Here is a 72,089-nt window from a genome sequence, read left to right on the forward strand (position 1 = left end):
ATTCACAGATCTCAGGTGATATCAGCAACTCTAGAATTCTTGTGCAGTTAAATAAAAATCCCAGTAAAACTCAAGGATAGAAGTCTTTGGCTTCTGTTCTGTGTACCTACAATGGTGCTCAGTTCAGTGTGCACTGAGCTGGGACTCAATACAATAACAGGAAGCCATTAATGACTGAAAATATTTGTACTATATAAAGGATCCAATCTAGATGACTTTCACCACATTTTGCTTTCACTGAGTGTACAGCACTTGATATCCCTATTACAGTTGCAATATTATAATGGTACCTTTTTATTATGACTTAACCATCCTTTATAAATTTTAACACAAACATGTACTTAGATTTTGGGGTTTTTTAATGTTAATTTACTATATGCCCACAAGAAAACACTCTTCAGAACATCTTTCTTATCCTTTCTACCACATTATAAATTACACACATTTCCTGTAATTCTGCTTAATTTACAGTCTCTCTCATTCCTGAATTTAATCTGTTGTACAAAAACAGGCAATTGAAATTGGAGATACCTTTCAAATGGTATTTTAAGGACCTTGAAATCAATTTAAAAAAACCCAAACCAACACCAAACCAAACAAAATCAACTAGTTATTAAGCCTACATAACTTAACCTATATCCAAAGAAAGAGTTCAACCCATGCCTAAGGGAAAGATAAAAATGTTTTGCTCCCAATTTGGTTCTGGGCACTGTCATATCTCGTATAATATCTGATTCTTTCAGAAATTACATTTTCATGTCATAAAATATAATTGATAGGCACTTTCAAGTGCTATTTTTAGAGATAACATCCAAGATTAATGAATGTAACACACTAAGAAGTTTATATAAAGTTAAATCAAGCTGTCTTGTCTCTGCTCAAGTCAGTCTTTTCTTGACAATAATACACAATAACAGCAACATTCCTCAAATGGGGGTTTATAACCCTTATCTTTGCCTGAACTGTGTTTCACTTGGAACAATAACCATTGTCTTAAACCCAAAGATTTCTCCTGTGGAGAAACCACCCAATCCGTGGATTATTCACCATTGTGCAGCTGATACAACAACATCAGATCAGCCACATTTGCTGTGACTTTAGAGTCAATCTTTTCATTCTTTTGGAGAAGAACACCAAGCTGAATAAAGAAAAAAAACTATTCTGAGCACATTTCAGTCTTTCACCTTTCACAGGTTTATTCTCACATTTTCTGTGAGATTGCACCTTTTCTCACATTTCACCACAAACTTTTCTTACACAGTTTTTCCTCAAATTATTTAAAAACCCTTGAATACAAGTAGTCTTTTATTACAAGCCTCATCTCTGAAATAAAAACCAAAAAGCAAAGCAGCTCTGCCTCATTTACCCTCACATGGCTCAGGTGGATTTCTGGGCTTCCTTCCTCATGAAAACTAAGCTCAAGGGTTTCTCATTCTTTTCATTTTTTTTTTTTTTTTTTTTTTACCATTTATCTTGCAAGTCTTGCTGATTACACGTGAAAGGAGTGTTAGTGGTTTTGTTCACCATCCTGTAAAGTTTCCTTACTCAGATTGCAAAATATTTAGCAAACACTGTTAAGCTTTAGATGTGTCAGATTTCAAGGAAAAGCATTTATGATATTTTTAAAAATTAAATGAATAACCAACAACACAATTTCCACAAAGTGTGTTCTACTTCACTATGGCTTAACAAGCCATCCCTCTGAAATTGCCTTAAACTGCCATGAAAGAATTGGACATGTAAGCAGATAAACTTTTCAACTAACTCACTTTGACTGAATTTAAGCACATTGACTTATTGTCTAGTAAAGAATCAGTCAACATAATTATACTATGGAGTCAGGAAATAATGAATAAACTGATCCTTGAGGAATTTTACTTGCCCTAAATATTTCTAAAAGACATTTCAAGTGCATTAATATTCATAAGAGCTTTGAAAATGAGCCTTGCATTCTGAAAGCACTGATCATTTCAGGAAGGTAAACAAAATGCAGACTTTTTTTTTCTTCTTTGTGTCCAATATTGGGAATCTTCTCATCCACAATCATCACATAAAATAAGCATCCTGATTGTTTCCATTAACTGATTCAGTGTGAAAAAAGCAGGTATTTATTTGCTCAGTAGGCATGACACTTTTAAGGGTGAAATCATCTTTTTGGAGGTAGATGCTTACAAGCCCCCCAACTTCCCAAAGTGGGAAAAAAGGCAAGACCATCATCAACGAGCTACAGATCATATTCTTCCACTTCCTTCATTGTCAAATTTATTTTTATAAAATATATAGATATATCTACATTATCTTTTCTCCATTTCAGCTACCCAAAACAAATTTTTGAAACAAAAAGCAGGCTTTCACCTCACTTAAAAATGCACACAGAACTAGAAGGGTCATCCCAAAGGCTCAGCTGGAGTTCTGAAAAGCAATTTCCATATGGAAATGCAAGATACTGATGGTAGTGAAGTTTAAAATCCAAGTCTGTATTCTTGAGCTATTTAATGGTTTCTCACAGACTTCATTAGAAATAGGATTGGGGGAAAAAGGACTATTGAAATGTGACACACAAAACTGTTCTTACAAGTACTAATCACATATCCATAACAGGATACATGACAAATGATTCAGTAGGATGTCAGAAAAAAAGAACAACACAGTAAACTTTCTATTGACCTAGAATATGGTGTTTTCTAACAGAAAATAGCATTAGTATAGCAGTAATTTTAATTCAGATTGACAAAGTACAAATCATCAGAAACTTTAAGTACTTAAGAGTAGTATTAAGTAGCCTCAAGAACTCTCATATACCTTCCTTCCTTTTCTACTCAGCAAATACACTAAAGGAAAATACTCATAAAAACAAACAAACAAACAAACCAAACAACACACACACATTAAATCTGTGCATTACACTGATAAAAAAAAGTCATAAGGATAAAAGTGTCAAAAGTAGCCCGAGGTCTGGCAGCTGCCAATAGCAACCTGTTGAGAAATCAGTTGGGAAGCTCTCCAAAATCATTCTGGGACAGTACACTGATTTAAAAATGGCAATTCACCCTAACTTTATCCAGTATTTGGAAATATTTATTGCACAAAAAACCCCAAAACAACCCCCCAAGATTTTGCTCAAATCAACATAAAGCATTGAGAACAGTGAAGATACTGTAAATGCATGTGGTCTTGCTATCAGATATACAATTTTTCTGATGAAATGGGATTTACCTTCCTAATGACTTGTCAGGTATTCTGCAGTTCTTGCTTATCTGAAATTCCACCCTTGGGACTGGCTGTGAAAACATCTAATAGATTCTAATAAAGTCAACCTTTTTGTGCTACTGCTCTTGCTTTCAAAAGGTCAGTACCTTTGCAGCAGGCTTGTTATGTCATTAATTTGTTAGCATTGTTATTCATAAATAAACCAACCTCTCTCACACAGCTGCATCGACCTCCACAAACAAAACAATAAACAGATGGCAGTGCAATGGCTAAAGGTGTTGGTTCAGCTGCTGGACATGGAGATATCTCCATTCCACATCCCTAGCTTCAGATGTCCCATAAAATTAAAGGGGTAATTTCTGATTTTAAAAACATTGTGACTGTAACTTCCTACAGTCTAAAAGTTGAACTGCAGTGCACACCTTCTCCCTGCACAATTCCTATGGTTGATAACCCCTGAAGAGGCAGGAAGAGATAATATGCACTGACATTCTGAAAGATTTATATTACCTCTTTTTAATACCATGTTACTATCCCTGTGAGAGAAAAGAAACCCCCAACACCAGGAGAAATTATAGAGAATACAAGTCCAGTGCTCTACTTGGCACTAAAGCCAAAATAAAAGAAAACAAACTCTTATAGCTTTTATTTCATCTCTTAAAATAACATGTATGGATGTTGCCTTCTCTGTCTTGCCAATTCCCATGTCCATGAAAAAACAATCAATTCAAATATGATTCAGATAAATACAGTAGAGAAACTGTTTTCTGTCTCTCTTTTCCTATTCCCTTCCTTTCCCTTCAGCTCTGCAAGGAGAATAACTAACCATGTGTTAACCACCTCCCATTACACTCCAGACTGTGATAAATGTGATAAATGATCATAAACTGTAGAAAGACACAGTTGACATGGAACACAAACTGGTAGCCCTTCTGTATGTAAAAAAATCCAGAGGGAACTTAGTGCCTTAGGAATAAAGTTCTGAAAGCAAGTTCTCTTCTCTAAGGAGCTCACCTTACTTCTTTACAACACACACTTCTAAGTGAATCGCCATAAAACTCAAGATCCAAACTCTTCAGAGCCTTGCTACCTTCTTTCTCTGTATTCTTATTCTTATTATTTTTATTATTGGTTTTCTGAAAGAAGTAACGATGCAAGTAGGGGTGGGAGGAGCCATTGCAATAAGAGCCCTTTAGTTCAGAGTTACAAAGCTCATCCATGATGACGTAAGGGAAAACTTCATTTCAGTCAGATTTCTTTGTGCTAACTCAAAGTCCCCCAGATGAAGAGACTTAAATATACACAATTAAAGGAAGAATATAATGCTGTTATCCTAATTTGAAAAATAAGATTTCAATAAAAAGGGAAAACAAATGGGATAGAAAAAGCTCTTCATATTTATTTTCACCTGCTCTCCTCTACAGTAAAAAGGGTGAGAATTTCTTTTATTGCACCTAGAAGACATTGATAAATGTGTAAGTTTTCTCTCATTCTCCTCCTCTGAGTAAAATATCCATTCTACTGCTGTAAATAACTCATTTTTCCTTAGGTCTCTCCTTTTAAAAATTCTTCTACACTATCAGTTCCTAACAGCTACAGACACAAATGAACATACAGAACTTGGATATCAATAACCAAATCTTCACTGTGTTCTATGTCAAACTGCTATTGACAGCTTTTAGTTATGCATTACCTTACATAAAGTGAATCTACAAGAAGGGGAACAGAGATAAGAAACACAAACCAGAAATGCAGCATTGGAGAATGTGAATTACTGATCTTTGTTCTCCTTGGAGCCACTTTATTGGCTTACTATTTTGTATTCAACAGCTTAGCCATTAACCCCCTGAAAATACTGTGTAATAAGGAATTAGCTTTGTGTTTGCCACCAATTACTGCAAGCTGGGAGCAGAAGCCTGTCAGCAAAATCTGTGGTTTTTTTGAAAGGACAAAGCAAAATTGTAATGGTCTTCTGCCTCTCTGAGATTAGCTGAATGGATTCAGCTATTTAAGACCTTTTACCAAGGATGCCTTAAAAAAAACCCAAACCAACCAAACCAACCAAAACAACATGGTTTATGCAGGATGTACAGCAGTTTGTCTGCACAACTGGACTCAGGTTTATCTCAGGTTTCTGGGAGAAGGTTTTAGGATGCCTACTGGTGCCTGCACCACGCATACACATCAATATTGGGCAAGCTTGCCACAAGCAGACAATTAAAAAAATAGCAAACCTGCAGGATCAGCTTACTGTCATCTTCCCATTTTAGAGAGATCTGGGTCTGTGCCTGGTCAGCGCTTTGCTAATTAACTCTATTCTGACTATTCTGCAGAAATGATATTTTAGCTTGTAATGTATCAGATGAATATTATGGTCAAATAAACTTACACTGCAAAATTGTGAAGTCACTGTCAGTCTGCTGTGTCTTACCCTGAAAAAGCTTAGAAGGGGCCTAAGTTTTGATTATATCAATATTATGCATTTTCTCAATATGAAGCATTTGTACTTGTACTGGAGTTTAGTGTTTCAGTATTAGAATACACAGTGTCTCAGACAAAGAGTGTTAAAATACAGGTGCCTATTAAGATACCTTTACTGAATATCTAAGGACTAAGATGTGCTAATTCAACTCTCTCCAGATTGCTCAAAAAAACCCCGTCCTTTACTTGAAAAGGAAGTTGCCTTGTGCTTGTAACTCCATGGAATTCCACATTCATTGGACCAGTGCTTGAACCAGCCCCTTCAGGACAGTTCCTACTAAAACCTGATAGTTTTTGCTTCTTTGTCCTAGTTTGTTGACTCACAACAGAGGTAGTAGATGAGACATGGCTATTTTTCTCCTTTATCCTTGACATACTGTAGTCTACTGTTTTGCCACACTGAGAGTGCTACTGAATTTGCCTATTAGGGTTTTGTGCTAAACATTTAGCATCTAAAATGTGAAAAGAAAATTTTCAATGTTTTAAAGACAGCCAAAACCATATTTGTGGAAAGGTTGTGCATTCAGTGAAAGCAAAAACAAAACCCTGACAAAACACAGGGGATGGAAGCTGAAAGGTAAATTGTGCTTGCTGTGTTTTTCTGAATTGAATCCTGCCTGTATGATCAGCAGCATTCAGACTCCCAGCAGGAAAGTCTCCAAAAGAGAGGGAAAACTAGGCAGGTGGCTTTAAAGAAAGCACAGAGAAGTGAACTGAAACAAAATCTGGTTGAGAAGTGGAATTGGTTAAATTGCCTGTAGCACATCTGGGGAGGAAAAGGGTCTACACTGAGTTCTCTGCTTTGAGGGGTGGCGAGAAAACATTGCAGAGCATGAGAAAGAAAAACCTGCATGGAGGACTTGCTCATTATAGACAATTTCTTTACAGATAACATGCTTTGGAAATGGACAGAATGAGGGACACATTAAAGAAATCACTGAGACAAAGTGAAGGGATCTATTTGAAGGAATCAGTCAGCAAAAGATTAAGTGGTGAATACAAGAACAAGCTGCAGGGGACAGAAGATATCATGGGGACAGAAGCATCACCTGGTCCTGAAAGCAAGGATTGAGAAATAGTCCCCTGCCTTCTCTGGGATGACAGAGCTGTAAGATGCTTCGATCAGAGAGTTTACCCAAAAGACAGGAGTAATTTCTGCTGCATCATTACTGGTCAGTAGGAGGTTCAAAATATTCAAGATTGGAATTATTATAAATTTTTAAAAGTCAGGTCATAATTTAGAGGTAGGAGGAGTAAGGAAAGCTAAGAGATAGCTACAGAAGGAAAACAAACAGCTATCCTTTACAATTACTCAAAAAATAAGAAAAAAAAGGGATTGCATTCTGAAACAGCTGTTTGTGAATTAAACTCAGCATACAGTCAGAGACTTATTTTTAGTCCAGGCTTTAATGCATATCCCCATCTAAGAGCATTTTTTTCTATCAGATGGAACCAAGGAGCACAAATTTCTTAAGCAGCTCAGAAGACCTCAGTCCAAATGCTTTTTGAACAGGTAAACTACTCCTTCCTCAGTAGTATAGTATGGCCTTCCCTTTCACAGAACCATGGATTGTTTCCCTCCAATATCAGGACAATTTTTCAAACAGTAGAATTTTAAAACTCTGTCTTCTGGGAACCATAAAAATGTCAATCTTGGTGCATAAACTGGCCAATTTGTCTCTAGGCAATTCAGCAGTACAAAGAGGGTATAAACACAGTATATGAGACAAAATATAACTGAGAACAGGCCACTGGAACTCCCCAGATTTTCTTTTTCTTCTCGAAAATTTCGTTACAGATCATATACTAAAGATAATGCTCAAACCAGTATTGGAAACCATAGACTAATTTAATCTATGACACTCACCAAGGGTCCATCACCTCAGAACGGAGACACAACTGTAGAGACAAGAAAAGCTTTAGGTTAGCACTGCAATTCAGGTGTCACCAGGAGTATTCAGTTTAATTTTTAAAAAGACCCTTCCTTGTGTAGTTCACAGACACACCTTTCCTTATTAGCCTGACTTCTGCACATGAAGAAATAACTAAAATTCCACTGGGTATTTGGACAACTTTTAAAATGGAGGGAAAATGCTATTTTTCCAGGATTGGATACTACTCAATTAATACCATCAAACACTAAAGTTGGCCTTTAAAAACCTTTTTTTTTTTCAGTGTTACCACAGTACTGAGAGTTACTTCTAACCTGCTTTTATGCCTCTCTGTTTTGATGAAGAAAAGCAAGAGCAAAACTTGAAGAATGAATCACAACTAGATTTGAATGCAAAGTTGTCACCTTTCACAGAAAACATGCTTACTTTTAAAATCACTTTCTTTGAGACGAGATAATAGGTTTCTAATGACCTAATTAATTTTACACTAAAAGTATTTTGCAAATGTACAAAGCTAGACAGCAAATTGCTGTCTGTGCTTTGGTAAGAAATGGTTGTCTCCAAACAAATCTCTAAACCCAATGTACAGTAATTCATGCAGATAGTTTATTCTAATTACAGCTGAATATAATGGTTCAGCTGAGATGCCAAATTTCAGTGCAAATAGCACTTTGCTAGACAGTAAATAAGAGAAAATGAAAACAAATTATAAATCCAAGTTCTTTTAGCTGAAACCTTGTTTTTTCTAAGCACATAAAGATACAGAAAGTTATAATGTAACAGCAGTATCTGGTGCTGATTCAGAAAAAACAGAAGTATTTTTTTTTTCAAAGTAAAACTAACAGATACATGTTTATATTTTTTATTGAATTTTAAATAGATTGTGGTTTGTGGTTTTTTTGAGTCTTGGCAGACTTCAAACACTTAAGTATATATATATATATATAAAATATGTCATGCACACTAACAAAAGCTAAAAGGAGGGTTTACATGTTAAAAGTTTTTGTGGAAATAAACATTTCCTATAAGACACAGGTTAATATATAAGGAAAAGCAAAAAGCTGTATTGATTTTTCTTTGTGTACTTTTAGGGAGGCTCAACATTCAACATCTCTATTAGAGATTTTTAAAATTTTGTAGGATTCAAAACACAAAGATTTTGAAATCAATATTTAAATTTAGAGACAATCTGAAGTGTCTATAAGTTTTTAATTTTATGTAACTTTACACACTTCCTACTCTGAACCTGGAAAAATTTAAGGTATAACTGCACATACACCAGCCATAAACTCCAAATTCAGCCTCCTAACTGAACCTGAAATCTCAGGAATGCAATTTGTCAGGATCATCCAGTTGATAGCACAGATAAGAGTCAGGGTTAAGAGGTTTGACAACCATAAACTGACAGTTTTGTCCAAACTGTGTGCAACAGCAAAATCACAGTTTTATGGATTCGAACCATGGGGCTGAGAAATGCAAGCAGCAGAATGGCATGTTCTTGTCCTGCTTGGATCCACAGAGAGACTCCCTGCAAGCACAGCTGTGTGGGACAGGAGTGATCCTTCAACAACCTGGATATCTAAAGGTGAAAACTTGTAAATGATGTCAATAGGCAAATAAAGGGAGCATAAAACCCAATAAGATAATAATAAATATAAAAATATAATTTAACAAAACCAAAACCATGCAGCAAATTCAGGTGTAATAATTAGTGTCCAAATAGGTTGTTTCTACAGAAAGAGCTATAGGAACAGCACCACCATATGTATTTTAAGCATTTTTTTAAAAGATTCCAAATTTACTTAACAGCACAAAAGTATAAATTTTCTACATTCTCCTTTTTCATACTGATATACTAGAAAAAGATTATTCATTATAAAAAGGCAGAAAAATTCTGTAGGATAATAGGAATAAAGCATAGAGTTAATCCACTAAGATTCCATTAAGAAGTGAGCCGATGTTCAGCCAACTAATTACCCATTCATTAAAACAGAACCATAAATGACATTTTCAACATATTACAAAGCCCCTCTGTAGTAATATTTTCCCATCTACATCTATTCTGGCATTTATATTCTATGTCTCTTTCATAATTATTTCAAATAATTCCTCTGACATATTGAGGGGAAAATAGCTTAAAAAGAGATTACTTACCACCTACCAGTTGCTCACAAAGAAAAGAGCGGGACAAAGTAATTATATTGGTGTATTAATACAGAATTTGTGTGCTTCTAGTCCCTAATAATCACTACAGTGCTTTAATTTTTTCCATGGTGAAAATTTTAAGGTGCTTAAAATTATTTGCCCACACCTATAACTCAGGATTCACCCTCCTAAAAAGTGAGCACACATAAAACTGACTCATTTGATTCACAGAAAGAAATACAGCAACCAAATTTGGCATTAAAAACAAATAACTAAATCCAAAGCTGGATTTTTCATGTCCCACTTAGTTCTGCTTTTGCAAGAGCTGCTGCTGTATACAAGAGAAATGGAAAGTGTGAAGAGGGTTGCACAGACAACTAAGGCTAAAAATAGATATGGTTTCAACCAAAAGAGAACCTGAAACAGTACAAATTGTTATTTGTTGCATGTTCACTGCACCTCTTTGATAATTAACAAAGTCAAAAGAGTTGAAGTTTGCAGGAAATATATAACCTTTGGGCTATTTAGAACAATAAAAATCTGCAATTTGCTACAAGTGGCTTCTTCCAGCACCTTTCACATGAAGAGTTTTATATAAAGATTATTTCTTTCCTGTAATACCACCACATTCTTAATTTCCTCTTACAAAAAAATAAAATAAAATTTCTCCTTCACACATTGTTTCATGCTTTGGTTTCCAAACTACACTCTTCCATCTTTGCATTCTTTTTCTTATAAATCCTGTCCCTATCCCTCTCCCATTATACATTATTCTGGTCTAACTTCTTCTAATGATATTGATATTGAAAATCCATCAAACTTTTTTGCTGAACCCAGATTTAGTTCCTATCAAGAAATTCCCTTGTCAAAAAAACCCCAACCTCAAGAAAACCTATTCAAAGCCAGCTCTGCGTTACATCACATATCTGATGAGATAACAACATCTGAAAGATAAAGTAGATAAAATATCCTCAATGCAGATTTGAAGCCCTGCAAATGTTTCAGTGCCATAAAAAGAAAAAAAAGGTGGGATGTCATGGTTTTGTCATGTGCTGTTTAGGGATAAAAGGAGCTACATTTCCTACTGAAGCTACATCTCGTGCTGCACCTACAAAAGGACTGACCTATATAAACCAGAGAAGAGCTATCCAGTCTTCAAAACTCATCTCTCCTAAAGATTTCTTTCCTTTTAATTTATGCCTTCACCACATTCACATAAGTCAGAAAACAGAGTGGTCAAGCAAATCTAACAGCAGACACATCCCTGCATGGAAAAGTAATCTTCCTGACACCACTTCACCTATGTTGGTCAATACCCAAATGATTTCTAGGTGCTTTAGCAGAGCTGAGGGTGGTAACAAACTGTGATGTTGCTGCCATATGCCAGATATTGTCTGCAACCTTGAATAAGGTCAGCTCTCTATTTGAAGCACAAACAATGTATGATCAGAAGACAGATGCTGGAATACAAAAAGCTCTGGCAAGCATATGGAAGAGAGGGGGAAAAAAAGAAATCTAACAAGATCTTTAGATGAAGGCTGCTCAAGGTTTCACTTACCTAAAAGCAGTGACATAAGAAGGTGGGATTTATGCAGAATGTAGAGTCTGTAATGGAGCCACTGGGAGAGAAACACAGATCTGGATCAGATGGCACCACACAGCCACTGCACTCTTACCAATACTTAACAGCCAAATATGAAATATTCCAGAACACAAATTTCCAGAGTCTATAAATGGAATGAGTTCACTTGCTGTCCATGCTAAAAGCTTATTTTTAAGGAAACATGTATAAGATATTTGAGTTTTAAGAAACCCACACTTGAAATAGAAGCATGGACACAGATATGAAAAACACGAAGAACATTTTCCTGAATTGAACCAATCAGACTTGCAAAAAGCAAACCTCAGAATTTGTAGTTTCCATAAAAAAGTGAGAGACTTCAATATAAAAGAGGTTTGTTTGTCTGGTTTCTATGGTACATTAAACTAGATGTTGGGTTAGTTGTGGCCAAGGACAATATATTGGTGACAAGAGAGACCTTGTAATGCTCTTTTATTTCCTAACTCTCTGTAAAATAAGAAAAGCAAGGGACCAGCCAAAACCTATTCCATTTCCCTCATCCAGCCAATGGGTGGAGATCCAGCCCTGAAAAGAGAATTCTGGATTAACCTGCACAAATATGAGAAAGATGATACAGCTCAGCACAATCCCTGAAAATTCTTCTTCCCATTCAAAATCATCCAAGAGATTCATGACTACAGTCAGTTATAGATAATTTAACAGCTAGAAAAAGAAAAATACAGTCAAGTCTCTCAAACAGCTTCATGAAGAAATCACAGAGATTTAAGCAACGTCTCGCAAATGTTTGTAATATGATTAGTCTCAAAACAGATTCTTTTTTTCCCAAATGTACATTGGCTTTAAAATATTTATAAGTCACCATGTACACAAATAATTTATTGCAGCCTGTTAGGGGAGCTTTTCCTGTAAAAATGGAGTCATTAAAAGTTTATGATATGGGTCATGATTGTCCACTGGTGTACTTTCATTTCTTTGGTGGGAAGTTCTCACAGAGTAAGGATTTCAGAAAGAAACCATTCTGTGACGTCACTGATATTAAAAATAGTCACAATGTCCTCTAAAAGCACATGGCATTTACTTTACATTTAATTATAGAAAATTCTGTTACAGTCATTTAAAGGAAAAATATTTTTTTTCCTAAAATCCGCATTTTGACACAGCCTCACTAAGAATTTGAGAATGGTTCACTACGGAATAAATTGGTACTAAACAAAATGTGTTTGCTATCTCTGTATGAAAGTTTATTGTTAAAAACAGAATGTGAGCAAGTGGGAACAAATTTGAGAGCAGATGCACTGGCTACTGCTATTAAATAGAGAGGCTTTTAAGAGTCTTCAAAGCAACAGTCTGCAGGCAGGGGAATGCAGCACTAAGATAAAATACCTATCAGTGGCACTACATTTTGCAGCAAAAATAATTGATGAGGAGTTGGGTAGAGTGGATTATAAATGGCAGGGTGCATGCAGTAATTTCTGCTCTGGCCAATGTAGATATTAGATATATTAGTATAAAGACTGTCACTGATACAGTAAAGGGTAGAATAACCCACTAACAAGGAGGATTATATTTTATTGATTGATAAGAGATAAGACACCTATATTATCCAAAATTAGTTTTTACTAATCTTTTTCTGCACACCCTGCATCAAATATTAATCAAGTAATAATTAAATGGGATAAAGAAAACTGTCTTGGTATCTAACCTGCAATCATTTTCTTGGTGTATAAAATAAGCCAAGCTTGACTGAATAAAACTGTAATGCTCCAATACTGGATTTTTAAATTTTAATGTTCTTTATTCGTAACCCCTTATTAGAAACACCATTTTTAACTGACTTTTGGTAATCTGTGGGATGATACTGTTGCTTATGAACAACGCAGCAAGATTCCAAAGCAGGGCCAGTCTGGAAAGATGAGGCTTTAGATTCTTCTTTTGTATTAATTGAACTATTCCACTTTCACTCCAGACTTTTTTTATTATACTTCTGTGACAGAGTATCAAGGTCAGAGAGACCAAGACCCAACAGCTCAACTACTCAGTGAGTGGTTACACACGTGCTTAAGGACTTCTTAAAGGAAATAACTCCTTAACCAGATGCTTAAACGATTCTCGGCTGACTGAGGGGTGCACAATCAAGCAGTCAAGATGTAATTATGAACTCAGGATCTACAGCTCCTGTGCTGGACTCTGCCAATGACTATTTCATTAACTGCTGAGAAGTCATTGCAGGTATAATGTGCTGTTGGACTAATTGTGGTTAACGAGAAGTTCATGGTTGACATCACCACAAAGAGGGATCTTTAACATACAAGAGATAAAATTATAAATATTAGAAAAGAGTCCATTAGGAGAATCTGCCTTAAATATCCCAGTACCTTTGATTAGATTACACCTCTGACACTCAGCTAATTACTCCTTTTAACGATGCCAATCTTATACACCTATAAACTGATTTTTGCCAATTATATTATCAGAACAAAAGCAAACTATTCATGGTTCCAACTGAAAAATTTTTGGAAACGCCTCAAGGTAGAGAAGCTAAAGCCTGTTACAAGCAGGTTGACTGGGACTGGAGCACTCAGCCTAGTAAAGAAGCCACGGACATCCTTACATCTCTTCCAAGCATCTGATTTTCAAACTATTTGTATGAACCACTACTTCTGTGTTTAATCCTGTGCAGAATCAGGATCTTAGTATGACAAATACTTTTAAAACAGTTTTCAAACATATTGGTACGGAAGAAAAAAATGTGCCATAAATCACCCTGTTTAATAATTAGTTGCAAAATTATGTTGTTTTCAGAGAACAAAATTGCAAACAGCATAAATTATATCCTGTCAAAGAGATTCTCTAAAGTTTATTTACAAATAATGACTTTTAAATAATACAGTGAAGCATTTAATGGGAAAAGCTGATTGTTTTGGTTACTTTTTCCTCCATGCTGGGAACACTTTCTTTTAACACAGACTACAGTAGAAATATTAAAAAAAATAAAGCATAACTTCCTCACATTTAACTTTATTAAATCTATCAGGTCTCCACCTACTTCAGTGACAATATTACTCTCCTTGCCTTTTGAAAAATCATGGAGATTATTTTTTCTTTCTTACATAATATGCTTGAGATATTTGAAATTATTAAAATACATGAAAATTAGATAGACTTTTTTGTATCTACTCTGGTTTTAGTTATGACTCCATAGGATTTTTAATTCCCTGAGGGGAAAAGAAAATAGACTTCAATAAAGAAACTGAAAAGCCTCAGTTGTTAAGAAGAACTATGTATTATATCAAGGTGGGAAGACAAGATAAATTCATGAATATACAGGTAATTATTTTGGTGGACCTGCACCAATTTTTCTGCTTGATCAGAAAGAAGACTGAATCTAAAAAGTTATACATAAATTACTATGGAGTATTATGTTCTGACTAGAAAGATATGATAACTAGACTGTAAACTCTCCTTTAAACTAGACTGTAAACTCTCCATAAATTACTATGGAGTATTATGTTCTGACTAGAAAGATATGATAACTAGACTGTAAACTCTCCTTTAAAAAGTATGTAAAAAACCCCACATTTCTCTGAATTCACCTTCTGGAGGCTAATTATTTCTGGTTTGATAGCCCAAAGAAAGCATAGTCAACAAGCATGTCTCATTCTCAAATAGTCAAAAATACGAAATACATCAGGTCTCTTCAAATTTTACAGCATTCCAGAATAAAATCAATTAAGGCCTGTAGTAGACAAAATTGTGTACTCAATTAGCACTACTCCAAAACAAGACATTAATGAAACTCTGTAAATGTCCATCAGATTTTTTAGCTAGTGTGCTTACACTTTTAAAGATATCCAATCAGTCTAAAAACACCAAACCAATTCCATTCCTTTGGTCTCAGTGTCTTCTACAGAACAAGCTGAGGTTATTGCTCCCTCTCTTCCCTTTATATGAACTTCTGCAGCTTTGTACTAAACTCCCAAGTAGAATACATGGTCTGTTTTCCACATTTTAACATGCATTTGCACTAATTTAAACCAAAGCCTTTAAAGAAAAAAATTAACTTATTTGAGATGAAAAAACCCCAGCAAGTTCACCAGAAATTGCTTTCTTAACATTACCTAGAAATGAAAAAGGAATGTCAACAGAAAATTGTGATCTCTGCCTTCACTAACTTGTTCAGCTATGCCCAAAAACACCTGGGATGAGGGCAAGGGTGGATTATCCCTTCAAACACCAAGGAAAGCTACATCTCAGGATTGGATTTAATCATCTGAAACAGACATGAAAATGGATGGGTTTGTCTCTGATTCGTCTCAAACCCGAGAAAAAAAAACAACCATTATTTCAAATCATGTAAGAAACCAAGCAGTACACAATGCAGCATTTCTCAGCTCATAAACTGGGATACAACACCCAAAGCTTATTTTGCAAATCAAAAAGCTGAAGATGAATAAACTCTTCAGGGTCTGCATTTGTGAAAAACACTGTCCCAGACACCTTCCAAGCTTTCGGGAATAACTGTAGCCTCAGATAACTTGGATAATTGTGAGACGTACTGAGAATTCTCTCTGAATTGAAATTACTTCAATCCCACAATGAAATATGTTTTCTTTTGGTTCATCAAAGCAGGAGAAAGAAAGGAGCTCACCACTTCCAGCCTACAGAGCCAGCTAATTGTTGTCTCCTTTGTAAAGCAGAATGCCCCACGTTTTTTGTGATCACAGTGAGAGAACTAAGGACTTTTCCATGTAGTTTTCTTGATGTTGATAAGGCTGCCAAAGTGCCTGATAAAGTGTTAATAGATCAGTCAAGGGAAATATCAAATACAATTTTTGCAATGCCTCACTGAAAATGGCCCTGAAAGGATGTGAACTCTCACATCAGAGCTAGATGAGAATTGCACACCTCTGTTAACCCATCCAAACTGTGCTGACACGGTGTGACACCTGCACTAAAGAAATTTCTGCCCATTCAACAGAAAAGCTCTGGCCATATGAAAACCCAAGTATTGTCTGGAAGATTGAAGGTATATTACAATATTGATGATAAAAGTTTACATAATCATATTCATGGACAAATATTGCAAATAAAATTTGAACTGCTTATTTATTTATTCATTCATTTATTTATTTTTATTTATTTGAAGTGCTTTTTTTAATCTACCTCTCATACTTGCTGAGGTACAGAAGCAGAGCCACAGAAGCTGGTGCAGATAGGACTGAGATAAGAGCCAAGTGGATGCAGACCCAGAATTCCAAAGGAAAATACTGTGGGATTAAATGTGGATGCTGCCTGTAATATAACACCTTTTATATATGTTGGCAGCTATAGTGTTGTCAGATGTTTAATTAAATGACTAATTAGAATAATTATTTGTAACATTAAGAAATGCAACGTCCAGACATTTAAATCTCCATACCAGAGGGATGGCAAATAGGAAGATTTTGTACTATGTGGGACCTCATTTATTTCAGAAACAGTTTGTACAGGTGACTATTACAGTTTCCAAAAAGAAAAAGCAGAGGTGAAATCCTGCTTCTACAGATGGCCATCACAATGTGTCCTGCCTGATCTGCACTTCAAAGGAGAAGTAGGTGTCATTTATTTTGAAACTCTCCCTCTTACCGTACTAAATTTAAATAGTACATAAAAGTTTTTAGCTCTGAGGAGCAGCAGGAACGAAGTAGCAGAGCCTGTGGCAGAGGGATCCAGGCTCAAGGACTGTGGGACTCTGCTGGCTCAGAAGTTATTGAGACCTACACGGATCCCTGTGAAGTTACAAGCTTGGCTCATTTTAGCAGCCAACTGGCAGCCTGACAAAATCCTGCATTTCCCAGACCTGCAGTCCTCCAACAGCCAGTGGAGAAATTCTTGTCCAGGGAATTTCTGCAGTTTGGGTTCCAACCAATCACTCTCACTGTGAAACATCAAAATCCTTTGAAACACAGAAACTGTTTTCCTATGTACTGTTACAGCTCTAAATCTTTCCTTGCATTTCACTTCGTTCCCATCTCTGAGATTAGAAAATATTGTAGTTTGGAAAGGCTCTTTACGAAATAGTATTATGGCTACAAAATGGAGCTGAACAAAGCTGCACCTGCTAAAGAGACACACCTGCACCACAGAGGGATTTGGCTTGGGGATCCAGTCAAACCAGGACAACTCTATCATTTCACCCTCTGGTCAGCTGAAGGCAAGCTGCCCAAACTAGAGAAGTTCTTTCAAAAAGAGCAGGAAAAGAAGCAGATGGCCTTGAATGAGGATATCATACTTCAAGAAAATGAAAGTTATTAAAAATGAAAACCGTAAAGTTAAATCTGAGGAAATAAAATACTTTAACTTTGCACAGATGTAATTTAAAGGCTCCATAAAAGACCTAAAAAAAACTTGGAGCAGAGAGAAAAATAAGCTCTAACCTAGTGACCAGAAACATTGTCTATCTACTTTCAGAACACTCAGCTCATAGCACATAAAATATTGAGCTAGAAGAGTACTATTGATGTAGATGTAATGGATTTGTAAGCAAACTTGCTTTTTGTGTACATCTCAGTAGTAATTTAAAGCCTCATATGTTTGGAATTACTGAGTCTAATTTTTAGCCCTGAGCAAATTTTTATAGCTAAATAGCAAACTCTAATGATAAAGGTTTCTAATGGTCAGACTTAACTACTCTTCTGCTGCCAGGTATTGCCAATGGCACAGCCTGCCTTTGTCAGAGATGGTTCCACAAAAAAGGGCCATTCACCTTCTTTACATAAACTCTAAAACTTGAAGTTAGGCATTATTTGGAGACGTTTAAACCTCATCTGTTTTAATGGAGAGTATGTGTTCATTTTCTTTCAAACTACCTTTGAAAGGATCACGAGCAATTAATTAAGACTAGTAGTTGACATTTCAGTTCTCAACGGCTCTATGCAGCCTAAAATTGTTCTCTTTAGAAATGGTAAACATATTCAAAACAAATAATTGGGAGTTATTAAGAAAATCGAAACCCTGAGTGCTTTTCAATTCATTTACATCAAACTAACTTCTCTTGACCTCTAAATTTAAAACAACACCTTTTTTTTTTTTTGCAGTTGATATAAAATTAAGAACAAAAGTGCCTGTTCTTTTAACCAAAAAAAAGGTAGAAGTCCAAACACAATTTCCTGTGCCTAATAGACTCCAGCATTCACATTTTCTGATGAGTAACTTAGAAGGAAAGTAACACTATTCCATCCTGTCATTCATTCAAGGAAAGGAGTCGTTCAGAAATGTCTCCATGAAAATGTTATTAAAAACTTGTTGTTGTTCCACATGCAACTGTATTCTTTTTATTTTGGACAGGTGAAAAGGGTTGGTAGTAAATCAGGGACAATCCAGCATCAGGGTTCTGTTGTCTGCAGTGACAAAAAAAAGCAAAAACAAAAGCCAGAAAAAGGAGACACATACATTGCGGGATCCAAGGTTTCCATGGATGGTGAATCATGGCTTTTCCTCATCTCTAACTTAGCTACCATCTCAGATCAGGGGCAGAACAGGAAATAAATTTAAGATTTCCTAATTTTCAATCACTTCACACACACAGAGCATTCAAAGTGTTACCAGCTGATTATGAAACTTTTCCCTAAACACCCATAAATTGATGGATAGGCACCACAGCAGTCCAAAGAATCAGATGGCATAAAGTGGAACAGAAGACTTGGACTTGCACTTTTAATACCTTTTAATTTAATCCAATACACTGAGCATACAAAAAAATATTCCTGCCTCAAATTTTTCCAACAACTGCCATTGACTCATTTCACTGCTGTGGTTTCTAATCAGCAGGATATACCCAGTTATAACAACAGTATGACAGAGTACAACACTACACCTCCTTAACTCTTGAAAAGGAATGAAGAATAACAAACTTAATGTCCCTACAAATTGTAAAAGGACTGAAATTATTACATATTTTTATTTAAATGGTTAAGATGATAGAGAGCTTAAATCCAGTATTAACTAAAAAATTGGAATTATTTCAGTGAATTAGGTCTGATGATTGCAGAATTAATTGCATTTGCATAGTAATGTTTAAGTACTAGAAACTGCAAAAGGAAAAATTCTGAATATCAATTATGTTAATTATGTTGCAGACTATTGGGAGAAAGGAAAAGATAGGTCTTTTTTCCCTTTACTTTCTTTAGTATGTGCTTTCCTGTGCACAGCAGGAAGATGAGAGTTCCAGTTGCTATAACAACTCTATTATAATCAACAATCATCTAAGTTTAATTGCCATCCTGTCCTTCTAAACCAATATATTCAGCAGCAGTTGTATGAATTCCATAAATTTTGCTACTAAAACCTGTTCAACATCTCAAAGCAAGCTGAAGAATACTTACCCACCAGAGTCAGCCTAAAGTTGACCTTCCATTCCTTACTGTAGCAATGTATCATTTAAAATGCTCTACTGTCCATGAGAATGTTTGTCTTGGGACAGTTATCTTCAGACTAAATATAAACCACAATTGAAACTCAATGTATGAAAGAAAATAAATTAAAACAGCAATTTTAAACTTAAAATATATTAAATATTGCAATTTTTTTTCTGATAGTATAAGCATCCCTACCTTCAAAAGAAACTCCAGTTAAGCTACCAACAAGACTTAAGTTGGACATAAAATATAAAATAATGAGAAGAAAGTATAGAGCACCCTATAAACTTCAAAATCTAGTGTTGCAGACTAACTACAAAGATTATTACAAATATATAATGAACTATAAAAATTCCTATTGTTGACCTCACTAATGTTTTCTTTCATTATTCAACAAAATCACGTTTGAAAAATGGGAAATTTGTCAACATTCTTCAAATATTCTCTAATTCAGGCTCTGTGGGCTCAGAATAAAATTAAGCCTTATCATTCACCCACTAATTATGGTGCTGATTTGTAATAACATGCCTTGTAAGTGACGTTGGAAAGAGACAATCAGAGCAAAAGAAAAAAGTGGAATCAGCATCAAATGGTGAAAGAGAGGCTAAAAGAGGTCTTTTACATAAGGTACAAAAGATAAGTGATGCAGTATTAACTAAGATTAATTGATTCTTTCTGAACAAAAAGAATGAAGGCTCAAAACGCACTTAAACTTATGTACTTTTTCATTAGGCTGTGGAACAATCAAAAAGGTACTGGAATGTAAGCCTTTTTGTCTATTTATGTGTCTATTTTGTTCAATTACAATGAATATTTACATTTTATATGTATATAAAACATGAGGAGTCAGCACTTTAAGAACAAATTGTACTGAATTTTTTGGCAGCAATTGAATAGTTCTTTTATCAGAAATCAATAATTCTATAACACAATCATGAAATAAGAACAACTGATAGTCTTTGCTAAGGCCCAGTTTGCAGAATTTCAGCACTGAAGAAATAGAATAAGCTTTGACTCCTGTTCCAAAAGTAGCATCTCATAACATAGCAAAAAATGGCTTTCTTTTGATCTTAGTTTATTAGATCCAGATCAGAGAACAGAATGAACTATTTATCTTTAAAAAGTAATATCTTTTTGATTATATGTCATAGCAGAAGTCTTATCTTTGTCTTGGAAGTTTGAGACTAATGACGCCAACATCAGGAGTCGTGTGAACCCTGACAGCGGATCAGCCAATTATGTGATGAACGATGGAGATGGAAAGTTCTTTACTCCTCTGCGACATTTCTAGAAACCATAATTCTGAAAATCTAAATGGAGTCATTGCTTTTCACCCCTGTGGGCAGAGCCATAATTCCTCACATATACATCCTAACTGGGTTTTCTAATAGCTCCATTCATTTCTCAATCTCTCTAATAAGATTGCCAGAGAGGACAGCTTGTCTCTTGGCTCATTTCTCTTCCAAAAAGGACAAAAATCAGTTGGGCTATTATTCAGCCTTTCAGCATCACATTTTGGTCATCAGAATTGTCAAATTAAACAAACTAATACTGCAAATGAAAAAGAAAAATGGAAGGGACAGAAGAAGGCTCTGTGGTTCCTGTGGCTTCCATAGCACGCTCTGCAAAGTCAAAAGTGTCTGAAAAGTAGCTCCTCACTTCTGAAATACAGAGGGATATTTACTAAGCTGAGGCTGATGTCTGGCATTCACTATGTGGTGTGAAAATTCTCACAACAATTTAGAACTTAAAATTAAAATTGTAACCAAATAATGAAGTGCCACTGCATATAGTAAAACTGAAATGTAGAGAACATCATTCTGAATTAGAAAAAACAACTTTTGAGCAATTTTGTAATGCAAAATGTAAGCAAAAAAAACCCTCTCAGTTGGAATTTTAAAAAAAAAAAAAAGAAACTTTTAATATCTTTTAATATCCTACAAAAGACTACAGGGAAAAGAAGAGCATTGTGGAAATCCAATTAATTTGCAATCAAGTTAAGGAAAAACTCTTCTTTATCACACCAATGATATATCATTATCATACCTGAAACTGTAGCTCAGAGTAACAGCAAGAAATTGCTACAAAACTCTATTTTAAAAAACATAGCAAGTGAAAAGCTTACCTTAATTTGTATAATTTGAAATATCTATGTCATGTCAAATCTGTATATGAGAGCTCTTATGTGATGGACCTAAACTCTTAACATAGTTTAGGTCAAACAGTAACCAGTGAACTGCAAAAAGACTCCCTAGGAAAAGGAGGAGTTGGTTTGAGAAGTACAAAGGAAGCCTGACAATTTAAAAGGGAGAAACACCTTGAAATAAAAGAACATAGTTAAAACCTGGTCTGGCACTTCCACAAGTTGCCTTGTCAGCAACTACAGCAACTTGTTAAACTTTGAGAGCCACATGATAACAAGTGTTCTGATGGAAAGATGGGTGTTTGTGCTAAAATGGTCTCATGTATACTGAAAAACAGAGATTATCTTGTCCTACACCTCACAGAACTCTAAGTTCAGCCTGCATGCTGGTGTAGGATTCACATTTCATTGAATTCTTCTACATTAATATACATGAACCATCCAAACACATTGGTTTAAAAAAATGCATCTCTTAACAGGACTAAAAAACCTATTAGAAGTCTAAAGCTCTACAAGTGCATTAATTCAACAGACTTTTAAGTAGGGAGGATCTCTATGTAATTTTACTGCTACTCAGTCAATATATATATTTCCATCTCTGAATTAAGATATTCCTAGTCATTTTATTTTATATTAATTCCAAGAAATGTGAAAGTTATTAAAGTAAAAGTAAAATACTATTTGCTCTAGTAGTTTCTTCTGTAAGTTCTCATTTTTCTGCATGCCCAAAATGCCTCTGTTTCGACCAACTCTTGAGGAAACAGAACACCATTATATGTATAATCTCCTACCCGCTCCTTTGCCTCATAGTTCAAAGACTGAGAAGAAAAGAAATATTTATTGTTCATTTGTAAAAGAGCAAATGGAAACAGAAACTGAAGAGAGGACTTGGATTTTGATAGAGTTGACTTTCTTTGAAAGAGAGAAAATATCAGAGAGTGCAAATATTGCAGTGAGTGAAAATAAGGTCTACATGACAAAGAATGTTTGTTGTCTGATAGAAAATGTGCCTTTGAAAACTTAGCAAACAATATCAAAAGCTTAGGTTTTGTCTACAGATAAAACTGTAAAATCCAAACCATCCAATTCTTTTAACACAATAAACTCCATTTAATTGGACTCAGATGCAGTTGACTGGAGTTCATTTGTGTGAATTTTCTGGCAAGTTTTAAAATGAGAACAAATCCCATTTACCCACACTCAACAGTATCCACAGTTTGACTGAACAATAGCATCTGTAACTGAGAGTATGGCTATAAAGTAGCTGAATGCCTTTACCAATGTATTTCACATACTGCCTTGATTTCAGTGGAATGTTTTGTCTTAATGTGGTTTTCTTATTTAGGCAAACACTGATTGCAAAAGTTCCAATACACTGACCAATTACCTCTCGAGGAAGAAATATGCATTCCCCAAAATGGCGAAAGGAAAATAATTTCCCGGAAATTCCAGAATAAATCCAAGTGAATGCACCTTTTCTTCCATGTGCTGCTTGCACAGTTCTGTACCTGACACGTGCATTTTGGGACAGATGGACAAGAGGCAGGAGGGGACCCAGCCAGGACAGCTGACCCAGGAGGGCCAAAGGGACAGTCCCTGCCATGGACTGTCATGCTCAGCAGTCGCACCGGGGTGGTCGGGGGTATTTCCAAAGTCACCGTAGCTCAGAGATTGGCTGGACATCAATCTGCTTGTGGGAGGTGGCAGTTACCCGTGTTTTCATTTTGTTTTTTAAATTCCCCTTTCCTTATTAAACTGTCTTTGCCCTGACAGGTGAGTTTTCCTGCTTTTCTCTTCTATTCTCTTCTTCCGCCACCCAGCTGGGAACAGGGAGTGAGGGAGTGGTTGTGTCATCCTTGGCTGTTGGCAGGGGACAACCAAACCCCTTTGAGTTCAGAACTCATGCTGAGTAGCACATGACACTGTTTATGTTCTTTGGTTGGAAACCTCTAAAAACTGGCCCATCCAGACCAACTGCCTTGGCCATACTCGTCCTGATTGGAGTTTCAATGCTCATATTACAAGATTCAGCCTAGTAAAGCTGAACCCAGGATTAAGTGGTGAAATTCAGTATATGCAGAATCATAAGAGCCAGATCAAATTTTTTCTTTTATGTTCAAATGTATATTTTTAGGGCAAAATGCACTGATTAAATCTGGAGCTCTGAAATAACACCTTTTTGTTTGCTCCACTATATGCATTTCAGTGCTTTTGTGTAGCTACTTCACAAGTTGACAGCTACCTTCATGATATTTTTAATTAAAAGACATTAAACACTTCAAAGAACAGCTAGCCACAGTGCCACTTGGCAGCTTCCTTTGTTCTGCTCAAGTAATGCCAGAAACTGAACACCACTGACAACACCTTCCTGGGATTAAACGAGTGGTTTTCTGAAAGCTTCCACCATCTACAGCCTTTTCCTCAAATGATTAAATTTAAGCTTTTGGCAATTTTTGGCTCTTCTATTTTCCTATCACCAAAAGGGACCTTGTTCAGAAAGAACTGTTGGGACAACAAACACAACTGTATCAGCACAGGCTTTGCACATTGTAATTTTCTTTTCAGCTTTAGTGTTCATAGGAAAAGGTTCATTCTCTCACACTGAAAACATTTCTTCAACATAATCCAGATTCTGTCTCAAAATAAAAATAACATTTGATACATTTATCTTAAAACTATCATAATTTTTGAAACTTTTTTGCAATGTTCCACAGTCACCCTGAGTTTACATAGAGCAAGTTCCACAAATCATGTAGATTCAAAGCCCCAAAAGCCCAGATATTTGATCCCCTCTGCCCATTCAGCCAACAGGATAAAAAAGGCATTTATAGCTTCTCCACCATGACCATGGGTATAATGATAATACCCCAATACCCTTTGCCCAAAGGTGAAGCAGACAGTTTGTATAAACCCAGGTGAACTGCTTTGATTTGTGCCCTTGGAGTTTTGTGCCACATTTGGCAAGGAAGGCACAGTCTGTATTTCACACACTGCACCACTCTTTTTATTTGATGTATATTTTCACCAATAATAATTAATTGAAGTACAGGACTCAATTACTGCCTTCCCATTCTAGCTGCAAAAATCTCATAATTCTTAAACTACATTGTTTTGCCCCATGCATACTAAAACCAGGTTAAGTGAGATTAGTACTGAAAACAGGTTAAAAATAGATTTATTCACCAGAGAGAGATGGATTTAAATGTTATATATTCTGAAGGAGGAGCAGGGGGAGAGGGGACTAAGAGGTCTCACAAGGGGGATTAGACTTTGCTACTTAATAAAATATTGAGTGACAATCAATCAAACTGGAATGTGTGGGAAGCACAGTTTTGCAGAACTGCTCTTTTAGGATTTGTTTTCTTTCAAATTTGCATTCCTTTCTGCATGCTTTGGAGATATACGTATGTTGGCTTTTTAATGATTAGAAATGGCTTTGATCTTGGCTACTTGAAGGAACATAAAGATATAAATAGTGTGAGTGGATATGATTAATCCTAGTAATGACAAACATAACAAAACCCCAAGATAAGCTTTTCTGAGTTTTTCAACCATACCTTAAGAAGTTCAGTCTTAATCTCCTGCCATTCCTACAGGAATGATCTACAGGAAAGGTCAGAAACACACCGGTGTTCAAGGTCCCCAGACACCTCTAGTGCCAGTTTATCAAAGATAAGAAGCTGGGAAATCAGAAACATCAGCTTTCTGCTTGAGTAACTGCCACTTTGCTTTGAGATGGACTAGAGAGCAAGAAAACATCCTTCCTGCTGCAACATCCCTGCCAAAATAATGAAATAATATGCAGTGACCAGGTACGATACTGAAAATAGCCCACTGATATAAGAAAATGTCACCAGTAGATAAGTGCTAAAAGGCCAGGGTTTGAGGACTATTTATAAGGTATGAAAATAGAACTCTTATCAGAGGAATTTTTAACCAGGCAGCTTAAAAAAAAAAAAGTGGCCCCAAGTTGCCATTAAGATGACCAGATTTTTGCATCTGTGGGAGAGGGCAGTAAAGTGAGATGAGAGGAGGAGCTCTTACAATTAAAAGAGGAAATTTTTAAAGGAAAAATGAAAAAAAAAAACCCAAACAAGAAAAGTCTGCAAGACATAATCTCTGTTGTGTCTTCAGGACTCATTTCCTCAATGAAAGAACCAATCAGTTCCAGAACATACCTGTCTTACAAAGTGATGACTTTCCAAGTCTATAGTATCTTGGGACAGCATTGCTGAAAACTGAGCTCTTGTTTCCTCATGGGTATAAAATACATCATATAAGTATATATATAATCTGAACTAAATCCTTAACCTACTTCTTCTCAACAGCAGTTTTAGTACAGGAAGTTGATTACTTTGAGTGAAACTACAGAAAATTAAATGGAATATCAGAATTAAAAGGAAAAACAATGGACCAATTGTTTCACCAAATAAAGTAAAATTTTAGACAATTCTGCTGCATTTTTCAGTATTCAATCAACTAGAAGACAAATTCTGCTTCCTTCCATTACCAGCCACCCAATTCTTTTTCATAGATTCTTTGCATTCAGAGGCTATTCAACTAAAAGAAAATTAGCTTACAGACTAAGAAGTACAGTACAACAACAGAGAATTAACTAATCAGGGAAAATTTGTCAAAACTCTTATTTGAATAAAAATGGCAAAGTCATGAAAGAAAGGCCCTATAACACCATAGTGAACATTTTTTTTTCAAAACTAGTTTAGTAGTTTCACAGCAAAACACATGAACACAAAGCAATTAATTACTTTAGTTTCTCTTCTTTCTACTTGTTTCTACCTATGTATTCCCCCACCAATGGCTTGAATTCTTTACAGATGCTTGAAACCTACACCGCACTTCTCATAAGCTAATGAGTGTCTAGACTGAAACAATCTAATTTCTTCCAAAAAAAAATTTGCTTTTTTTGGACCAGCCCTATTCAAGCTAATTGTGAGAAAAGTACTATCACCCAGTTGCATTTGGAAAAGAATATTACTCAAAATAGCTATGCTAAGACTTGTTACCCAGTGAAGCCTGGATTTCACTGATAATCTTCCAACACTAAACATGTTTGTACTCAATGGAGGAGAAAAACAACTTCATTAAGTTATCTGTGTAATTCTTAGGTATTTCCAACAAGTTACAAAGCTCTGATTTTTTGAAAAGCACAACAGAGAGAAAAATAAGATGCTAATATTATATGATTGGTGTTCTCAAACCATTTGAGAAAACTTACACCCGCCCAGAGTGCAGACATATTAGAAAATGATTTATATATAAAATTACATAGTTCAGCATCCCATTGTGATTGAGAGGATGCTACAATATTGGTATCTATGTTTCACTCCTGGATTACTCTAAAGCAAGGCTAAGTAGTACTTTTAAGTTTTGCTGTAACAATTGCTTTTATTTGGAAAATGGGAGAAGATTTGCATTTAACATAATGTATCATTAACTTCCTCTTTGTTATATAAGTGTAATAAATTTTACAAGTATCTTCCTGACTATATTTGGAACAGAAGAGACACTTGGTAATAAAACTTATGAAAACTAAAACCAAATCAACCTCTAAGGTCTTAATCAAACAAGTATTATAAAGTAAAAAATTGAAGAGACAGAAAACAAAGAAACAAACCATTCTAACAGTCTTATTGGAGAAGCTTTTTACTTGGATCAACACCTGGAAACCCTCTGGAAGCTCCAGCCATCAGGTAACACAGGCAGTAATTGGTCCAGCAGTCACTGACACTGTAAGAAACCTCTCTGTCCTTCACTCTGTTCACATCATCAGGATTTCTAACTCTCACCTCAGCTCTCAAGGTGATCATTCTTCCTGGTTTCTGGATAATATTCCTTCTCTATCTGTAACTGTCTCTACAAAGTCCAAAGGAAGTTTTGCAACAGCACAAAGAGTAATTAAAAATGTTCTTCTAAACAGCCATACCTTCAGGGTCCAGGAAGAAGGAGAAGCTTTCCTGTAAGATGTGCTTGTAGGAACAAGCATCACCAGCACTGAGCTCTCCAAGCTTCAACCAGCACAGGCACTGACAGTGCCTAATAATAATAATGAAAAGCCCTTCTAAATGAAACATAAGCCATTTACCATTTAAACATTTGCTGACCCACAGATGAGCTGATTAATTCTGTAGACCTGTCTAAGTGAGTAAATAGGGGTGTATCTGAATGGTGTTTGAACATACTGTGACAGTGTGATAAAAACAGACAAATCAAAAAAACCCTCAAATCCTGCATTTAAACGAGATGATGACATATATATGCAATTTCTCTGCTGGAAAATTTGAGTAAATCTGAAAAGATTACTGAAATAAATGTATTTATAAAGCAAGCCTAACAATGGACAAAAAAGCTTACCAGCAACCCCCTAAAAAACCCCAAACCAACAGATGATATAAACTCATTTTTTTCCCCGAAGAAATGTACTCTCACTCTGTTCAGGATGTAGCAGAGTGATTTTAACTTGACAGCTGACAACACATGGTACTTACATGGGCTGCTCTCAGCCTGGCAGACAAACAGCCCTGTGTGGTTCCTGCAGTTACAGGGCTGGTCTGAGGCTTATGAATTCCCCCACTCATATTCTTTTAATATGTGCATTTTACAGCTGCTGAGGCACAAAAATAGAGGCTTTGAAAATTAGAGATTAACTCAGTTGCTTGTGGAACGAGGGGGTCAGGGCATGAATGATACAAACAAGGCACATATTATGCACATGGTGGCTCTCTAACATTAAAAGAAAGCTTCACAACTCTATATATCCTTGTTTGTACTCATTGGGCTCAGGACTTCAACTATCTTTTGCAATTAAATCTATCAAACTTCAAGCTCCCAATTAAAATTTTTCAAATGCATCATGCTCTAGGGTGTCTGAAATTAAAAACCACTTTACATGTTTGTCAAGTCCTCTTTTGTAATTTTTACAGTGTTGCTCTTTCTGCTGTGATAAGTGCTGCCAAACCCCTTTCCATTTATGTGCCACCACAGAAGAGAAAATAAACAAAACTTCAGACATTCAGCTCATTCCAAACTGCAGAGTTTTTTTCAACAGTGGCTGCTCCTACCTTTCCCAGACATCCATTCTCAAGAGGAGGACAAAGGGGGACGGGAGATTGTCTCCATGTGGCCATTCCTACAGCTCCAGAGAGAGAAACTGGAAGCAGCACAGCACTGAGTAGTGCAATTGCTCCTTCCAATATTGCCTCTAACAGACATCAGCTAATCACAAAACCTGAAAAAAATCACTATAAGTTCACATCACCTTTTGGTAAAAGGGAAGAAAGGAATGACTCTGTTTTCGCTGAGTATGAGGATACAGCCAGTTCCTAATTTTTCCTAAGCCCCTGGAAAAGAAAAAAAACAAAACCAAAACAAAAATAAAAACAAGCAACAACTAATTTTAAAACTCTGAGAAGTCAGTAAACCTTTATAGTTTTTCCCCAAGGAACTCTTCTTCAGACCTGAATCCTCCTGTATGGTGGTCCAAGTATATATATCTACAAATAAAAGAAGTTTATTCATTATATGTTTCTTAAGTATTCCTAAAATAAACTGTTTCATGCCCATAGTGATGTTGTGCTGAGTGTCCTACCATGGAGATGGAAGCATGTTTTTGGTCTTGTTTCAGAAGGAGAGAGCACCTAAAATCAATGTTGTGTCTTAAAGCAGATTATAGAAGGACAGATAAACACAGTCAAAGACACTGTGTCAGTTCATATGAATATATATTTTAAAAAGTGATGTGACCAATATTGTTTACCCACCAAAGGACAATGAATGAAAAACTTACAGTGGGAGATACTGAACAGCTGGATTGGAACTGCAGGAACCTCAATTCCCTTTTTCTCTCCAATGGCTTCTCTCACCTATAGAGAAAGATGAAAAGACTTCAAATCCAAAATGGTTGAGGGTGAGAGAGAGACAAAATGTTGCAGCTTAAATCTTCCTGGGCCGTTTGGTAACACTGTAGGCAACAATTTTAATTAACTGTTTCCATTTCTGTTAACTTCAATTCTTATTTTATCTTTAAAGGAAAATACAGAGACTATAGAGGACCCAAACTAGCATTTCCCTGTAAGTACAAAATATTATATATTTATGAGACAAATAGCAGTTAAAACAGAGGTATGAATGCAGTTTATAAGAAAATAGTACTGTACAAGTAGAAGTGGGCATAAAAGGAATATGCAGAGCCTTAATTATGAATTACCCTTGAGTTGTATAAAGCCAGGGGCAGACTAAATTTATTAATTTTTCCTTTCCATCAATTATATAAGGGACATTTTTTTCCAGGTTATACTTTGCAAGCAGTGTTTATGATGTGTCTAATATTTTGTTTACTTATTTTTGCAAAACATCCTGGTTTGATATTGCACTCTTACCACAGGCCCTTGAAAATTAAAACATGTTCAGAGAGAATTCTTGACATTGATCTTTTCCCACTGTAAGTGTTCCCTCTTTATTCTAAACCCTGCATGAACATTAATACTTGTATTTCATAAATGTGTGTCTGTTATTTCACCTTCTATACCTTGTAAAACAAAATCACTGTTCCTTGATGAGACAAAGGTAAAGTTTCCAAGTAAACTCTGAATTTCTCCTCCTTGAGCAGCAAAGATGAAGACAACTGGAAGACAAATAGGAATCTACCCTGAACAAGCACTAATACAGCCAGCCAGGGAGATAGTTTTTCTGCTTCCCTTGAAGATGTAAAACCACCTCTGAGCAAGTAATTACTTGAAGGGAATAATCTGAACCAGCACATCTCCACTTCCTGAGGAAAGCCAGAGAAAAAACACAGCAACACATATTCGGGGACCTACACATGCAACAAACACTTCCCTTGCCCTCTCTCTTTGTCTCCTTAAAAGGATCCAAGCAATTTCTTTTTATTCTAGGTAGTTGGGGAGTGTTAGAACTAAAACAATAGCTTTTTAAAGCTCTAAACATACTAGAGAACACTGGGGAACTGAAAAGCACCATATCCTTAAAGAAGGAAAATACAATATAAATCCAAAGCTTAAGAGGAAAGGATGCTATCTATTTTAACCTAGGTACATGCAGCTTCTCTTATTTCTAACACAGGAACACTGAAATTCAGTTTTAGAAATGTTGATTTAATTCAAACTGTATCCACAGTTTTACAATCTCACTTCTGCTGCTGCTGATTTGGGATTTCAGCACTGCAAAGCAGCCAAGTTTAGATGAACAAGAGAACAAATGCTTTCAAGACTTCCTGTTCTGCTTGACTTGCTCACTTGGAGGAAATTCAAACCAATAAAAGAGAACAAAGGGGTACTTTTTTTTCCCAGGCTATAGTTTCTCTGTTTGACTGATTCCTGACCATCCTATTAAGAAATCTCCCAAGCTTACCAGTAAATGCAAGAAACACCACTGCTTCAGGAATTTGCTGTACAAACTTCTTGCCTTAAGAGTTTATCCATAGGCTCTGGGTTGGTGAAATAGTTTCTGTTCTCTTTTATTCCACATTCTTTGGTGGAGAATTGCTTAAAAATGGTGCTTGGCCTTCAGTGATTGCTCATTACAGTTTCATCTGCTTGTATTTGTGGTTTCCTTGAAGGTCAGGCTCACTCCTTAGCTGACTTTTTTCAATCCTCCCTCTCAAAACTTCGGCTGAGAGTATTAACTTTAGTTCAAAACCCAGAACCACAGTTATTTTAGCCAGATTTTCAGAGTGATCCATGCTTTAAGGAACAAAATAAGCTGTTCCAGTCAGACACACTGATTTGATCACATACAAAAATATGAACGTGACATATTTCACAAAATTCTTCTCTAATAATTCCAGAAAGATTTCTCTGCAGGAGCACATTCTTCTGTTAGGCTCCTGAAATTTAGGAACAGTAACAGCTATCAGTGGCTAAGGCACAAGCAGAAGCATTTTCCATATATTGCTTGATATGCACTGACTTTTGTAGATATATTGTTAGGAATGAGATGTTAATGGCCCTCCTCAATGGGAGTTGGAAGCAAACAGGTTAACTGACCTCATTTAAATAAATTAATACTAAGCACTCAGATGAAATACCTCTGTATAGTTAAATCACAAAAGAGGATGCCTGATGCTACCACCTGAGGCAAAGACGTCAGGGAGAATCATGGAGCTAGCAGATGTAATTCCTACTTTATTCCAAATGTGCTGGAGGAGGCTGAAGCATCACAGTGAACTGAGGGCAGCTCTGCACCTCCTACAGCAGCACAGACCCCAAGTCTTCCCCTTCCAGAGAAGCTGGAGGAGGAATGCTGCTTGCTTATTGTGTTCCTGACTCTTCAAAGAAAGAGAAAACACTAAATTTCTTTAGGAATAAATGAATTGCAGTAAGAAAATCCCTGAACATGCTGTCACAATTTCTCAGCCAAAGAACCACCACCTTCCTCAAGCAAACAGGAATATCCCTAAATGAGAACTGACTGAAGCCCTAAGGGCCTTCTAGGACCCAGTAACCAGGTGGTTGTGACTTTCAGCAGATTTTCTTATTGAAGGAAACTAATCTCCTTGCAGTAGCTCCTCATCTTAAAGAGCTTTCAAAAGTTCTAGTTTCCAGGCTAAAAAAGTGACATTTGACAAGTTGCTCCTCAGTGAAGCAGAACTGGCAGGGTTAGTGGGTCATTGGTGAGCTTGTTCCCTAATTGCACAGGGGAAAAGGTTTGTGCTTCTTGAATGACAAAGTTGCCAGTCTGTTCAAGATGATCCTTTCCTTTAGGATATAGTTCTACCCTATAGTTCTACCCTAAAGAAAGTACCAGTAAAATACAGTACTTGATACACAGAAATCTTGAGACATCGGGTAAATTAAACTGACCTAGAACCTACATGCTTTTAAAAACCAGTGTAATTTTTTAACACTCTCAGTGAAATGTGAAAGTTAAAATCCTCCCATGTGAAATTGTTTCACTCACTTTTCTGATAGAAATAAATTCTTTCAGCATAACAGAGTTTTACTAAATAAGCTCAAGGAAAATACTAATATGGTTTTTGCAGAGGTTTGGGGTCGTTTTTTTCTCTTGTACAGGAAATATCATAAGCTATCCTCATCATATTTTATTGTATTTTCTCTCATTTTCAGTGAAATCCCACCACAAATACAGTCCTTCACAGGAATTCAGTACATACTGCCATCCCTGAGGAATGACACAACTAGCACTGTGAATACTGCACCTTGGAAATGTGCAATGAATATTGCACCAAATGGAAATGAACAGAAAGGGAGAGATAACTAAGGTAATGACACCCTGTTGTAGCAGATTAAACCAGCAAATGAAATTAGTAGGTAAATAGCATTTACTTGTACTATTTTATCTGTTTCTGATTATCATTAGCCTGAAAAATAAAACATTTGTCATTGCATTAAAAGCCATCATTGAATATCTGCTTGTTTCTTTTAAACTGACAACGTCATATTAAACAGGTTTTCCAAGTTTTAAAACAAATGTAACATTTAAATTTCACAAGGACATAATATGCATTCAATTCTTACTTTACATTCAAATGTCTCCCTGCATAATATTCATTAGATTGAATTAAAATGGCCATTCTGGATGCCAGGTCAGCTGTGTCTGCCTTTGAAGTTCTTTACCAAGAATAACAATTTCAGCTTTTGTCTGACTACCAGTCAGACTTTCCACAGCAGCTGTGCCAAGAAACAGACCTCACAGTGTATCAGGGCTCCTGAGTGTGACCAGCATGATTTCAAGAGCAGACTTAGAATAGATTAGTCTCGTAGAGTAATTCAAAGATGCTGTTTCATGGTTTGCCCACAGATCTGCCAGAATGCTGCAGATTTATTGGGAACATTTTAAGGTGGTTCCAACTGTCCCTCCTGGACTAGGCTGGCAGGGTGTGAACCTGCACTGGAGCTAAACCTCTACAGCTGATCAAGGTGGCTCTGCTGAGAATAACATGGTGAGGTGAAATTAGATTGTTATTCCTCCCTCCCGCTCACACATGCAACACTGGCTGAGCTGGGGACAAGGATGTGTGATCTAAGAACTTGGCCCACTTCAGCTGATAACTCACTTTCCTGAAGCTCCTCCCTGCTCTTTATGAGCCTGAGGAGTATTAGCATTCTTAACCAAGTGAAAAAGTGCCATGATTCACAGGAGGAAAACAAAAATAATCCATCTACAAAGCCAGAGCTGCTGCCATCAGAAGGCATCAAACATGACTAAGTTTACATGATTTACAGGGTGATTTACAGGCTGTTCCAAAAGGAGTGAGTATCTGAAATCCTTCATGTTCCTCCTTTTTTACAACAAACAAATGCCTAAATCTGAACAAAAAGGAAAGAAGAAAGTCTTGAGTGAATTTTTAATTAAAATTAGGGCAAAAAGCATTCAATGTGAGGCTACCTTTTATTTTAACACTATGACAAAAAAACTTCCCAGCAGCCAATCCATTTGAATCATGAGAAGAAGTGATGCCTTCAGCACTGAGTCAGCAGATACTGACAAACACAGAAAGGCTGCACTCAGAGAAAAAGTTCTCTCCCCCATAAACGTCTTTTACCCAAGCAACACTTCTAAAATCTTCCACTGGGGAAAAAACTCTCACCAGCTTCAGAATGCTACCATTTACTGGCAAACTTGTTGCCAAAAGAAAGAAAGCATTTGTATACCTAGTCTGTACTTATCCTCTTGTATACTCTGGTGCTGAGAGTAGGAATATGCAGGAGTGATCCCCATCATTGTGGATATGAGGTTTGCTTGTGGCTGATGGAGTTATTAAATGAAGTATTATGTGACACTGCACAGACTCACAGTAGCAGGAACAAGAACCACACTACAAAAGTTTTTTTAAAAAGGAAGAAGACCTCATTCATATTCTACCTTTAATAAGGTGATATTGCAGCAAAACTCTGGATAGGTCAGGAGAGTTCTTTGTGTTATCAAAAAATAACAATATAGAGAAAATAGGGACTGTTAAGAAAGTGAGGAAGGAATAACTACTATGCAGTTCTCAGATTAAAAAATGCACAATAAGAGAATGAGTCATCTGACCCCTCCTATCCACACAATCTTGCAAAAGCCATTTTGCACCCTTCTTTATCCATCTGTGATACTACAGAGCTATCTCAGATTTGAACTGCACAGTCCTTGGCTAAAATCTGTGATCTAGCAGCAGCAGATCATGTCCTTTCATTAATATATCACAATGCCACTTCATTCCTAATTCATAGAAAGGAAGGATGTAACAGAGAAAATACCACTTGCTCTTTTGTGTACCTTGTGGTGACCTCACCAGGTCCCCACATTTTCACTAAGCATAACAAGTGCATGAAAGTACATACTAAGAAAATAACCCTCAGAATTGAAAAAACACTCACTTTCATAATAAACCACATTCAATTTTCCTAATTACATTCTTCGTTAATCTGGTCTTTCTGTTACATATAATTTTTCAAAGGTCCTTCAATGATGATCAAAGTCAAAACTTTTAAAGAGAAAAAAAAATATCTGTGTATTTCTGTCCAGGGTCAGAAAGGAAGGGACACAAAATAAAAACTTTCTTCGTGGTTTTCAGAAAAGTTTATTCTAAATGTACCAAGGCAACCTAAATGTCACAGCTGTCACAAACTGTTCAGGGTTTATAATACTCCTAAATTTCACAAGTATGCTGGATTACAAGAGCAGTAACCCCTTTTTTAACTTTAGACTTCTTGCAATAAGAGTACTATCTTCAATCTGCTTTTGACTGGATTCCAAGTTTTCTGTTATATGAGCCTTACATAGCTGAGTCATGTATTATCAGCATTCTTCTGACCTTTATCACCCTTTTATTCTCAAGAACATTCACCAGAAATTCACAAATAATTTTATGACATTTAACAAGCCATCTCAGCACCTAAGTGAAAGCTTTTTTAAGAGAGTGTATGAAAGGAAATGATAATGAAAGGGTTATCAGAAGAGAAAGAAAAGTGCTTTCAATATCCAAGAGTACACAAACAATTCAGTTCCAACATCCTAAAAGATTGAGTTATAAGACACCAGGTTTCATACTAAAGGAAATTGGACAAAAATATTTGGATGGAATGGATGAAGGAATTCTAAGAAATAAGGCATTTTGGGGGAAACTGGGAGTGGAAGGAGGAAAACATGCTAAGAAATAAGCTGTTTTTTGTGAGGGACTTTCCCAGTGGAGTTTGTGAAATTACACGGTTGCAAGTCTGAGGAAAGCAGTCACCTGCAAAACGTGTTTCTCCTGCACTCACATCCCTTTGAGGATGTTAGGTCTGGGTCTGCAACCTCTGCTGACACTTCCACACACCTAAAAACCCCTCCTCTTTTTCCAGACCTCTGCCTCACCTGGCTGACAAGGGAAAAATATAGTTTATACATAAACAGCAGATAATTCCTAGTTTGTGAGAGTGAGGGATGCAATACTGCAGCTGAGATAGATGGAGATTTGTAGAAAGTATTGGGTTTCATGGGTTATGGTGATGTAAGTGGGCCACCTGAATTTCTTTTTTTATATCCCTTCAAATAATGTTGCCCCATGCTCTCTGCTTTAACACAGAACTAAAATCTACTTTAAATTATTGAGATAAAGAGAATGGTTCCTGCCTTCCCTCTCATGTTGATCTTTATTAGCTTCTTATTAATTTATTCCCCTTTCTCTCCTTCAGTCTAGAATAAAAACAATTCTGAGAGGAAAAGTGTTTGCTCAGAGCAAATCAGAAGCTTGGGATGTTCAAGGGCTGAAAAGAAACGAGGGCTCATAGGAAGTGAAAACAATACTAATTCATTTAATATGTGCTCCAGATCTTCTGCACAGTGCATTAATATGAGCCTTTTAAAATTCAAGCAATAATTTTGTACCTCTTTCCCTTTCTAGCATGTGTGAATCATCACCCCCTTGGACTAAGAAAAGAATGCAATATTAACCACACTTCATGGAGGAAGTATAGAAGATTAAATGTCATGCCTCAAATCAAACAAAAGTCTGCAGAGGAGCTCCTGAACCAAAGTCTGATACTTTAACCACATGATAATTTTGCTCTGCCAGGCATTTAAATTTTACCCCAATAGTTCAGGAGTTGCCATTAGCACAGAATTCATTCCAGCACCTGTCACCAATGAAAGTGAAGGAGATGAGAGTTCATGGAGGGGATCCCATCTGTCTCCTCATTATCATGTTTTCCCCTTACTGAAGATGGGATGTGTCTACAGGAACTGAGAGGGCAAGAGGAAGGGAAAGAGCAAACAACACATTGCAGAGGCCACAGCAATTTTCAGCACACAATAGAGGAAATCTTTGTAGTTTTGCTTGACTCTGCCTGACATTGAGACCAGTCTGGACCTTGGAGATAATGAGTGTGAAAGACTTGAGGGTGAGGACACCACAGAATGGGCTTCTGGAGAACTGTCACTTCATCTTGGCATACATTCATTAGATTTTAAACCAAGGTGACAGAGAGCATTAATGTCTATTTCCAATATTTTTGTAAATAATGCTACATTAATATTCTCAGGCATTGAATTCTGAACTGTACAACTGATTTTCACCTACTGGCTTTGTTTTCCTTGCTTGCATTGAGATTACAGATCTTTTTAACTAAACACTTGCCCTCTCCTTAACCCTTAGGGGTACATGGGCTGATTTTAACCAGATAACAATCTCTCACATATCAACAAGTAGCAGCATAAAATGCAGTATTTGAAAGGAATCCTCATGAAGCAACACAGGGGAACCACAGGTCCCAGGTTATGTTGCTTACATTGCTCAGGGGCTTTTCTCTGTAGAGGTGTAATAATACCACAACACTGAGGATTCTGTAGCCTGTTTGTAGAACTTCTTTGATCCTGTAAAGGCTGTCAAGGTATGAAGGATGAATCCTAAGATACTCAGTCATCGGGGATTAGGAAATTGCCTTAAAATTCTTTTTTTTGCCTACTGCTCTAATAATGCTTAACACATTACATGTGGATGGAAATGGTGCTTCTGCAGTTTCCACAACACTGTACCTGTATGGCTGTGCACAGATATTTTACACACCTTTCTACACACAGCACAGAACCACTACAACTGCATAGTTCATACTTTGTCTTCTTCCAGGTCCTGCTTATAATTTTAGTCTGTGGATTTTTACTGACCATATGTGCCCAGGAAATCCTATTAAAAATCAAAATAGCTTCTTAATTACAGGTAGGGTTGATGCTGTACTAACAGAGAGCTTCTCTAACAGAAAGGGCTGTTCCTTCCATTAAGTCCAGTTTTCACAATCCAGTTTTAATATTTAAAAATGTATTTAACAATTATCACCTCATTTAAAAGGTTAAAAAAGTAACGTCCTGATTATGTAGGTGGTCACCACACTGATTACTTCTATGATGAAGTAATAACATCAGGGTCCATAAACAATCAGCCACGGCAGTTAATTTTGTATTCTAAGCAAAAGTTGATTTATAAGTATTGATTTGTAGATTTTATATGAAAAGTTGACCAAAGTAATACTCAGAACTTGAAAACTGTGGTATAAGCCATGCAGTTGGAGTCTACAATCCAGAAATGTTGTCTTCATAACCTCTAAGACTGTACTGCAATCCTTTGCATATTTATAAATTATCATAGTAAACTTTTAAAACTTAACAGCAGTGCAGCAAGTGGCAGGCCAAGTAAATTTTAGTATCTTGTAATATTCAGGCTTGAAACTTACTGTTGTTATTTTTACTGCAAGATTTGAAGGTCAGAAAAGACTATTATCTCACCTGATTTACCTTCCTGCCTATCACCGGTGATCAGCTCTCACATCTCAGCCAGATCTCTCTATGAAGAGCTCTAAGAGGGAGTATTAGAGTTCTCACGAAAATGTCAGTGACTGAGCTGGTAGATATACCAGGAGCTCCTACAGTGGAAGGAGCCTGATCAAGTGATGTGCCTGCAGATTAATTCACAAATGCCAAATATGCCTTGTCATTACAGGAAGGGACTACAGTATCAATTTTTTGTTAATCTAGAAAAATGCCTCACTAGCCTCACCTTTCTTTCTTTGTGATTTTTGTGTATGTTCAGAAACGTTCCAGGTACAAAGGTTTATACACAGAGCTATGAAAGTTGTCTGTTTAAAGAACACATGCATGTTTTAGCAAACACACACACCAATCCATTAAAATCTAACATACTGCCTCAGGAATTTAGCAGAGTAGTACAAAGCCCTTATTACAATTATATACCCCAACTATTCTGATAGAAAAGTAAGTGAAGTTTCTTTGGTGACAGGGAGCCCAGAAAAAAGTCAAATAGAATCTCAAGTCTGCTTCCAGGGAAGTCCTGAGGTTACAGCATGGTGGGGGACTCACAGCTCTGACTCTACTCACCAAACAAACAGCTGTGGCAATGTAAAGCTGTATCTCCCCAGCTGTTCAGTATCCCTTGGCCAGATGTTACATCCCTGTGACGGAAAATGGAACACGTGGCATCACCTTCTCTCTTTCAGTGCCGTCTGGTGCGACAGCACAAAGTTACTCTGACTGTCAACTTGCATGAAGGATGAAGGAAACACAGATCTTAAGGTCCTGTGTTAATTCACATTTCCAGTATTAGACTGGCCAAAACTCCACTGTCATTGGATCCAGCTGCATTCACAGCAGCAGAGTCTCTGAACTGTTCCCAGTTCAGTCACACACAGGTAACTGAGCAGCATTTCCTACCTGTGTGAGAGGTACCTGCTAATTGTATTAAAGCCAGAGCTCACATGTGTAATTTTGGTAGACATTTCTGAAAATCCCAGTCCATCTGGCTGTACTTAACTGGGGGTGCTTTACGTGTCTTCACTGTGTAGAGACAGCACTTGCTGCTGGGTTAACGTTTCAATGCGTTTGTATGTCTATGCTGGGGTTTTAGTGAGGTAAGCAGACAACTGAAGCCTTCCTGTAGCATAACTCTGCTTTGCTACTTGCCACAACCTCTGGGTCTCTGAATTACACCACCATTTCTCTCTGCTCCAACTGATGGAAGGGCCTATGTAAAGGTAAGACATGACTGCTGTTTTCATGAACTTTTGCAGAAGATTTTTTAGAAGTTATCAGACTCCATGGGCAGCGGGCATTAGATATTTTAAGATCAAAGAGTTATTTTTAAACTAGCAATTAATCATCTTCTCAGCATATTCACCAGTAACAAGCATAGTTAAAATCCTAATGCCAAGGTATTACAAAGTAGTCCTGCACATATCCCTCACTGCTCTCACAACACAGTCTCAGTCTTTGATATGCTTGATCCAAAGACTTAGTGATACTGATACAGGTATTACTGGGATACATCCTCCAGCCTAATTAATGTAAATTACTGGGCCACAATATTCTACCTTTTTCTTGACTATTCAGCACTCAGTAGCAGTAGCAAAATCAGAGGCTTATCATGCTATTAGCTGTAAGTAGACAGGTCTTACTTATTCCACTGTTTGTGGTGACGAAGCCTTTCTCCTCCTAAGGGGTTTGCTATAACCTCAATAAAAGTTTGGATGACCTCTGAAACAATTCAACAGAAAACTAAATGCCAGAGCCAAGCATTAGGCTACAATATGTCAAGAACCACCCACAGATGAGAGGAAATTTTGTCTTTTACTCCTGTTCATGCACAGTAAAAAGTACTTCAATTTGGAGTGTGGCACAGAAGAGGCTGCAGGACAGATTAGCATGGGAGTTAATACATGACCACGTGGATGAATGCTGTTAGAAGGAAACTTGGCAAAAGTAACACCATGAAGTGCAACCAGAGATGTAGGAAGAAAAAAATGTACATGTTAGCATGTAAAGAGGAACACCAAACAAACAGTATTAAAGTGCAGGTTGGAAGATGGGACTGAGGCAGTCAGTTATAGCCTATGTTCCAAGAGAATACATTTCAGGTTTATTCATACTTAGAAAGGGTTCTATGTCCTAAGTGCAACTTACCCTGCATTTACCAGCTTGCTTTACCAAATATTAATGAAGATTTTCCTCCCTCCAAAGGCAAGAAGCTTTTCATGGACACAATGAGAAGAGTAAACATTATACATTATCTAAACAATCACAGCTGGAGCTGTTACAAATTCAGAGTAAAAATAATTGCTTTTAGTCATAAATAACCAAGATGCCTCCCTTCTCATTGTTCAATGAATACATACACATACAACATGCAGAGCACACCCATCAGTAGGAAAAGGGAATGTAGGCACACTAGAGGATGAAACCAGAGAGGACTGTAAGCAATATATTGTTATAAAAACCCAAAGACAATTGTTCTAGTATATCACTTTAACACAGAAAATGTCAGCAACATCTAAATTTTTCCAGATCACCACAGAAAGTTACTTAAAAGACATCTTGATATATTGTAATGAAGAATGACAAAATTTTCATTGCTGCCAGAAGTGGTGCTGAATATATGTTATGTAGTTTTGAGTGTAAATATTAGAATCCCATTTTTCACTTGATCACAATTTCTGCTATTGAGATTTTTTAAAAAACAAATAAAGACATAAGAAAATTTCCAGTCACTTAACATTACTTTAATTCTCTTTGCTACGTACAACTTTGCCCAGTGCATTTTACTGTGAGGACTGAAGATTCTGAGACAAGGAGTTATCAAGTAAGACAAAGAACATAATTTTCTGAGAGAATAACTAGACTATACTCTCAGTAAAGCTGAGTTACCTGCCATGGCAAACAAGCTTGCATTAACTGAACACAAACCAGTTCCTCAGAGATTCTCCAAATATGTCCATAATTCTATTAATTTATAACTGTAGGAATCACTAAAGTATTTTAAACTTTTTTAGTCCTCACAACAAGATTTTCAAGACTCCTAAAAGTGTTAAGTTTTTGTAGCCTTTCAGTCATTTTTATCCCATTTTTATCTATGCAACCACTGTGCTGTTGGACACAAGCACAAAAACACTGCACTCCTGGGAATGGCTGCTGCAGAAAAGGTTCCACTATACAGACCCAGAGGATACACATATAATATTAAATTTAACAGCACAAAGGAATAAACAATTACTGGGACCAAAAATCAATTGCCTATACTATGAAATTGCTAAAGTAGTTCTGCTGGAATTATAAATAAGTCCTATATCAGAATTTAGCTTAGTCCATGGACTATTCCCAGTAGATATTCTTTTTTTGAATCTGTTCTGGAAGCTCAAGTGAACTCGATACTATGAACACAATCTGCTCCATGCCTCTGTTTTATTAGTATAGATAGAACCTATCAGTCTATAAATTAGAGCAGCAGGGGTGGGGTAATCAATCATAGTAAGTGCCCATTCACAATGCTATATGTGCATGTATACATTTTACTTTACCATGCACAGACTTGCTGAATGGGATATGTCACATCCAAAGACACCATGTACTGACTGCCACTTGTCCCAGAATAAAGAGTTTTGGATAGTCATAACAAGAAGCAGAAAAGCTGATTTAATGGGGCAAGGAAATGTCAGGCTATCACAGAGGAACAGTATTTGGCAACACCAAGAGAGCTGGAAAAGGTCTGGTTAAAGCAAACTAATTAAAAAAAACGTAGTAATATTCCATTCTCCACTACTCTCTGCTTTTTAAGGGGAATTAAAAAACCAAACTTCCAACTCTGGGATCATCATAGAATGGCCTGGGTTGAAATGGATCAAAAAGATCATCTAATTCCAACTGCCCTGCCATGGGCAGGGACACCTTCCACTATCCCAGGTCACTCCAAGCCCCATCCAACCTGGCCTTGGACACTTCCATGGATGGGGCAGCCACAGCTTCTCTGGGCAAGGGCCAGGGCCTCACCACCCTCACAGGGAAGAATTTCTTCCTAATAGGCAATCTAAACCTATTCTGCCAGTGTGAAGCCATTCCCCCTTGTCCTGTCACTCCAGGCACTGGTAAGTAGTCTCTGTCAGCTCTCTCAGGTACTGGAGGTCACCCCCAAAGCCTTCTCCTTTCCAGGCTGAACAATCCCGATACTCTCAGCCCATCTTCCAGCAGAGGTGTTCCCTCCCTCTAATCAACTCAGTGGCCTCCTCTGGACTCGCTCCAACATAAAGTGTTAAGTTCCTGACTAGAAGTTTTAAGAGTGCAAAGCTCACTCTTGCTAAGCCAAGTAGCCTCTTAACAAAAAGAACCAGACTTGAACATGATGCAGGACCTCTGCAATATATCCTTGTAATCCACCTCTCATTACAGCACACTCATCTTTTCTCAGCCCTACATACAGAGGAATAACTGCTCTGTACATGTTGGCTCAAATTGCTTTTTCTTTCCACCTTCACCATTGTTTGCCAGGGTCAAGAATAATTGGGTGAGGAAGAAGTCCTTGCAACCACAAACAGACTTAGAAGACAGTAAATAGCATTATTCCTATACATACAGCATCTCTTATACTCTGGAGAAAAAAATAAATCAAGAAACAATCTACACATCATATTTTTAGTTCAGAATGAGTGTGAGGTAGGGGCATATGCTTGGAAGCCTTTTGAAAAATTTAATTAAAACTGTTATATAAAAATATACTTGACAACTAAATCAGCATCAAAATAGTTTCTAGGAGATAAATAATTTACAGATTTTCACAGTTAACAATCTGCTTTCTGGAAATAAACTTCACAGTTTACTATAAAATGATCAAAGAGGGATTAGGTAGCTATTCAATTTACTGGAAAAATGTTACACCATATCAATGAGATTGGGAAAATGACTAAGGAGCTGAATATGTTAGAGAAAATGTAATGAATCTAAACAGTAATAGAAATTCACTGGGTATAGAGTCATTAATGTTAATTTTATGAATATTTAAATCACCAAGGGGAACAAATTTGCTGGCACTAAAGCTGATAATGTCTAAACAGTCCAAAAGACCTCATTTCTAAAAAGTTTAACAGATAGATTTTGAACCCTGAATTTGGAGATTCTTAGCAGTGGAAGAGAAGTTACCCAGAATAATAATGTTCACGTTTACATCATGGTGGTTTACTATGAAAATTCTATGTTGTCTCTGATGTTGCCTCAGGACACTAATTTATTACTCACCTTATTTGATCCCTCTTGGCCATTCCAGGGAGAAGTTAAACAGTGAAATGGAGCTTGTGAATATGCCCCATGTACAGAAACACAAAATGAGATTTGAGATCACACCACTGACTCCAGCCTGAAACAGCTGAGCAGATTCACACTGGAAAGAATTAAGAATCTCCCTCTTTTTGATTCCAGGAAACTTAGTGTTATTCTCTGAAGGAACAAATAATAACTAGAAAATAAGAGCCCTCTTAGTCTTCAGCCTAATTTATTCTTCTCCATTTTCTGCATCTTGAAACACAGTAACAGCAGGAGATTTGATGTGCACACAATTCCTAATAAGTCTTTTACATCTTACGCTTTCATAGTGTTTTGGAAGCTCTTTTTAATATGAGTCTTCTCCTCTTTTTGAATGTGAATCTCGACAATAATTTATCGGTTATAATGTTACATTTGGAAAAGTAGGGTTTTATCTCCAATTATCTCTAGTTTCTTTAGGAAGGATGTAATTTCTAGATGATCATCAAAATCGTGCTTGTCATGGTAAGGGAAATTTGCTTCTTGATTATGAAAGTGGAAAGGAATTTATATCAAATTTATTAATATACATTCAGGGTATACTTGGCAATTCACCTTACCCTGAGAAAAATGATTACTTTAGAATCTCAGAGGTCATAAAAAAACAAATTTCCAACTCTACTCTGCAAGGTGAAAATTAAACAAGCCCAACCTGAAAACACATACCCAGGAAATATTACATATTCACACCAATGCATATTTAAGAATGTGTGAATTGTGAATCTTTTATGCCCAACTCTGAGCAGAAACAGCATGATTAGGACCAGTCTCAGCAAAAGCAAATTTATACCTACTAATGAAAATGGACATTGCCAAAGATGTCACTCACCTACCCTGCTATTTCATGCTGGACATTACAGCGACATTTCCAGGCGATTTCCTTATTCATTTTCTGTTACAAGAGCTGCCATCTTCCATGACCTGGAAATACCACAGGATTGAAGAATCTGATGTCTCATCACAAATCAAAACTTTGTAATACAGTTTGCAAATGAATGGTTGTGAACCAGTTCCCTAATATTTGCCTGTCATTCCTATTTATGAACCTGGTTCTCTGGAGAAATGTATTTCCAGTTTCCCTACCAATTTCTCCCCATTAACTCTAATCACCTTTTTTCTCTCTTCCCAAAGAATTCTTTGATATCCCCATTTATTATCATTAGCCAGCAAGCAAGAAAATTATTAGTATTATTACTTCCTGAATAGAGATCTTTGGAAATTGCTTTTAAAGTCCTATTTCTTTTTTTCTTTTAAACTTATTGTAAGAGAAAGAGCAAGAAACATACTGAAATTGAAATAACACCCTCTTCCAATATACTGGAAGTTTCTTGTTAAATCTTAAATATTCTAAATTTATGCCTCTAAAGTGTCTGCCTGCTTTCATTTCCCCATATCTTCTACTTGAAGACAAATGTGGGAACAGAATAATTAGTTTCTATTGTAATGAACTGTAAAATTTATAGGAGATTATTAAATTGAGAAGCATAGAACAATATTATCATTAAGGATTTATAGGTTATAAAATTCAAATTATATATATTTCATAAATTTTCCCTGATCTTCATCGTTATTATGACTTTCCCAAATGTCCTTCCTGTTTCTTATTTCCATCTGGCTCACACTCACATGTTAAGGGAATTCTTAAAATTAAGGAAATGGAGGAATTTTTACCCAGCTCAGCAGTAACAGTTTGCTCTTTGCGGTTGATCAGGGTGTTCTGTGTGGTTGCAGGTGAGAACTCCAACTCAGAAACAAACACCTGTCTTGGCTACAGCCTGTGTTTAGAACACCCTACTCAGAATATGTAATTTACAGTCATCAAAACAACATTAACCTTTTAGCACAGTACATATTATTTTTTTATCCTAGAGGGAACTAAGCACAATTTAGAGCGCTATTAGTTCATACTTTCCTGCATCAGCCTGCTGAGAGGTATGTTCTAGAAGTGGAATTTAGCTTAGCCCCCTTTTCAACCCTAACCCTTCCCCATTTTTTGTCCTCTTCTAACAGAAACAGGTTAATGGCTCCTCCCCAGCAGCTCTGCAGCTGGCAGTGCTGACACCTTGCTGGGAGCGGCAGCCACTGTCGTTATCCAGTGATCTCCTAAACTGCCATCTTTCTTTTTCAACTATCTCTCCCATATATCTTCTTGATAGAAAACTACCAGATGAAGTGCTTCTGAAGTTAAGAAATTCACTTCAGAGAGTCTGGAGATGTTTTTTCCTCCTATTTTTTTCTCAAATTCATGGCTCTAAAAAACACTGACAGTTTTGATGGAAGAGGTTGCTGCCAGCAAGAAAACAGATGCAAAATTGAGGAAAACGTGTGAAATGTTGAGAAGAGTAAATCAGTGCTTCAGTGTCAGAGTCACTATTTCATTATTCAGATGCAGTAGGCTGAGCAAAAAAGATGAAACATGTCAAAAGAACGAGGTTAGTATTGAAGTTCACTGAGAAACCTCCGCATCCAAGGCTTCTGCTTTGTAATATTTATAATTACTCTCCAAAATTCTTGTGCTCCTCTGCCTCATATCATTTTTGATCAACATACCAAAGCAGATTACTGTGGTATTTGTTTCACTTCGCTCTAATTTCACCGAACTCAGCTGAATTTCACCACTGGAAAGTTAAAGCAGTGTTGCAATGAATCAAGCCCAACACAATTGCTTCCTTAAAAGTAAAGAAAAGATAATACTGAGAGAACGTAACATGTTTTGGAGAGTTAGAGGAAATTAAATTCCTTTTAGAATAACATCCAAAATACACTGGCTGTGGCAGGACTGCCTGCAAATTAAGCCCCATAGGACTGAAAGTGGATACAGATAACTGATTATCAGATTTGTAGGAGAGAACATGTATTCCTACATTTATTCCTGTTTATCTTTTTTCTTTAAATTAACAGTATTATCATTACTTTCTGTCTCATGACAGAAATGCCCTGCAGAAGACCAAATAAAGGCTAATTTAAGGACCAAACCACCAACACAATCCTTCACTAGACCACAAATTGAGGCCAGGCTGAACTCAGCTCTGCCACAGTCACACTGTATCAGAACAAGGTTCATTTTCAACTCATTCACTTTAATCTAATATTCTGCACTTTACTGTTTCCAGCAAAGAATTCTTCTGGGGGTGGGAACAAACAAACTAGAGCAAACTATAATCTACCTGATCAGTTGTAAGGTCTGTTCACACCGTAAAATGTTACTTGAGTTGAGCTTTGATGTGTTTTGTGCAACTCAGCCTTAACGACAGATAAATCTTCATCTCTGTAACCCCCTAAAGAAGGAGTTAATTTTGTTTTGAGAGGGTGGCAATGAAGGTGGTTCAAAAGCTTTGGCAAATTCACCTCAGGTTTTTTAAGTGTCCACACCAGAATATTAACACAAATTCTTCTACAAAAAAATAACAAGATACTTCATTTTAATCTTTTCAAATTAATTTTTTCCTGCAGCTTACCCAAATCAACTTTTCATGTCCAACTTGGCTGTTTTTAAAAAAAAAAAATTGTAATAATGAAAATAATTTAAAAGTAAAATTGGTTTGGTAGAAAACATCAAGATTTTTGTGTAACTTGCCAGAAAACAGAAAAAAATACTTAGTTATTTACCTATTCAATAGCTGAACCTTTATTAAACATCATAGACAACTTGCAGAAACAACTCGAACTACTGAACCTGCCCCACATTTTCAGGAAAAGCCTCAGATTCAACAATTTGCTTTTTCAGATCTGCTTGGGATTCCCAGAAATATTCATCTATATCTAAGACACAAAGCAGACACCAAAAGGTGATATTCCCTGTGTCTTGCTGCTCCAGTTTGTTTGAGCCAGAGGAACAATAGGATTATGAAGAGCTGGCCCAGAGATGATGGTGCTACTTACTAATTATAATGGCTGCTCATGGCTGATTTCTGCCCACACATTTTTTTAAATAAAGCTTCTCATTAGTGTTAAGTACCATCATTTGTAATTATTATAACATTTTTCTATGTTTTGTTTCTGTTATTCAACCAACCCACTGAAGGGGAAAGCCGGTACCACTGTTTTTGAATGACATCTTCTCAAGTGGCAAGTCTGCACTAACCAATACGTTTCATCTATAAAGCTAAATGCACTTTCAAGTATCTGCCACATGAAGATGTGAGACAGCAACTAGAATGCACAATCTGAGAGTCCTTCTAATTACTTTTCCTTCCCAAACAAGCATTGGTTATCCTGTAAGATTTCCTGATAGTAATCTCTCAGTCTCCCAGGGGGAACTGTTTATTTCTCATGAATTAATATTTTAGAGCTTATACTGTTCATTACAATTTCCTATCCTCATTCTAGACCAAATGATGATTTGTCATTTCCAAGAACAGTAGTTTTTATTCAGATTTTTATTCAGATTGTGCAGGAAAGGATCAGAATCATCCTAAAATGAGTAAACAGCTAGTGCACAGAGGAAGGGAAGATGAAGGCAAGCTCACAAGAAACACAAAAAAGACATTTTTAAAACTTTTTCCTCTTGATCAATTTCTCTTCTCAAGGTGCTTTTTAAAAATGAGGCAAGGCAGCGTACTTGGCTCTGTCAAACCCAACATCCCCTCAATGTCATTTGAAGAAATAATGATTTTCTACAGGAGAAAATCCTGTAGAAAGGACTCAACTGATAGCCCAGCAGATACATTTTTCAAGGGGGACAGACAGGCCTGCAGTTTTATACCAATTTTAGGAAGGCAGTTTCATACCATGAAAACCAGAGATAGTACAGTTCAGCTTAAAGTTCAACCTCTTGTCCTGGTGCAGATGAAAGTAGTAGGATTTTGGAAAGGAAAAACAAAAAAAAGGAAAAAAAACCACACACACACACAAAACCCAACTTAGTAATGAGCAAAATCCAGGGTGGAAGGCTTTAGCAGAAATGATAACAACTGAAAAGCTGTTAGAAAACCTTCATACACAGAATATTTCCTCTTCTGTTCAAAGCCTTTCTGCTGCCTCGGAGTCCCAGGCGATGCCCCTCAGTTCACCCAAAGCCCTTGGCAGCACAGTGGAAAGAGGCAAGTGCTTTAACAGCAGTACCTGCTTCCCCAGAGCTCCCTCCAGGAGGGAAAACACCTCCCTTCCTCCTGACCCTCTGTGTTGCTCTCCTCCTAGTGCCTTTTTTCCCAGGCATCATCACAAGGGAAGGCAGACTGTCCCCCTTCCCTCCCTCCTTGGGTGAATGTACTCAGGAGGAGATTCAAAGACTGTGTCAGTGCTACCAAACTCAGGAGTGCTTCAACAGCTTTAAACAATAGCAGTCCCTTCTACTACAACCAATACCTCAAATGAATTAAACAGAATTTCTCACTCAAGCAAGGCAGACTGTCAAAACTGGATTTCATAGCCAGCCCTTTTAACCCCAGTGAAGGTGTTTCACATCCTTGAGACACCTCTGGCCACCTGCTCGGCTGTGTGAGGAGCAAAGCTGGTCCCCAAAGGCGAGGAGAAGCCAAGGTGCTGTACAGCAAAAAAGATCAGGTAAGTTTTTAACTGCCCACAAAGGGACACTGTTCCAGGCCTGCAGGCAGAGCTCAGGCCAAGGGAGGAGGGAAAGGAGGGCAAACAACAAGCACTGCTTTTCAGGAATGCTCCAGCTGCTCTCTTCTCTCTGTTGTCCTCACTCAACTCATTACCTACTTCCCACCAAAAAGAGCCGTTTGAAGTCAAACTGTGGCCAGACATTCCCATGGCTTTGGGGATAACTCCGTGTAAGGTGTGTGCACAAAAATACTTCTAGCAGATTTCTTAGCAGTAAATAGCAAAAAACTTAATCTCAATGGGCTTTGTATGTCAAATTTAAACATGCAAAGCTTCAGGGGTGAGTGGCACTGGCATAAAGCTATAGCAGCACACCCACGTGCAGAAAACACACAAGGGTTAAGGAACATTTTTTTTTCCCCTGACCAAGCAGTTCCTAAAGCTGTTGCAGAGTTTGGGTGTCCCTAAGTTTGCACAAAGATGTTGACAAACCTATTCTATATTTTAGCTTATTCTTGGAGTGTTTTTCCTTTCTCGTGTGACCAGAATAAACATTGGGTGGGAAGATGGAATGTGCTTTGATTGCCTATACAGGCTGCAAATAATTTAACAAGCACCCTCATGATTCTTGCTGTAGGCAAAACATTCATTTTCTTCTGCTTAGAAGTAATTTTTTTTTATTATTATTATTTCCCTTTTACAACAATTCAGAAAAATACTAAAAAGAATGCTTCAACTATATTTTTTTATGGAAAAGACAATGCCACACAAAACTCACTCAAGAGCTCATTCCATTAAAATCAAGCTATGCCAGACACTTGGCCACTATGGATTGCAAGTTCTAATAAAAGCTAAAAAAATCTATTGAGATTTTGATCATTACAAAGCTGTTCAATGTGCAAAATTCCCTACACAGAAATATGTAAAAGATTCCAATTTACACTCTGCTATCTTAACACTTAATTAATATTTTTCCTCTAATTAACAGTTACTGAGTACCCTTTTTATGATTCTTTTTTTATCTGATATCCCCTTTCCCTCCCTGTCCTTGCAGTATCAAGCACCAATTTTGAATATTAGCTTTCTGAACACTTTGATAAGAAAAATACTATAAATTACATTTAGACCAACATAACCCCCCAAAAGTCAATTTCACAGTGAAATTACCCATCTATATTTTCAATTTAATAAAGAGCTTCTGAAGCTTTAAAGGTTTATCAACCCAAAGAAGGCTAAAAGAGCAGCTTATCTATTCAAGCTGAAATACACAGGGCCCTGTTAAGGAACAACCCACAGTATCCCTAAGGGTTGTTTGTTTTCTTGGACACAACAAAATTAAAAGTATAGTTTGGAAACATTGCTTTCCACAAACTCCTGTCCTTATTAAAACAAACAAATATTCACAGTATTGGGAACACTGTAATTGAAAGTCATGGTCTGACTGCTCCAGAGGCGTAAATCAATAAACCCATTGATCTGATAGGAATGATTCAGTATTAAGTAAAATCCCGGTGGCAAATGTAAATCTGTGATAGAGATAAAATGTAAAATGTAAATTTGGGATAAATATGTAAATCTGTGATATTATTGGTGATTTCTCTCTTGTATTTTTTCTTATTACTTTCACTTTAAAAATATCTTCTTTTGTTTTCACTGACATCTGTTTATATCTGTTTCCATACCTTTAATTGACAATCAATAGACAAAGCTTCAGAATCATCCAAAAGCGGGAGGGTGAAATATTGGTTATACAGAGGAATTGGACTTTGTGTTCTGCTCCAGATCCCACATTTCTCCACAGTGAGTACCTCAATGTCCATCACAGTGTTTGTGAGGTCATTTTCCTTCACTGGGGACAGAGTGTTTTCTAGAGCAAGGAAATAGTAGTTTGGTCCAAGAGAAATAGTTCCCAGTGACCCCCACCAGCACAGAACAAGCCCATTAAAGGAACAACTTCGAGAGAATGAATTCAGTTGGATCCGTGCCATCTTTGTGGAAGGACTGCAAGAACATTGCAGCCCAAGTAAACGACAAATAATTTTGTTGTTAGTAGAAGAATAAAAGACAAACAAGGAGTTTTAATGTAGTTCCCAAGTTATTTGTTGCTGAGTTGCACCTGAAAAGTTGGTAATTAGTAAAAGAATGGGTTCTTTATAGGGCTCTTGAAAGTCCCATTAAGTTTGTATTTACTTAGCATTTTCTCTAACTGCCTTATTGGAAAACCAGGCAGAAGTAGTTCTCAAAAAGAATAAATATTTTCCAGTCTAGTTCAGCAAAAGAAGGGGTTGAATTCCACGGTGCCCAAATTAAAACTGGACAAACCTAATGATGTGCATTCCAGGTTCAACCACAAATACAGCTCCAGAATCAATTCATTACCACATTCATTCCAAATAGAGTTATTAACTGCAAACAGCACAATCTAGGAACACTTGAATTCCTTCAGAAGTTTGAGACCATGAAAGAACTGATGGATTTCAATGCCCTCTCTGTGGTGCAATAAGAAGCAACAGATTAAAGCCTACACAATTTTTAAAAAGCATGCACAGATTCAGCCACCCAGCTCTCCTTGATGTAAAACCATAAAGTCACCTAGAAGTATTCAAAAAATGCAAGACTGAAACTTCAGACCAAAGCAGAGTAATCCACTTTTCAAAGTTCCCTGATAAGAGCTGCAGTCTTTTGAATTTGCCTTGAGTTTCAGTTTGAAGATCTACAAAAAGATATATATCTCTAAAGGACTCTGCTGAAGAAATGTCAAATGTAAACAGACTTTGAGGGAGTTAAACAACTGTTTCCAGAGCAGCACTGATCAATTTTTAAGTTTATTTGCTGTTTTAGTCTGGTTTAACAACACAGAGAGGAGACCTCAGCACAAAGCAATAACATGTGGTGATGTAGTGGGTTGCAGCGTGACTTGATATTGCTGGGTGCCAATATTAATTCTGGGATTATGTATGTACATACAGCCCTTTGCAGCTGACTTCATTTTAATATGTATAGAGAGAGCGTTCTGACAGATGTGTGCCATGACAGGATCCCATCTCTGTTTGACATGAGTGATGTGCAGCCCTGGTGACAGCTATCTTTCACCACAAACAGGTATTATACAAGTAGGTAGCTTCTGTGAAAGGGGACCAAAGAGAAAAGAAGAAAAAAAAACCACAAAAAACAATGAATTGAAAAGGGTTCCTTTTATTCAAAAAGCAGCAGGACAGCGAAAAGTAGGTCTTTAAAGAAGAACCTTTCATCTCACAGTGCAGCCTTAGAAGATAAAAATGCTTCTCAATTTTCATATATGAATATCTAAATTCAATCTACAGACAGAAATTGAAACAAGAGTGGCCTGGTTTCCCAATATACCAAACACTTTCCATTCTTATGCTCTGTCTTATTTTTTATATCATGCTGGTTTTTAAGGTATCTCTGTAGTGCATATTGCAAGCTCCTGCAAGTTTGTTGTGTGCAGTGTCCAAACTCACCATAAGCAAGGCAGCTGGGACAGGGTGCTGGCTAAACTATGGCTGCTGCACCCAAAATTCTAACCAGGACATGGTGTTGTACTAACTGAACTGAAATGCCTTTGGCAGGTCAGCTAAGTCATAAAATTCAGATGCTGCTTTACATACACCTGTACACCACATGTGCCTCACTGATCAGAGATGAGATATACCATTTACTTTAAATAATGGATTTAGATGAAAAATCAGAAATCAATAATATTGTTGTCCTTAAATGCAACTTAATATGAACTGATGGCTACCTGATAGCAAATGGAATATTTTGATATATATATTTTTCTTTTTAACAAGACAAAATATATTTTATTCCCCCACCACAAGCATGTGTGCATATGCAAGCATGAACACACATTCTCAGATTCAGGTGTCTGAAGCAGAAATTGATGGGAATTTTAACCACTTCATCCAAACTCTGTGAAAGTTCCAAACCTTTGAACACAGGTAAATCAACTGGGAGTTTTCTGAAATTGTGCATGTTCTGATTACACTGACCTGTGACATGTTGATAAGAAGACTCCACAAGCACTACAGGAAGAAAACACAGGAAAGGTTGTACCACTCCCTCCTCTATCTCTCCCTTTAAACTGTTCATTTTGCTGAAAGGAGGAGGAGGAAGGAGGGAGGTCAGAAAGAGGGTGATTATATAGATATTCATGTAGAACCAGGAGTCACACGGGTCTGTGTGTTCAGTACAGAAAGACTTGAATAAAAACTTCCCAATTCTCTTTGGTCCAGTGGCCAACTGTCTATACAAGAGGAAGGAATCAGGGTGAAACCCTTGTCTGGTGTGGAGCAGGTACCATCCTACAGGGAAAGGGAATGTGAAACTCCTTTATCTTTTGCGTAAAGAAGGTGAAACTATCTTGGTGAAACTTCCAAATTACAAAAGCGTTTCAACTGAAGTGCAAGGGTAACAGGAAACATCAGGGGACACCTTTTATATACACTTAAATTCAGTTCAGAGGAAATAATGAACATTTACTTCATGAATCCCATTAACACCTAAGTGTGAGATATGCTAAGTGACTTAGCACTGTCAGAGCAGAGATACTGTTGAGACTGTCCTGAAGCCAAGCTTTTAACACTGGGATATATTAATTTAGAAAAGTGATTTATTAACACAGAGATTCTAACCATCCAGTGGATTAGGCTGAGTGCAAACTGACTCAGAATGAGAAATTGCTGGGAAGTACAGACCTTTTCCTTATTTTCCCATTTGAAGCAGCCATATGGCATCCTAAATGTTACCCAAGTGTCCTGAAACCATTACATTCTGCTAACAGGTTGACACCCATGAGCACTGCCAGAATTGCTCTCCTCCATCCCTCATTATTCCCACTTATAACCTACCAACCAGAAGTACTTGTTCTCTAGGATAATTGCTTCACCATAATTCACTATTAACTGTGGCCACACCACGATGAATGGATCTAATACTAAGAGAGATGGGAAAATAAAAACCCCAGAGTGGGTATGGAGGATCACTTATGCTTCAAAATCAAGTTAAGGAATCATGATTGAGCTACTATTGCTCATATCCCTGCAGAATAAAAAAAATTTAAAACCTGTCTGAACATCTCTTTTTCAATGTCTGTTTGGCACTGGCATCACTACTGACCTAAGAAATGGAAATATCCATTTCCAGCTGTTAGTAGCTTTTTCTTCTGACAAAAAAAATTATATCTGTCCTGAAACTGAGCTGCAGATAATCAAGACAATTAAGTTTGGTATTGATCGACAAGGCAAAAATATTTTTATATTGTTAAGCTTTCTCAAAATCAAGAATTAAGAAAACAAATATTATGTGCTGGTTAAAAAAAAGCTTAAAATGCACCATATAATGACTCCTATGAAAATAAAACCATGATGTAGTAAATAATAAATATTTGTACAAGGTTCATATTTGAAAATATTATTTTCTTTTCAAAAAATGCATTTTATTGTGCATGTATTATTTTAATCATGACATATATCAATTCTCAATTCCTTGCCTTCCATTAGAGCATGCCAAAGGGTTCTTCCTTTGGAAGAGAATCACAGAATCACAGAATATTTCAGGCTGGAAGGGACCCACAAGGATCATGGAGTCCAACTCCTGTCCCTGCACAGGAGTATCCCCAAGAGTCACACTTATCTGTCATCCCCATTTGTTTCCACCCCAACACACCACATGTTATTACCATTATCAATTAATTACAGTTCATATTAACGCCAAAATCTTTACCCAGCAGAGGGGACTCAACTCCTGCTGGCAACAGGACACTCAACACAGACCTAATGTCAGTAAAATTTCCTAATATCCATCTCATCAATGTCATAAAACCTATCAAATTCACAATATATTAACCAAGTCAGCCATGGTTATTATGGGATTACAGCATTCCATACACAGAATAAAGAACACCAAGTACAGCTCTCTAAAATTAAATCTCCCAGGCTCACACCCAAGACTACTGCCAAAGCAAAAAGCAGGTTTGCTTTTCAGCAGACAAATGACTGATTATTATTAGACATTTTCTTCTAGATCTGTAACATCAAACCTTTCCTTTGAGAAATTTCAGAGATTGTTCCCAATGTTTCTGAGACACATTTATGGATAGTATATGACTCTCAAAGAAATTGCACCTTAGGATTTTGTTTCCATGACAAGAAATAATATTTCAACTCTTTCTTTAGTTTCAACAGACATATTGAAGGTCTGCATATTTAGACCTCCAGAGAAAGCAAAAAGTGAAAAGGCAAGTAAATCATCTTAAAAATACAAGAGCCCAACCATAAAAACCTATTGTTTATCTTTTGCAGGGATGGTATTTTACCATCCAAATAAAATTCCCAGTCCACCGATGAACAGAATTATTGAAGTAACACTGTACTACACTGTTTTAATTTCAGGTATTTGAAACGATGATACCATAAAATGGTCTGAAGGATTGCTGTAGCATAAATCTCCAAGCACTTTCTGTGTCCTTAATGTTCAAGCTTAAAATTGTTCCATTCTTTAGCTGACAGTGCACATTGTAAAAGTTGCAGTTTATCACTTTTCTTCCCTTCTTCTCCAGCAGTTACATTACCACATTCTTTTTTATTACTATCGCAGGATGTCACTGTGTAAGTGACATCATAAGGGGAGAACAAGGATTTGCCAGGAATAATAGGAATTGCTCTGCTGTGCCACAGAGCTCTGCTTTTCAGAGACAAGGGGACAGTCTTGCATTTTAGCATGCTGAACATGTGCACTATCAAATCTACTGCCTGCCACTACAGTCCCTTGGACTGGATAAATTATATGCCACAGTTGGGTAGTACAAAGGTAATTCTGTTGCCATATGTTGTGCCAAAGAGCTCATGCCGTGACAGGGTGCATTACAGATTATGCTTTCCCATGTGATGCCAATTTTCTCCTTCATCTGTGAGGGATAAACCTTGCCTCTGCTAAGGTTTTAAAGTGTCCAAAATAAAACAGTACCTTCAACAAAGTGGAGATGCAAATTCTGTTTAAAAAATAAAATAAAATAAAATTTAAAAAGGCAGAATAAGTCCAACAATTTTTCAGATTCTGGAAATTAATTTTTTTTTTGTTCTGGTATGCACACTATGCATCAATCCCATGGGAATTCCAGTCCAAGCTCAGAAAAAAACTGAGCCAAGAACACTCTGATCAGCTTCGCACATTTTCTTTATCAGACACTGCAGTATTTTTGAGGTCCTCTGGCTGGTTGATTTTGAATACTGGCATGGGCAGCAGCTCACACAAAAAGTAAAAATATACCATGAGAGTAGAAAGAAAATAGGTAGAGCCCCCAGAGCTTGTTCAAGAGATTTGGCTTGTCTGTTCAATTTATTACTAGATTTTATTACTTAGCAGAAGTCAAAGTGGTTGATAACATGCCACAAATGATTTCACCCATCAAGTGCCAGCTCAGTTCAGGAATAATCAAAAGCCATTGCTACATGACTAGATTTGGGCAGTGGAAGAAAAGCAGTTCTGCCTGGAAGTTCCGTCCCGGTGAGGACACAACCACAGCATGTGAGTGGACTCAGTGAGCATGAGACCTTCACCTCACAGAGCAGAAATGAAGATAACCACATTTTAGCCATAACTACAAAATATAATATCTCAGAGGGAAGAATGGACAGTGAGTACCTAACACCTCATAGGAGAAAAACTGCTCTTCAAGGTAAAAGGTTGAGGTAGGAATTGCACACAAAAACACTTCTCATGTTCCTCAAGGGTCAAACAAGATACACTCTGGAATACACAGAGTCAGATGTGCTCATAGCTCATTGCTTCAGTCACTTTGTTTTTAGAAGTCTTGGAATGGAAACACACGTTCAGAAATGGTTTTGCATAACAACAGCCTTTGGAATTCAATGGTCTGGTGAGAAAATCTTTGCTGTAGAGTCTGTTCAGGTATAGAGTCATAGTCACATGAGTTTGTCATCCATCCATACAGCAAGAAAGAGACTGAGCTATGACTTTGAGGATCATGCAGGAGCATGAACCCCAGCTCACTCTGCAATCACCAGGAATGCTGTTTGCAACCAGGACTCAAGGAATACACATCTTGCCCACCAAAAGCAAGCCTAGGCCTGATAAAATGCCCACTCTAATGGGAATTTCCTCTCTCACTGTTTTAAAAGACGAGTTTAGATATTTGTTAGGCCAGTAGGCAGCCTGCAATCCTCACCCCAATTTCAAGGTTACTAGAGCAAACTCCTTTTGATTTAAGGCCTTTTGCCTTCAGCTAAAATAGAGCTTATTCTAATTATCTTCATTATAACACACATAATTCAAGGCTCCCATGGGCACTAAGGGTGTAACGAGGATGGCACATCACATCCACTGACCTCTAAATTAGTGCAAGTTTATTTCACTGGAAGAGGGTGCAAAGGAAAATAAATTCCTTGTTTTTACAAATGAAACGTTGGGGTTTGTTATGTGAGACTATGTCATCTGCATTCCTGTTTCTCACTGCTACACACAACTCACGGTCCAGATGCTGAAGACATTCAAGGCTGCTTTATGTGCTACTTTCATGGCCAAATTGCTGTAAAGCCCAGGATGGTTTATGGCCATGTTAAAGAACATTCTCACATCAAGTCATCCAACTTTGTCACCTGGACACCACCTCCATCTGTAAACATAACAGGAGATCCTCATACACAAGGAAAGGAATCAAAAGCATCAGGTTGTCTTTTGCCATGAGGAAATAGTGTGGGTTTGTGGGTCCCCTTTTGCCCTGGGGCTCCCAAGACAAAGGAATAACATGAGAATGGAAAGAGTATTCAAGGTGGGGCGAATAGAGGAAAATTGCTGTTTCTCTTCAGCTGTGAGACATTAAAAATAAAAAAAAAAACCAAAACATTGTTCCTAGATGTGAGATTTGTTCTCATAAAGACACCCCAAGTTGTCCAAAGTCAGTTACCATAATGAATAGCATGGAAATGACAGTATGGAGAATATCTTGTGATGAAAAACAAGAACAGATCACATTATGTTCAGTAAACTCTAAATCTATGATAAACCAACATACACAAATCAGGTAATCTCCTGTTCAGTTATTTAATAGGAATATTTACTATCTACAACCTGGATAGAAGTTATTACTTTTATTTCACATATTCCATCAAGACTTGTCAGACCACCTGTTGCTAAGAAAATGCTGTAAGTGAAATCTGATCTGATTTGTTATTTCTCTTTTCTTTAGGTTTCTCTTTTTCTTTTCTGCATGCCCCACTAGTTGGCAATTACTGCCTACTGTACAATCTCCTAAATATTCATGTCAGACATTATTTGCATAAAGCAGCTTTTCTCTGATAAAAAAATATGTTATTCATTCACTGCTTAGAAGATTGACCTCAGGTCCCTACTTTAAACACACAGTTATATTGATTGTGAAAATACTCTAGGAAAATTATGTAGTTTATATGCATGCATTATTTCTACTGAGTCATCCTCAAGCTTATAATTTAAGCCTCTGTGTTTCAGGTAAAATGAAATTGCTTCAGTAAGTAAGGCTGCTTTGATTTCAGCTTTGCTCTGAGCTTTGCCAGGCAAGCAGAAAATCTTCATAGTATGAAAGGTCTTGTTCATATAGAATGTATAGTCATGCCTTGATAGAATCATATGCCTTCAAAACACACCATGCCTTTGTCCAAAGATTGTTTTACAAAACCTGCTTTTTGTTCCTTATGTAAATAATCCCATGTCCTATATTAATAGAAGATCATCATAAATGAACAATGAATTTAGACTTCCAAAACACTGCTGTGACTATTGCATTATACATAGCACAAGAGGACAAAGGAAAATAAGGAGCTTCCTTCAAACAGGAATAAAATCCCCAAACTGAACCAAAGGAACCCCAAGCAGCCACAGAAAGATAAGGTAACTGGATTTCAGCTAAAAACAAATGTACTCCTCGTGAGTGAGTCTCCTTGAGGAAGAAACTCTCAAATACAGCACTTTCGAAAACCTTATCTGTATTTTACTTTTCTGCCCTCTCATCAGAGAGGAACAGTTTAAGAGTATAAATAGGGCAAGGAAAAAAAGGAAAATAAACAGTGAGAGAGAAAAAGAGTGGGAACATTCTTTGCCTTCCTTCCTCTTTCGGCACTGTGCTATTTTCTTACATCCAGCCACCTGCTCTCTTTCCCAGGTCCTCTCCACACTTTATAATTCTTACCACCTTGCCTCTCACTTTGGTGTCTTCTGTTTGCTCCCCATTTCAGTCTTTCAAGAGAACATAATTTCTAGTATGGTTACTCATCATAAAAAAAAGAAAAAACAACAACCCAAAAAATCAAAAACAACAAAACAAAACAAAGAAAAAAGATTGAAGCAATGAGGAAAATCACAGTTCAACACTTAGAGGAATTACATTACTGGCACTGTTGCTTTGCTCTGACAGCAGAGCCATGTCCCAGTGAAGCCTGTTCACCTTCCAAGTCCCACAGCTCAAAGCAGATTTCAGGTTGTGTATGAGCCTGTCTCTCTGGTGATGTGCAGATAAACTGCAAGCACTTTGCAAGGCCATTAAAATGGCTGCAGATGACATTAAAATGCTGAGCTAAATAATGTGTTTGAAGGATGGAGTCCCTTCTAACACTTTGGAATAGGCCCAGTAGGGTTCATGCTTGTTCAGCATAAGAAGTCCAGGACGTGGTTTTCTCCTAAATCATAAAACCAGGAAAAAAGTTCTCTGAAAACAGCTGAAATTGGTATCCTGTGGTATACAATATTCTGCAAGTTAGCCCAGTGTGTACCCTTCTGTATTTCACCTGAAGTCTTCATTTAGTTCTGTTCAGAAAGTGTAAACTTCAGCCTCAGTGGAAACACTGGCAAATTCCTGCTGAGTTCTATTACCTGGGAAACTCACCCCAGCACTGCAAGGTTAGGGAGGCTGCCTGGGTTTTCTTTCCTTTATCAACAGCAAAGGGATTTTTTAGCCAACAATAAGGTTCAGATGCAGGTATTAGGTAGGTTATTTTCCTCTCCAAATCCAACTCTTTTAGTTCTAACACTGAGTTCCCATACATGCACACACTTGGCTTTCCTCTAACCCCCAGTGATTATCGCATTTCATTAAAAAGCTGAATAATCCGGGAAATGCAGAGCCAAATTGCAGTCTACCTTTAGAAATGTGAGCAATACAGTCAAGATCTGCCATATTCTGTACTCACTGTGACACGATAGAAAGCCAAGCACAACTCTGAAAAACAGATGCAGAGGCTGTTAAAGGTCTGGATAATGTGTAGGATGGAAGAATAACAGGTAACAAGATCCTTTACCTATTAACATAGTGCAGCATGTGTGTTAAAAGCCTATAACACTGGCTTTTAAATTTTGCTTTAAGGCTTCCTTTTTTTAGAAAAAATAGAGAGAATTAAACTTTCAGTTTGCAGATTAATAGAAATTATTTAAAAAATATTTAAAAATTAAGGAGACCATATCCAGCCACATGGTGACTTTATCAAGGCTGGGCTGTAGACAACTGCAAATCCAGCAAACAGAAGGATGGTGTGGGGCCACTCTGAAGACCTAAACTATATGCTCTGCATGCTAGTATTTTTATATTATTTCCTCCTATTTAAAAAGGAAAATAGTGTCTCCAAGCTGAAGGGTCTCTCTAGTTTTACTAAATTTGTAGCAATAGGCAAGGCACAAGTTCTTTATGTGGTACCTTATTTATGAATGTGGAAAAAGCCTGTCCCATTACATGAGTATTGCATTTTCAGGGCAAGAAGTAGTCTATACAAACAAATAAATTATTTTAATATCTTTGTATTTTTTTCTGCAGTGCCCAGAAATATAAAAATGTAAATTAATCATTTGTTAATTTGTTTATAGGTTTTTACTTTATGCCAGTAAAGGCTTTTTTCCTTTATGAATTTTTTTTTAAATGATTCAGTAGAAAGGTTTCCTGAATGTGGTTAGTCCACAGAATACTATATTACACTACAACACTCTTTCTAAAATGCTTCTCCTAAATGGATCTGAGGCTTTTCCCCTCACATTTTTATTCAGACATACTTTATAGTGAGAATGGATGTTTTTGCAATACAGGAATGCATCCCAAGAATGTATCTCTAGAAATAAATCTGTAACAATTCACATCTCATAGCAGTAAAAACCTGGAATATTTCCAGTGATGCTTCTGAGATCACCGTAGTGTACAGAAGAAATAAGTAAAACAAATACAGAGCCTTTGGTCTCCAAGGTCCATTGCTATACAAATAATTAATTAGTGTATCTTGTGTGCTGTGGCCCTGTCTGTCTGACCACTGAGCAATTTTACATAAAGTGATTCTAGGAGATATAAGTGGTTGCTTCTGGAAAACATAGCATCCTTCAAAACAAGAGAAAAAGCATTCTTTACTAATTCAATTTTTGCATAATTATAACCTAATCAATCTTATATAGTGCAAGTTAGCCCAGTGTGTACCCTTCTGTATTTCACCTGAAGTCTTCATTTAGTTCTGTTCAGAAAGTGTAAACTTCAGCCTCAGTGGAAACACTGGCAAATTCCTGCTGAGTTCTATTACCTGGGAAACTCACCCCAGCACTGCAAGGTTAGGGAGACTGCCTGGGTTTTCTTTCCTTTATCAACAGCAAAGGGATTTTTTTAGCCAACAATAAGGTTCAGATGCAGGTATTAGGTAGGTTATTTTCCTCTCCAAATCCAACTCTTTTAGTTCTAACACTGAGTTCCCATACATGCACACACTTGGCTTTCCTCTAACCCCCAGTGATTATCGCATTTCATTAAAAAGCTGAATAATCCGGGAAATGCAGAGCCAAATTGCAGTCTACCTTTAGAAATGTGAGCAATACAGTCAAGATCTGCCATATTCTGTACTCACTGTGACACGATAGAAAGCCAAGCACAACTCTGAAAAACAGATGCAGAGGCTGTTAAAGGTCTGGATAATGTGTAGGATGGAAGAATAACAGGTAACAAGATCCTTTACCTATTAACATAGTGCAGCATGTGTGTTAAAAGCCTATAACACTGGCTTTTAAATTTTGCTTTAAGGCTTCCTTTTTTTAGAAAAAAATAAGAGAGAATTAAACTTTCAGTTTGCAGATTAATAGAAATTATTTAAAAAATATTTAAAAATTAAGGAGACCATATCCAGCCACATGGTGACTTTATCAAGGCTGGGCTGTAGACAACTGCAAATCCAGCAAACAGAAGGATGGTGTGGGGCCACTCTGAAGACCTAAACTATATGCTCTGCATGCTAGTATTTTTATATTATTTCCTCCTATTTAAAAAGGAAAATAGTGTCTCCAAGCTGAAGGGTCTCTCTAGTTTTACTAAATTTGTAGCAATAGGCAAGGCACAAGTTCTTTATGTGGTACCTTATTTATGAATGTGGAAAAAGCCTGCCCCATAACATTTTCAGGGCAAGAAGTAGTCTATACAAACAAATAAATTATTTTAATATCTTTGTATTTTTTTCTGCAGTGCCCAGAAATATAAAAATGTAAATTAATCATTTGTTAATTTGTTTATAGGTTTTTACTTTATGCCAGTAAAGGCTTTTTTCCTTTATGAATTTTTTTTAAATGATTCAGTAGAAAGGTTTCCTGAATGTGGTTAGTCCACAGAATACTATATTACACTACAACACTCTTTCTAAAATGCTTCTCCTAAATGGATCTGAGGCTTTTCCCCTCACATTTTTATTCAGACATACTTTATAGTGAGAATGGATGTTTTTGCAATACAGGAATGTATCCCAAGAATGTATCTCTAGAAATAAATCTGTAACAATTCACATCTCATAGCAGTAAAAACCTGGAATATTTCCAGTGATGCTTCTGAGATCACCCTAGTGTACAGAAGAAATAAGTAAAACAAATACAGAGCCTTTGGTCTCCAAGGTCCATTGCTATACAAATAATTAATTAGTGTATCTTGTGTGCTGTGGCCCTGTCTGTCTGACCACTGAGTAATTTTACATAAAGTGATTCTAGGAGATATAAGTGGTTGCTTCTGGAAAACATAGCATCCTTCAAAACAAGAGAAAAAGCATTCTTTACTAATTCAATTTTTGCATAATTATAACCTAATCAATCTTATATAGACTTTTTGGCATCACTATCCTCCTATTGTTGTAACATTTCATAATTTATCCTTGCAGTAGCAATCTTAACAAGAAAGTCTGGACACATTCCAGGCACAAGGGCAAGGGACAATTTCTACCAAATACATTATACATACATTTTACCATTACTTAATATTGCGTGTAAGAGATACTCTTAGAGAGAGATTTAGATTTTCCTTGGAGAAAACTCATAGGCACTATAATCATTAGCTAAATATCCACCAACTGCATTAGGGAATACATCACCATTTTGATTTCCCCAGAAAAAAACGAAAATTCACAAAAATAGAAATAAAGGATCCTGCTTTATGAGAAGAAATTGGGATTGTAATACAATAGTTATCAGCACAGAAATAGAAATACAGAATGTCATCAGCTATTTACCCAAGAGACTTACTCAAAAAAATCTTCTTAAGGATTACATGGGAAAACTCAAACACAATAGTTGATGAGACGTTACAGAAAACTGAACATAATTCAGACACCTGGAGGCCTCTCCAGCCTTCTCTGGGGATTCAACAGGGTAGAGAGTACTCAAAGTGATCATTAGCACATTCTAGATTAGCACACCTTACCCTGGATCCTTGTCTCAAGCACACAAACACAGTTGTAGAGAATAAGTCTCAAACAGGGAACAGAAACAAGTATTTCAACAGAGTTTGTGGGTATAATCTAAGGAATAATAATAAAATCTCAGCAGTTGGGCAGACTTTGCATATTTGCTTGAAGGTGATATCCAAAAGGCTTTTTTTCCTACTTCAACTGAAAAATCACGTTTAAGATTAAATGCGCTTATTGCAAATCCTATGATACCATAGAAATCAGGGCCTTTTGTAAATTCTCCATAAACAGTGACATTACTGACTAATCTGATATCAGAATAGTTATAAGTTATAAAGTTGCATATTGCACTAAATTCCATTTGATCTTTTAGCCACAATCCCCTACAATCAGTTCCACAGTACAAACAGTCATGTAGATAATAGAAGACAGAATTTTTCCCAAGAAGCATCATCAAAACTGCTCCTTTTCTCCAGTCTTCATCTGCAAATACGTGAGGAGGACTGAGATGAAGACTGGAGTACTCTCAGGGTGTACACATGATGTGATTTCTTGCCTATATCCACCAAAAGTGCCTTTCCAGGAAGTATCTGGAAACATCAGTATCAGTTTCAGGAAATATTATCACCTCTAGCAGGTGAAATACTCACATACTGGCCTTGCAATGCCACGAAAAAGTTGCATCTTTCCATGAGGAGCTTTGGGGCTGGTCTGAGGTACAAATCAGAGGTGACTGTTAATCACTGTGAAGGGTTTGTTTTGCAACCACTGTTCAAGCAGGGGTTCATCAATTCTGTGCATATTAGGTTCAGAAACTCCCCTCCTCACTGGGGAGTACTTAGTGCAACTAGACAAACACAGATGCTTCCCAGAAATCCCTAAGCACTCTTGTGTTCAAAGATTCTCATTTTCCAAATCGACTATGCTAATCTCCCCTGTCCAATGGTTAGAGCTTGCCTTCAGTAGGATCACTTATGTTTAGATGTAATTGAAGATTATGGTCATCTCTGCTCTTTATCTCTGCCACTGAACTGGTCCAGTCACTGCTTTAAGGTAAAAGGTTGGAAAGGCTTAAAGGAACGGTGTGGACTGAAAAAAAAGAAATACTGAAAATGCAACAGAGAGAGAACTCTTTCAGTTTTGTAACTATTGCCCAAATTCCTCCTGCTATGTAATCCTTATGGATTGTAATTGTTATTCCCTGTCTTCACTATGGTATTTTGATCAAAACTTTACATTCTATTCTTCTCCCTATATGTGGCTAAATTCCATTTTTCTTCCTATTTGTAACCTGGGGATTTTCAAAGGTACTCGAGACGCCAAGGAAATAAAAAACTTGTCCATTTTTAATTCTGACCAGCTGAGGCTCAAAAGAAACCATATGAGGAGTTACCATTCCTTGCCTACACAGCCTCAAAAGACTCTGCTGAGAGTTATTTTCTAGGTCAGAATTTTCTCATGAAAGTGTAACCATCTGAACTTAAGTATAAACAGATGAAATGATTCTTAGGTCAGTTTCTAAAAAAAAAGACCTCTTTATTGATCAAAGTGTTATAATAGTTATTACCTGTGCACTGAAATTTATCTGGAGATTGGAAACTTCAGAGTTCATTCACAGCCATGCACTCCTGCTGTCATGTGGATGCATGAGTGTGTAACCTATTAACCCCATTCTGTTAGAAGACATGAATTGAGTCTGTACTGATCTTCCCTTTTAATAGCTTTGTCTTTTATTTCCTTACTCTTGGTTTGAATAAAACAGTTTAATCAAGCTGTTTGGAGCATGCCTGTAGGAGCCTGGGCAGTAAGCAGTTAATGTGCTTTCGTGCCTCACACACTGATGGCCAGTCAAGAAGGCAAGAAAGAAGTGGATGTGCCTGGGAAAAGGGGGCAGTACAAAGGTAGGGCAGCACCTTTCTGGAGCCAATTTACCAGTTCTGTTTCATGGCAACTGCACAACATAAAGGACAGCACAAGCACAGCAGTGGGTGTAAAGAGTGGGCATGACCAGAACAGGGGATTTAGACTACCAGAGACCCTTAAAGCCCCCAGGCCCATTTCCAGAAAGGTCCAGAAGAACAGACAACACATGCTAACTCATTTGACATGAAGAATGAGAAACCTAATCCCAGGGTGGGGAAAACTTACCTATAAAAGGTACCCCCACAAAGCCCAGGTGGTGCCTTCAGGACCCTGGACACCCTGTCTGTTGAAACAACACTGGACCCAGGACTGGTGATCTCCTTTCCTCTCCTCTCTGATCTCCTTTCACACTCTCCTTCCCTCTTTTAATTTATTCTGTGATGTGCCACACTGAACCTGGATGGGAGTGGAGCCTGAGGTGGTACTACTTTAAGTAGTACTGAATACTAAAAGAGGTGTAGAAATTCTTGATTTATTGAATACCAGGTGCTTTGAACTCCAAAAGCATAGTACGCTGTGAAAAAATTTGAAATAGTTTTGAAAAGGTGCTTGAAATTCCAGAAAAAAACAGCAGAAGACTCATTTCTTACTGGCTGCTCCATAATAATGTCTCATATAAACAAAGGAATTGCCCAGTATTACTTGTAAGGATAACAGAATGCACCATGATATGTTTTGGCTCGAGGCATGTGTTTGTGGTTTCCAGCTAATCCCTTAATCACTGATGTGAAAATTGCTCGGGATATATCCAGCCAGGATAGCTCCGATCCCCAGCACAGCCTCGGCACCTTTTATTTCAAAGAACAAGCACAGCTTGAAGAATAAATAATTAACATTTGATGTTATATACTTAATTTAATTTAGGATAATAGAGTGGTATCTTTATAAGATACTTAATGAAAATATATTAAAAAAAAAAAGAAACAGAAGAGGATTTGTTCCACTTAGCACAGAAAACAGAGTCACTTTACAGAGGCCAAAAAGAGGATTTTTTAAAAGAAGTTGTAGAATGAACAGCAGAAGAGCCACTAACAGAAGGCCCATAGCAACTAGAGATCAATCTGCTCTCCTGGATGGCAGTGTAAATTAGGAGTATTTACACAGAATTTAACAGTTCTGGCTGTGTAATACTAATGGCAGAATGAATGAAATTAAAAATCAGGGTAAAATCAGAGAAAATAGCATGTGCAGTATAAGAGGCATGCTTGAAAGATTAAAATACCTTAACCCAGCAACAGAGAAAAACTTTATAATGTAAAACGGGAAAAGAGAGAACGTAATGTAAAAGAAGATGAAAAGAGCATGGACTCGTGGCAGCAATGGAAAATTCTCCAGATTCCACAAATACTGGAATGAAGATAATTTAAAATGAAACCTGATAAAGGGAAGTTCCATAAATCTGCCATCTAGCCAAATAAAACTGCTTTGACTACATAGAGATTTGTGTTATAGAATATATATGGGGTGTGATCTGTATTTCTTCCTGGGCACATGTGGGACGTTTTCTCAAGTGTAGGGGAAAAACCTCCCATGATAAAATCTCCATGTTCACAAGACAACAAGCAAGTGAAAAGCAGTATGTGTACCTGGAATTCTCTAGGAAGAAAAGGTGCTCCCCATCCACAGCAAGGTCAGGTAGAGCAGATGGCCCAGGACCATGTCTGGGTGGGTCTGGAATGTATTGAAAGGATGGAGACTCTGCAGCTTCTTTGGGAAACTTATTCTGGTGTCTGATCACATCTACAATACAATTTTTTCTTATGTTTAAGTAAGAACAGCTTCAGGAACCACAACAACACCTGGTTGATTAAATGCAGCTCACTTCTTAAGCTCAGCTTCTCTCTCTGAATTCTCTCTTGCCTCCAATACACCCAGTAAATGTGGAAAGCATTTCAAAGCACCATATGCTGGTGTTTTCTAAACTATCATTTTCTGCAAATTGCCATTTCATAGAAGTTTAGGTGAAAATGCTTTTGTTCTTATTTGGATGAAAACTCATTTAGAAAGATGAAGAAATTCCCTGAACATGCAATTCCTGACATTTGGTTGTCTCTAGCATAAGATAAAACTAGTAAGTCAAGCTCATGATTTTCTACTAATTTACCTCATGTATGGCATATTTTTAAATATCTATGCTTAAAAAATAATGTACCTTTGAGAGTCATCATTATTGTTATACCATATAACCACTAGTTCTTTTGTTGGAAATGGTAATCTTCAGAATATCTCTCCTAAGAAAATTAACTGTAAAGCTAAATATCATGGAAACAAATTTGGTTCACTTTTAAAACAAGCAACCTCAGACTAATTAAACTAATTCTAATCTCTGGTACTCTGGTTTCTTCATTGTGGATGAATTAATTGACTTATTCAGAGTCTTACAAGCAAGCTTAAATTTTACAGTAACGTTTGAGAAGTAACCAGAGTGTGGAAAATACCCCGACTGCAACTGAGGACAGATTTTTAAAGGAACTTGGTTTGCGCTCCAGTTTCTTATTGTTTAAACCCTTATTCCTGACTACCTAAGCTGTTTGAAAATCAAACCTAAACATGAAAATTGCACTCCCTTATGATGGAGGAGAATTAATGATTTAGGATAAAACAATCAATGATTCTGTGTGGCTGCCATAGCTGAGGCAATGGACCTCAGATACACCAAATCTAGTTGTGAAACAACATCATCTAGTACTGTCTTTTGTCATATATTCTGACATTCCATAAATTTTGAATCAGACTCCATAATGTGTGTGTATGTATATCTACATGTATATCTATCTATATATATTTCTGGCTCTCAGACTCTGGCTCTGAAGCTTGTTCCTCGAAAGCTAGCCTGAAGTATTTCCAGTTCACAGATAATATGAAGAACCACTAGAATAATTGTCCTTTTAACTTTTCAGGAAATGACACCATATAATAAAATCTACCATAAAATTCAACAGGAGATACATTTAATTCAGAAATACTGAATGACATGTTAGAACAAGGCTTGATACCTTGAGAGAACCCACTGATTTTCAGTTCTGTATTCTTAGCACATATACTTAAAATTTGAGAATGGCTTCAGCTGAGAGGAGTCTTCAAAGACTAATTTAAATGTTTGGTGTGATGGTGATGTAATTTGATAACACAAGTTTTTGTTTGCTTTCTTAATCACTTTTTAATTGCACTGCATTCTTCTCTTTGATAGATAAATTTGCATTATGGAACAGAGTAGAACAAGAAAGCTGAATGTTATTAGTTTTCTATGAATTAACATACCCCTAATTTCACTCAACTGCTCAGTTTCTCAAAAATCACAGTCATTGCTGCTGACTCATCCTACTCCTAGAAGTAGAGCCAGTAAGGTAAGCAAGATGAACAGGATTTACATCTTAACCTAAAATACGTGTTTATTAATTTTACTATTTGAACAGTTTGACAGAAGAGAAAGCATCCTTCATTGCTCTCAATAAATAACAAAATGGCACCACACACTTATGTGTGTACTCTACCAGAGTATCAAGTAGACTTTAATTTCAATATTTGCTAGCCTGGATTATTCCAGATTTTCCTCTTTAGTTGTTGGTCATTTACCAAACCCATAAAATCAACAGTGATTTTGGTGGCATATATGGAATATTCAACATTTCAGCTTTTCATCCCTGAGTCAATTGCCTTAAGGCAAACATTTCCTTAATGAATAAACCAATTTTTTCTTCAAACTGTAATTGCTTCAAATACCTTGATATTTTCCATGTAACAGGACTTCTTTAGCCCAAAGGATAAGCACATGTGCAAGAAGTGCAGTGCCACTGAGAGGTGGAGTCATTAAAACTGCCAAGTATATTAGACATTCAAATCTCTGCAGACTCATCACCAGAACCCCAACTTCCTCCATTTACCATAAAGAGATAGATCTTGCCACTGACAAGAAGTTTCCTCTACCCACTTAGAGGAGATAATCCCATCACATAACAAGGTAAATCTGCCTCTGTGCCTTTTTTCTCAGCTGCCACCATGGCTGTGTTAAGGGTCATGATGATGCCATTGATTTTCAGTGCTTCAGGTTCTGTATATTCACCTTATGGACAGATCCCTGGGGCAGCATATGCAGTGTCTGAGAGCAGTCTCAAGGGCAGTCTCCTACAGAGTATTCTGTATAGACTGGTCAAATCCACTCTGCTCTGCTTTGGCCCAGTATTCCTTGTGCACTCCATCACCCCTGAGCCTCTAAGACACATAATTTTTTTGTGATTTTTTTTTTCCCCAGTTCCAAATAAGGGCTGGGTCATAATCTGCCCTGATGGCATTCCACTGTACAATGCTGAGAGGAGAGGCTCATGACAGATGAGGGGGTTGCAGGTGAACAGCTTGCTGGGCTAGCACTGAAGGATCCTGCAGGACAGAGGCAGCCAAATAAGGCTCAGGTAAAGTATTCTCTAAAACTCATCTGAGGTTTGTATCTAAAGGGAGGCATCTCATTCCAAGAGGAGCTCAGCAACACACCAATAAACAGGAGGTGTAGCCAACCAGAAGAAGGGGATAGGGAACAAAGTAGGTAGATGAGGTAGAAATGAACTAAAGATTGACAGGTCTGTTTAGTTCTTTCCTGAGAAGAGTTACCCACAACAGTGTTTTTGGTGGGTTTTTTTGCTAAATACCATTAAACTGGTAAACACTTCGTTTCAGTGGGGGAAAAGCTGTTTCCATGGCAAATATGAACTCTGTTCCATTGACTGTGCTCTTACAGAACACTTTTTATACCTGAGAATTCCTCCTACTAGAAGACTACAAAGTGTCACCTATTATGATTTCATGAATAACGACAACCAATATCATAAACTTTTGCTGCAATATTTGCATTCACACAATTCTTTTGTTCTGAGATCGTGCCTTGTGATATTGTAAAAAGCCTTATTTTAACTCACCTGAATGTCTTTCAAAGTATAGATGAAGGTCAGTACTTTTATAAGCTTTCTTCCTCTGTAAGCCCATAATACTCTTATGACGTTAAGGTATGTACTTAAAGACTTGATTGCTGGCTTTCATTTACTTAATATCTTGGCAAGTTTGCAGTACTGCCACGAAATCTGTTTAGTAGCAAAGCACACAACTGTTCTGCTTTTTAAGCTAGGCTTATTTATATAAATTTATTCCATAGCCTGCTCATCTTATTTTAATGGCCAGATGTTCTTTTCTCTTCACTTCTTAATAAACAAATACCCTTAACTAACCATAGATTCTCAAAGTTCATCCTAATGGCTTTGGTATTTCCAACATTTTTTTCTTTTTTGGCCACCTTCTTCTATGAACAGTTAAGGGCACTAAAGGCATTTTCACTATAAAAATATTCATTTGTAAGAGAAGGACAGAAGTATATCAAACTCCTGCTCTCAGAAGCAGTTTACTTCAATATCTAACTGCAAGCTCATCACTTTTTCTAAAGTGAGCTTGACATCTGTTTTTGTTTACCATTTGGTAATGACATGAATTCATACTAAGAGGATGAAACAAAATTTAAATATAAGTACTCCCTCGGATGCACTGGATGGAGAATATAGCATTTTCAAGACTCTATTCATCTCCTTACAGTGTACATGGAGGCTCTGTGATGGTTTGGTTGTGTTAAAAACAGCAGTTGGATTTGCTGCTTGGTTTACAAGAACAATGCTGTGGAAAACATTTCATCCAAAAATACCCCACAAACAAATAAAAAAAAACCCCAAAGCATAACAAACACAAAGCAAAGCATTTGCACTTCTAACGCAGCATTTTTGAGCAGTTTTAGTTCTGAATGTAAGCATTCTTTTAAAGATGAGCAAATGTCCTTGTTCATTACTAAAGTTAGACTAAACCCTGCTGTAAAACAGGAAAAGATATAACATATATGTAAAAGACATTGAAAAGAGCACAGATTTATGGCAGCAATCAAACTTCATGAACCTTTTAACACAAAAGTAGATTTGTACAAATCCCAAATAAAATACATTAAAAATATTTCAGCTCTGTATTAGATCCCTCATTATAGGTTTGTATAACCCAGGA

The sequence above is a fragment of the Myiozetetes cayanensis genome, unplaced genomic scaffold, assembly GCF_022539395.1.
Source record: "Myiozetetes cayanensis isolate MyiCay16 unplaced genomic scaffold, myiCay2020 scf15, whole genome shotgun sequence".
NCBI lineage: Eukaryota > Metazoa > Chordata > Aves > Passeriformes > Tyrannidae > Myiozetetes > Myiozetetes cayanensis.